This window comes from Ipomoea nil, unplaced genomic scaffold (assembly GCF_001879475.1).
Source record: "Ipomoea nil cultivar Tokyo-kokei standard unplaced genomic scaffold, Asagao_1.1 scaffold1043, whole genome shotgun sequence".
NCBI classification, from domain to species: Eukaryota; Viridiplantae; Streptophyta; class Magnoliopsida; order Solanales; family Convolvulaceae; genus Ipomoea; species Ipomoea nil.
In genome coordinates, this window is record NW_017617471.1 from 13360974 (window position 1) to 13432491 (window position 71518).

General features: G+C 38.1%; 5 protein-coding genes across 7 annotated transcripts; 3 read left to right on the top strand and 2 right to left on the bottom strand.

The window, feature by feature from the left end:
* Nucleotides 1-6133: 6133 nt before the first annotated feature.
* On the bottom strand, nt 6134-12666 carry LOC109181734 (importin subunit alpha-4). The gene is made up of 10 exons (XM_019331634.1): nt 12214-12666; nt 9588-9684; nt 9410-9501; nt 9195-9326; nt 8729-8914; nt 8385-8548; nt 8096-8174; nt 7702-7830; nt 7035-7162; nt 6134-6800 (listed from the first exon to the last, which is right to left on the bottom strand). Exons 1-10 carry the CDS (start codon nt 12439-12441, stop codon nt 6422-6424), a joined length of 1614 nt encoding a protein of 537 aa, XP_019187179.1. The 5' UTR covers nt 12442-12666; the 3' UTR covers nt 6134-6421.
* Nucleotides 12667-19879: 7213 nt separating this feature from the next.
* Nucleotides 19880-25986, bottom strand: LOC109181733 (anaphase-promoting complex subunit 6). 2 transcript variants are annotated; one of them, XM_019331633.1, is made up of 17 exons: nt 25764-25986; nt 24971-25268; nt 24179-24313; nt 23974-24047; nt 23745-23784; nt 23528-23573; nt 23229-23308; nt 22899-23080; nt 22662-22787; nt 22232-22306; nt 21877-22002; nt 21514-21583; nt 21314-21396; nt 20928-21041; nt 20595-20694; nt 20463-20498; nt 19880-20327 (listed from the first exon to the last, which is right to left on the bottom strand). In XM_019331633.1, the coding sequence occupies exons 2-17, from the start codon at nt 25214-25216 to the stop codon at nt 20205-20207; spliced, it is 1656 nt and encodes a 551-aa protein (XP_019187178.1). In that variant the 5' UTR covers nt 25217-25268; nt 25764-25986; the 3' UTR covers nt 19880-20204. The 2 variants fall into 2 exon arrangements, with proteins under 2 accessions (XP_019187178.1, XP_019187177.1); XM_019331632.1 differs by having other exon boundaries at nt 24971-25324.
* A 487-nt stretch (nt 25987-26473) lies between these two features.
* LOC109181299 lies at nt 26474-30394 on the top strand. The gene has a single exon (XM_019331051.1). The coding sequence runs from the start codon at nt 26474-26476 to the stop codon at nt 30392-30394; it is 3921 nt and encodes a 1306-aa protein (XP_019186596.1).
* Nucleotides 30395-33328: 2934 nt separating this feature from the next.
* LOC109181731 (rhodanese-like domain-containing protein 6) lies at nt 33329-38002 on the top strand. Of its 2 annotated transcripts, none has more exons than XM_019331631.1 (9): nt 33329-33619; nt 33964-34125; nt 34207-34312; nt 34481-34667; nt 35655-35736; nt 35860-35942; nt 36261-36393; nt 36718-36853; nt 37096-38002. In XM_019331631.1, the coding sequence occupies exons 1-9, from the start codon at nt 33437-33439 to the stop codon at nt 37839-37841; spliced, it is 1818 nt and encodes a 605-aa protein (XP_019187176.1). In that variant the 5' UTR covers nt 33329-33436; the 3' UTR covers nt 37842-38002. The 2 variants fall into 2 exon arrangements, with proteins under 2 accessions (XP_019187176.1, XP_019187175.1); XM_019331630.1 differs by having other exon boundaries at nt 33330-33619; nt 36682-36853.
* An 8142-nt stretch (nt 38003-46144) lies between these two features.
* On the top strand, nt 46145-52607 carry LOC109181735 (probable Xaa-Pro aminopeptidase 3). Its single transcript, XM_019331635.1, has 14 exons — nt 46145-46386; nt 46925-46999; nt 47514-47777; nt 47950-48042; nt 48160-48366; nt 49032-49135; nt 49363-49429; nt 49506-49613; nt 50423-50515; nt 51115-51205; nt 51643-51713; nt 51863-51918; nt 52011-52071; nt 52248-52607. The coding sequence occupies exons 1-14, from the start codon at nt 46327-46329 to the stop codon at nt 52353-52355; spliced, it is 1458 nt and encodes a 485-aa protein (XP_019187180.1). The 5' UTR covers nt 46145-46326; the 3' UTR covers nt 52356-52607.
* Nucleotides 52608-71518: the final 18911 nt, after the last annotated feature.

The following is a 71518-nucleotide window of genomic DNA, read 5'->3' on the forward strand; positions in this document are numbered from 1 at the left end:
TAGGTCTATGTCCAGAAATAGCAAATAAAATGTCCAAAGTTGAAGAAGCAGGAGACTGGAACATGGTACAGACTTATGACTCAAACGTTGGTCCTGGTAGCTAGGGTTAGGGAGTGAGTCTAGGGGGGGGGGGGGTTGAATAAACTCACTGGATTTGAAAATTTCTTCGCAAATAACTAAGCCTATCCAAAGGATATCCTTAATTATAAGTTCAGAGTTTAATGCACAACGGAAATAAAATTGTTAACCCTTTCAGTTCGTTTGCACGTTTATGTTCTTGTAAAAATAATTTGGCTAGGTTTGATAGAATGCAATAATGAAAGCAGTAGAGTAAAGTAGAGAGAGAGAGAGATTTTTATAGTGATTCGGCTGTTAACTAAGCCTACTTCACTCTTCTTCACAACATGTGAAGTTTTGCACTAACTCCCTTAGTACAAAAACCACCAACAGATCACCCATTGAACACAAAGTCGGCGATGAACTGTTCCACCAGGTTTTTCAACTCCTACAGAGTTTACTCCACCTCTTTATACTTCTTCGAGTAGAGGTTACAAAGGTTGAACATATAAGTTTCTTCTTTCTCCAACTGGAAGTCTTTGCTTCTTGGATCTAGATAATGGTACGTTGAAGAACCTCAAGACTTCTTGAAATCTGGATAGAACTTGTAAGTGATTGTCTCTCTCACTGGTCGCAAAATACTTGAAAATATTTCAAAGCTTTCTCTCACTAGAAAATAGTAGAATGACCAGCACCTTATTCTGTAAAGGACGAAGGTATTTATAGGCGTGTGAAAATAGTTTCGTTGGAGGGAAAATTAATTTCAAAATGTCTAAGGGACCCATGGGTAGAGACCATCGGGTAATCCATGAGGGTAGGTGAGTTGTAAGATATCTAGTCATTGACTCCTTAAAGTGCGCTGAACATTTACTTTTTGTTTTGTACCAAAGGACGGGCAATTACTGCGAAATCGTCCTTGGGATACCTCACTTTGCCTTATGATATATTCACTCACTTTCTTTAAGATTTTAGAAATATTTACGCTCAAAATATGTTTCTGGCAGTCCTACGAGTTGTTAACTAGGTTAATGTCTCGAACCTTGTGTCCTCTCGGATATGATTGGTCGACTTTACCAATCATCCCTTAACTCCTCTAATGATCTTTCTTTATCACTCGGTCTTGATAATACTTAAGAGGTAGACCCTTCCACGATTGGGTCTTTACAACATCTCGGTCTTCGTCTTCGTCTTCGAATCTTCAGTCTTCAATCATTCGTCTCTGATTAACACTTCGGTTACAAATCGTTGAGAGATAACCCTTCGGTTTAAGTCTCGGCTAGTTATCATCGTTTCGTCTGAGAGTTAACCACTCGGGTAACTCCTTGATTAGAGATTTGACCTCCTCGAGTGTACATTTGGTTGAGTACAAATTAGCCACTCCATTAAACATTCGGTTAAGATTCGAATGTTGAGTATACTTACTCTAAGTCTAGAAAATAAAAAGATTGGAGTGTTTAAAGTCCTAAGTCTCGTATCATCAAAATCTAGTTACAAAGTGGTCCTAACATCAGATTATAGTGAAGGTGATGTTCTAGAAGTTACTAGTGACAAGATTGAATATTGTTTAGACTTATTGGGTATTTCTAGATGCCAAATGAGAAGGTGTTGAGAGGCGCTATAGTGTTGGGCAACCTGGATACCAAGAGGGGACGTGGACTTGGTATGAGCCGGTATGAGCCAGTATGGGCCGGATGCGAAAGTCGGCTAAAGGGTGTTGTAGGGATGGGTAGCATCGGTGCTGGGCGTGGTAAGGACTTAGCATGAGTCGCGGCCGGTATGATAGGTCGATGACCGAAGGCGAACGACTTGGGATGAAGCAGTTCGTGAGCATGCACAGGTGGAACGCTAGATAGTGCATGGTGCATGTGGTTGGCTAGTTGGGATGAGTATGAGTCGCAGTCGGTATGGCAAGTCGACTGTTGAAGGCGAATGGCTCGAGATGAAGCAGTTCGTGAACATGTATTGGGAAACATTTGATGCTGTGTGATTCATGTGGCTAGCCAGTTGGGATGAGCATGGTTGTTTCGACCCATGTGTATATGTGAGATAAGTCTTTTATCCTAAAGGGTATATTTGCCAAGGTGGAGATTATGAGATAAGTATTTTCTCCTAAAGAACGTATTTACCAAGGTGGAGATTTGATGAATTATCTTTTCTCCTAAAGGGCATATTCGCCAAGGTGGAGATGGTTGAGTTTGTCTCATATAGTGATTAGGAATATGAGTCTGTATCATATAAGAAATAGGAGTGGAATGAATTGGGTTAGGCTCACTGTACAGGGATTATATGCCTATAAATACATTGGTTGTATCCCATCACCATCACTATGAATAAAATAATAGTTTCCCTCCCATGGATTTAGGCACATTGCCGAACCACGTAAATCATGCTATTATTATTGTTTCTTGTTCTTGTTAATCTCAACAGGATGAAAGGCCATGTACAACTATATGCTTGACCAGAATAAAGCACTATGGATCCCAAAATCGATAATAGAGCTTGTGATCTTGGAGAACGATTACTTTGTAGTGAAGTTCGAGTATGCTGAGAACTATAACTACACCACATAACCACTACCTCATCGTTAAGAAGTTGACGCTGAATTTTGATCCTCTAAGAGACACCAGAAAGAGGGTACTAGTTTGGGTTAGCTACCCGGCTTTTCTGATGGAATACTATAATTTTAGTTTTCTGCAAAAGATTGGGAATAAGATCACAAGGCCGATCAGGATTGATGATGCTACTAGTATACTTCCGAGAGGCAAGTTTACTAGGATGTGTGTGGAGGTAGACATTATTAAACCAATGCTCTCGAAATTCATGTTAAGGGGCAAAGCCCGTTATATAGAATATGAGGGGTTGTTCTTGTTCTGCTTTAGATGTGGAGTTTATGGCCATAGGAATGATGCCTGCATGAAGACGAGGGTAGAACATGGCGACGGTGAAGAGTAGTAGATTACAACGGAGGAAGGAGATAGGGCAAGGGAGATTAACAAAAATGGTAAGGTGATTTTCAATGATAGAAAGGTGCAAATGGAGTCGGAATTGAAAGAAACCTTTGGACCGTAGATGCTGGCCACTAAAAATCTGCATGGCAATGGTAGAGTACCAAAAGGGGGAGAAGGAGGAATAGTAAGAGTGAGAACCACAAATGAAAGGGGAAATTGAAAGGGCAGGAGGGGATAATCAATATGGAAACTCAAGATTTGTAGTGTTGGTATGGATATGCAAGTCGATTATGGGGAACTAAAAGAGTAAAACCTAACCGGAGGTCACCCAGATTCGAGTGAGGGCAAAAGGACCACAGTGCAAGTCAATGCTAAACAGATATTGAATAACCCTAATCTAGGGCTGTGCAATATCCGACCGACCCGAAAACCGAAACCACACTTTGTGTGGATAACCGTATCCGAAGTATGGATATCCGACCCAAACCGAATAACATGCCGGGTTGATTAATTCGGATAGGGTAGTATAATATGCTATCCGATCCGTCCGAACATCCGAAAAAAATTAGGGTTAGATTAAAATACATCTAAACGACGTCGTTTTGATTATATATATATGTTAATAAGATGATACCCTAGACCGGTCATTCCTCCATTCTCCCCTGCGCAGCTGCTTTCTTCTTTGTTCTTGTATCTTCTCTCTCTCTTAGTTTCTCTACTCACCATTCTCACAATTTTTGTATCTTCTTTCCTTCTCAAATCTCAGTTCACAATCCTTTACTTCTCTCAGTTTCTCTACCCACCAATAATTCTTGTATCTTCTCTCCTTCTTAGTTTTCAATCCTCTCACAGAGTCACAATCTCACTCTCTGACACTCTCAGTTCTCGAATCTCTACTCCGATGGCTCATTCTTGGTGGTTCGGTAGATCGGTGGTTCGATAGATCGGTGGTGACAGGTTGAAGCCGGAAGCCCTACGTCGGAGTCTCAAATGGTTGTAGTCTCGTAGAAACCCTTGTTTTCTGAGAAATTTTTGGAAAAAAAAAAACGAAGTAATCGCAAATCTTAGTTTATTTTTATTTTTTTTTATTATTTATTCATCTTATTTTGAATTTTTGATATACTGTGTTCATGTGTTGTATACATGGAATATTTGTATATAGTGTGAAAACAGAATACTGTGTTGTATACGTTGAAAATTTTAAGTTCATTTACTTTTGAGTATTTTTTGTTTAAATAAATCCGAACAACACCAAAATCCGATATAATAAATCCAAATCCGAAAATGTATATATCTGCCGGTTTAGTTTAAAAAATTTTACGGATTGGGTAAGCTGAATATAAACCGAAATCCGAACGGGTTGACGGTTCATATATCCGAACCGTCCGAACCCGTCTGATGCTCAGGCCTACCCTAATCTAAGCACTAGTGTGGCCCAAGGGCGAGAGAATGCAAGCCCGCAATTAAAGATACTCTTAATTATGGGCTATGCTTTACCAAATCAAAAACTATTAGATGACAATATAAGTTTTTTGGTGAAACCACCTACAATATTGTCTAGGCATTACAATCATCTCATTTTATTCCATTAGAGATTTCAAAATGATTTCTGACTGCATTTTAGTTCCGAATAATTTTAAACTCTATATAATATAATCTGCAAAATGAAACATCATATATGTATACAAATAATGAAACTCAAGCATAATGAACCATAGTACATTGTAATGAACTTTAATACATTTCATTAGCATTTAGTATTATGAACTTTTAGTTTTTCTACGAAACACTATGTCTGTTTTTTTAATACATTCTTTCAAGGAATGAAATATTGCCTATAAGATAACAATATTATCACCTTAATCACAACTGCTTTGAAGCTTCAGGAGGTAGAGGTAATGAAGTCAAAAGTTTACTTTTCCTTTTTATATTTAAAAAAAAAAAAAAAAAAAAAAAAAAAAAAAGAGAAGTGATGCACATCACACATACACAATTAGTTCATGATAACGACAATGTTTTGGACCATAATCCATCATTGGTTTATGATAACGACAACTGTTTTGGACCATAATCCACCATATAATGGTTGGCATTATGATGGACCTAGTCCACAATAAAGTGGTTAACATTTTTCAAGTTGTACTACGCAAATTATGCCGTGGAATCGTGTTCACCGAGAATGGTGAACACAAGTCAAAACGACGTCGTTTTTAGGCAAAAAAAAAAAAAAAATCGTGGATGTGGAGTTAACGGCGCGTTACTGATCAAATTATGAATTTTCTGTTATGAGATTATGAATTTTATGAAAATTCATAATCGCATAACAGAAAATTCATAATCGCATAACAGAAAATTCATAATCTCACAACTGAAAATTCATAATCTCATAACAGAAAATTCATAATCGCATAACTGAAAATTCATAATCTCATAACAGAAAATTCATAATCTTATAACAGAAAATTCATAATCTCATGGTTCCAAAGTGAATGTGTAGGCATGGTTCCAAAGTGAATGTGCAGGCATGGATTCATAATTTATGAATGTCCGTGATTTCGGACGGGAATATGTAGGCATGGTTCCAAAGTGAATGTGCATGCATGAATTCATAATTTATGAATGTCCGAAACTCCGAAATTATGAATGTAATGAAAATTCATAATCTCATAACAGAAAATTCATAATCGCATAACAGAAAATTCATAATCTCATAACAGAAAATTCATAATCTCATGGTTCCAAAGTGAATGTGTAGGCAGTCACGTAATTAATTAAAAGAAAAAAAAAAAAAAAAAAAAAAAAAAAAAAAAAAAAAAAAGATAACGGTGCATATAACACCGTTGGAACCGTGTTCACCATGAATGGTGAACACGGTTCCATGGCATAACGTCTGGTTGTACTAAGTCTTGGCCCTTATTTTAAGTGTACCGCAGGTTCAATGGTTAAAAAGGAACATTTAAAACCATGTTGCACAATATAATTTGCCCCATTCTTCTGCAGATCCCTTGGTATAATCAAACTACAGAGTATTAATTTATATTAATATTAATATAAAAGAGAAAAATAGTGGAAAAGAATAGTTATATTGATAGAAACGCGGTGTATCTCCTTTGATCCATAGCCACTTGTTATGACTCAGAACTAAAAGCATATCATTTCACTTTTCACACAAAACCAAAACCAATCCCATAAATAATTCTTTGATGCCAAGTACCCAAAAGAAAATCAACAAAAAAAACAAACAAATAAAAAAGGAGAAGAAAACAAATTAAACAAAAGCATTAAATTGTAAAAATTCCAGCAATAAAACAACCTTTGGGCAACCAACCAGAAACTTTTGCCAACTACAAATTTGCTAACCAAGTAGAAAGAAAGCCAAACCTCCTCCTGCTGCTGCTGCTGCATCTCTCCCCTTACTACCCAAATTTGAAGCCACCCTCAGGGACATTAGGCTGGCTGTTCCCAAAGGTAAAACCCTGCTGATTTTCATCAACGCCATCAGGAAGATTTGGCTCTTCGTCTTCGTCACCCCAGTATTTCTCCAAGATTTTCACAGCCTTTTCATAAATCTCATTGTTGTCATGAGTTTGGAGATTCTCAAGCTTGTCCAAACCTTCGCATTCATCAATCATTTGTGCATAAATATTGATGCCATCATTCATTCCCAATTTTTTGTCCGCCTCACCTACCTTTAGAATGTTCTCAAGCCCCTCAAGGCATACCGTAACAATTCTTGGATCAGGGCATATCAGGAGATCACAAAGTGGCTTAACGCAACCTTGACTGGCCAAGAACCTGCAACAAGAGTGCAAAAAAAAGTTGAGCAACCACCAGAGTTGTGAATCTCATGAATGCCACATGAAAAATCATACAAGAGTTGCCCAATGATGCAAATTACATATTGCAAATCTAAGAAATCCTGCAAATTATATATATATATATATATATATATATATATATATATATATATATATATATATATATATATATATATATATATATATATATATATATAACAACTATCTATACCTAATCTGTTCATTGGATCCTCCAGATGTGGCATTTGATATGGCCCAAGCAGCCTCTTTCTTGATGTCAAATTCTGCATGTTGAAGGAGGCACACCAAAGGAAGAATAATATTTGACTCAATAACAGCCTGTTAAAAGAAAATTAATAGAAGATTACAACATTCGTTAGAGAAGATTACCATGAAATTTTATATGGGAGAAAAATAAAAATACTTCACATACAAGTATTAGCAACTATTACCAATTTTTAAAAGATGTTATTTTATCTACTTTAGTATTGAGGGCTAATATATGTTCTATACATTAGAACCTTGAGTCAGTTATATAAACTAGGTTGATAGTGCAGCCAGGAATTTTATCAACTTTGGTACTGAGGCTGATCTATTCTAATTTCTATATTCAAACCATGACTCAATAACCCAAACTTGGTTGATCATCTTAAATGCATTAAATGCACAATAACCTATATGAATAAATAAAATATATCAAGATTAGAAAATTAAAACTGGAATGGTTTTATTGGAAATTGTCGAAAGTTGAAAAGAGATTCCTAAAGAACAGGTTTTAGACCTCAGAAGATATTATAAAATTAAAATTCACTATACAAGTCGCTAAATAGAATATTTCCACAATGGCAAGAAGCACAAATGAAATCCGAGCCACATACCTTTATTTGATCTTTATTTCCAGCAGTGATATTAGAGATTGTCCAACAAGCTTCTTTCTTGATGCTCTTCTTGTGATTTTCAGTAAGGAGCCGATAAAGACATGTGAGGACTTGGTTGTCAATCACATACTGAATATACAAAAATAAAAAATAAAAAATAAAAAATCATTCATTGACAGGTCAGGAACCAAAACATGGCATTCATGTGATAAATACTCCATATTAAGAAACAGATAAAAATAAAAGGCCGCACGGAAGCAAAAGACTAAGGGAATGCAACAAATAGGTAAATGATAACAATGCTAAGGACATAACATAAGGATAAGATGGCAATAGGATAGAGCACAAGAATAAAATGGAGATACTATTTGCATGCAAGTTGATACCACGATACCTGTGTTTGAGCATCATCACCAGTGACAATATTCCCCACTGTTCGAAGAGCAGGTATGAGAACTGAAGGTGAAGGATGACTTCATGGACCATGTTAAAAAGAAAAAGAATAGAAGTTAGCATTAAAGTCCACCAGGGTTCAAATACAAAACCAACCCATGAACTATTTCTTAAATTTATAAGTTAACAGTTCAGTCGTGGTAGAGAGCATGGTGAGCTGGATGGCTAAAAGGTAAAATAGAAAAAACCCAAGGTGACTTTAAGATATTTGTAAGGAATAAGGAACATACAGCAGAAGCTCTACAAGTCTTGGACAAACACCTGCCTCAATTACAGCTTGTATTTTTTCATTGGGACCATCAGATAGATAAGAAAGAGCCCAACAAGCATCTGTCAGAACTTCTTCATCATTCAAATGGATAAGTTGCTGAAGCACTGGCAAAGCAGGTTTGACCTGAATGGGGTCAAAAAAAATAAACCAATTCTTATATGATTATAAGTGCACATACACACATGTCTCTATATATATACAAGTACATATAATTTTACTTGTCATAAAATAGGCCCAGTTACCATTTATAATAGACAAAACTAGATAGCAAACTTGAAGTAGATTTGTGTCCAGTCTACCAACCTGTGCAAATGGTGTTGCTGGCTTGCCTCGACAGAAGTTCGATAAAGTCCAGGTAGCATTTCTGAGCATAGAAAGCTTTGAATTCTCATTTAACTGAGCTAGCAATGGCAAGAGTGCACCTTGACTGAGAACCAAATCCCTACAGGTTGGGGAATCACCAGCAACATTACCCAAAGCCCAGACTGCCTGTTTAGTGTAAGGGCAAAGCATAGATCCATTAATAACAAAAACAAAAACAACAACAACAAAGGACCAGCATATGCTCTAAAAATTAGTAGGCACAAGTTTCTTTTAGAATGTTGATACTTAGACTGATTTGTCATTCTAAGTTTAAATATAATATAGATAATAAGTTCCATTACATATCCAGAGATGGTACATTTATTAGGAAATGTATTCAATATCAAAATGCATCAATTTCATTTTAAATCCAGAAACAAACTTGTGTATAAATAAAGATAGTTACCTGCTCACGGACATCGTCACTGGGTGAACTAAGAAGCTGTACAAACATAGGGACAGCACCCTGATCAATGACAACTCGTGTATGCTCCGATGTCCCAGATGCAACATTTGTCAAAGCCCAAGCAGCTTCGAACTGTTATTAAAAGGCAACAAAAGTAATGAATTATTTAGATAGTAATGCTAATCAACAAAAATAAAATACTAACATATACGCACTTGCAATTGGGGTAGGTCCTGCCTCCCAAGAAACTGTACAAAGCGTGGGACAACTCCAGCTCTAATGACCTCATCAATTGGCGGGCTCCGTTCTACAAATATATAAACAACAGATAATTTAATAATTATGCTGGGAAAATAGCAGAGGAAGAGTTCCAGTCCTTAGAATCAAAGATACCAATGGACAACAGCTTCCTGAATTGCGTAGTTGCATCAATCTGTACAGATGGATCGTCAGACCATACCCCTTGGACCATCAATGGTATACTTTCCAGCTGACAGAGAAAAGAAACACAACTAAGATAAGAATAAATGTAGACTGCAAGACAAAGGGTAGCATCATCCATGTATTTCAGTTATAAAACAGGCAATCAATCAGAAATTAATGAATTACAGTTGTGTAGACAAAAAGAAGTATCATACAAGTAGTATATATATATATTAATTCATAATTTAGCATTTTAGCATATAAACATATTCTCAAATCTCAACAATAAGTATTAAATTATGCATTAATTTAGCATTTCCAGCATAGGTCTTTAGATTTAGCCTTCCTTTTAGCCATAATTGGGGTTATTTTCATTCTCAGCCATAACCTATCATACAACAAATAAACAACCACTAAGGTGAGGCTGGGAGGGGGGGAGTCAGCGTCTCAAGCTCTCAACTACGTAAGTAGGGTTTTTTTTTTTAAGGCGAGGCACGCTCATTAGGCAACTGGTCTCCACCAACCAGACACCTAAGTGACGCCTTAACAACAATGTTTAAATAGGTGCAATAATTATAAATAAAGAATGTTCTCAAATGGAATCAATGAAAATGACAAGATTATGAAGTTGGAAAGATTAGCTTCAGGAGGCTCACAAATATGTAATCCTTGTCTATATGTATGGTATATCACACATTCAATAATTGTCAACTAAATTGATATTTCATGACCCACATAACACTTCAAAATTACATGACATCCTGGTTGTATCTGAACCCAATAAAACTACATAACTCTTTTTTTTTTTTAAATACGGAGTATATTATGAATTTTCTCAAATACCTTTCATTGCCATGCCTTTTTCTAAAAATGGAAACGGGACCTATCAACTAGGTTGGAAAAGAAGCAAAAAAGTCGCATTGTAACAAGGATCGGAGGTAGTGAGGGACAATAGGGGCAGTGGTCCCCACTGATATTTTTTACTAGGAATATATTTATTTATTTATTTACTTATACCTTCTACACATTCTACCACTCCCTGTCTTCTTCCTTCATCAGACCACAACATTCTGTCATTCACACCTAAAAGATTTGCCTTCAGACTTCTGCCAATTTCAAATTTCAGCAAGCAGCTGCAACATTCAAACTTCAACAAGCAGTAGCAGCCAGACACTGCGCCACTTCATCTTCAGTCTTTACAGACCACAGAGACAGCAGCAGCCCACATCGAGCCAGTGACAGCAGCTCCACCTCAAGCCCTCCGCGAAGTCAGCAGCTCTGTCATTCACTCATGAATCATGACTCATCCAGCAGCAGCTCCTCAAGTTCAAACCCTTAATCCTAATTCCCTAAATCCCTAAATATTTTATGAAATTTTATTATTAAATTTTCCAAAAGTAATTTGTTAGATATACTTATAAAATATTAATTGTCTAATTGTAATTGTGAATTATGGGTAGTGAATTGTTTATTGTGAATTAGTTGGTAAATGGTAATATGTCATGACTAATTGGTAATTAGAAATTTATTTTCTAATTTATAATGTGTCATGATTAGTTTGCATTTAAACCGTTTTACTGTTGTTTGATATTTCGTCATGGACATTTTTGAATTGCTTGAACTTTGTTCCCACTCAGCTTTATTCTTAGCTCTACCCCCGATACGGCATGTATGTATAAAAATGGGTTCAGGTGTTTAGATATTTCAGTGCACAAAAGTTTTTAGTACCCAATATTTTGGTTGAATCATTTCTTGCCCACCCTTAAAGGCACACAAGCTCTTGAACTTGTGAACCTCTATAATACTTTGCACTTATTTTCAACATACATCTCACATTGAAGTGTGAGGTGCTAGAGAACATTGCACATTAGTGTTCATTGTCCTTTAACTACTCTGGCATTACTCTTTTGTTAACTATGCTGTACAACAATCAATGCTTGTAATTGAAATATTTATTTTCCTCTTTTCCTAAAGGAACATAAATAAAGAAGATAGAGATGATGAATCTAAATCAACATTAATTATGTGACATGTCCACCATAAAAACCTTCACATGGTACCAAATCACAAATGATAATGGGGTTGAAATCCATACCTTGGAAATCCTATAGACCAAAGAAAAGATAGATACACCATTGGATATCATATAAGAAATGATAACTAATACATGTTATATAAACTACTCCTTAACAAACAATAACAGAAAGGAAACAGAAAACAAAGAAAATGGGTGATTTTAAGTGATATGTTTTTAAAACAATAACATTTTTCATGGGATCACAAGCAATAGGTGATTTCTAATCAAACTCTCTTTCACCATTGAGTCTGATCTAATCTTATGTATGACACTATTTGAACAACCAAGAATCCCACAAGCAAATATGAGCGATCTAAAAAGAATATGGAAAAGGAGTTGGCGTAAGCAACACCACGTATAAAAGTAATCACAGAAGCAAGTCGAGTAGTGAACCTGCTGCAGTGAGGAGATTACTAAATTTCACGAAGGGCTAAATCAACAAAAATCATCATTACAATTCCCAATCTACACTTTAAATCTCGAAAAAAAACGATCAATACTAATATCATCAATTCATACCCGTTTCTCTATAGCGGCGGCGGATTGAGTAGCGTCGGGGGGGAGTTGTTGTTGTTGGGACTGAAGGAGAAGGCCCTCGCGGCGCTTCTTAAGCAGGTTGTCCTCGCGCTTGCTCTTCCTGATCTCCACCATGTTGTCTTCCCTCCGCCGCCGCGCCTCGTCCGCATCCACCCCAGTTTTGTACGACTTCTTCCGGGCATCCGCCCGGGTGCTTGGCCGCAAAGACATTTTTTTTTTTTGTTTTCACACCCGCCGTGCAAGTGTTCGACGAAATGTCGAAGATAGATAGAGTGAGTGAGAGGGCAGAGTTTGTGTTACGAGATTTGGTTGACTGAAAAACGTAGTTAGTATTAAACTTGTGATTTGGTTTTGTGGTCTTCACACTGAAGACACGGAGGGTATGGGACTGCTTAATTTTGGTCTTTTCCGATCTGGTCTTTTACATTGAATCTGGGCGGATTGGATTCATTAAACCTCTTTTCCACCTTTTCCAATTAATTATAAAGCCCCATTTGGTAACCGGTGAGATTAGAGGGGTTAAAACCGTGCAATCAAATTCAAATAATTATTATGTCATTTTAGTAAACTACCATGTTGTGAGATCTAGTTACCATTTTAGATAGATAGTTATAGATTTGAATTTTGATAGTGGAGATTTACTTTGTAAAGAATTTGAGTATTTAAAGAAAGAAAGTAGAGTTAATTTTAGCAATAGTCCTCCGACTATTGTGATTTTTCAAATTTGATCCTTGTCTTTTAATTTGGACGAAATAAACCCTTGGCTATCAAAATTGTTTCATCATTAGTCCTTCCGTTAACTAAAAGTTAAATAGACGTTAGTGAAGGGTTAAAATAGTCATTTCCTCTACTGGTTTCTTCTGAAACCCCTGTAGATCCACCATATCATATTGTACGGCGACATCAAAGCGTAAAGCTCGTGCTCGTTGCTTGTCTTGCTTATTGACAGTAACAGCTCCTCCATGTCGACGCTGCTGTCCAAGAACGGCGGATGTTGTTACCGGTAGTACGGTGTGGTTCTTGGTGACGATGACGGCGGCTCAGCCGTTCTCCACGCATATTTTGACGAAGAATTAGAGGAGATTGCCAATACGATGAAGTGGGTCCGAAGTTTCGCCGATTTCTTACCAAGCACGTCGATTCCAGCACGGTTGTGTGGTAATGGTGAAGGTGTAATGGAGCATACGTGTATGGAAATCGCGACAGAAAACATTTCAAATCTTGTCTCCTCTGCTTTCGCAAAATTTTGGGGGAGAATAATACTACGTCATCGGAGAGTTCGACGGCATCGTCATCACCGGCAGCTGCAATGACACCTACGACAGTGATTCCTACAGATTTTTCGAACGGAGAGGAGAAGAAAGGGAAAGGACATTTTTACCCCTTAACTTAACGTCTATTTAACTTTTAGTTAACAGAAGGACCAATGGTGGAACAATTTTGATAGTCAATGGTTTATTTCGTCCAAATTAAAAGACGAGGACTAAATTTGAAAAATTACAATAGTCGGAAGACTATTGCTGAAATTAACTTAAGAAATTATTATGTGGTTTTAATTGTACTATTTAATTTTTTTAATAAAGGAATTAAAAAATAAGGATTAAGGGAGACATGAACTCATTCCTCAAAAAAAAAAAATGTGGGGGGGGGGGGGGGGGCGGGGGGGGGGACCTCACAACAACATCAATTAATAAGTAATAAGAAGATTTTTTTTTTTTTTTGCACTTCAGCCATGTTTTGCTATCGGCAAATAGCGATCAGTGGATTGTGTTAGTGATTTTGATTTGCGGATAATATTAGAGAATTGTAGATGTACATTTTTTTAAATCATTTAAGATTAGAGATTTATATATAAAAAACCTATAATAACATACTTATAATAATAATAATAATAATAATAATAATAATAATAATAATAATAATAATAATAATAATAATAATAATAATAATAATAATAATAATATTATTATTATTATTATTATTATTATTATTATTATTATTATTATTATTATTATTATTACAAAATAAATAAATAAAAATACAAGACATTTGGAAAGTTTGTGTCTCTCCCATTGCACATTAAGGGTCTGTTTGGAAACTCAAAAAAAATGACTTCTGGAAAATGAGTCATTTTCCAGAAGTCATTTTTCTTTCTTGTGTTTGGCTGCACAATGGAAAACTGTCTTTTGGTGTTTGGTTCATTTTCCAGAAAATGATGGAAAACTGTCTTTTGGTGTTTGGTTCATTTTCCAGAAAATGAACAGAATGACATACTTAAACATTTTAATTATTATATACCGAATAATATATTTTTATTTTTGTTTGTTGGTGAAGCTTTTGTGGATTGTTGGAGGAGATGTGTTGGTAGTTCTCTGTTGAATGTTGAAGAAGCAGTGAAGGGAGAAGAAACAGTGAAGGGAGAAAAAGCAGTGAAGGGAGAAGAAGCGTGTCTACGGATGTTGATTGAAAGATGGAAAATGACTTCCGCCAAAAAAAAAGGGAAGTCATTTTCCATATTTTAGTCCTCATTTTCCATTGACTAGCTAGCATTTTCCTTTGACTTTTTCATTTTCAGCCTTCCGAAACACCAAAAACTTGGAAAATGATTTTCAAAAGTCATTTTCCGGATTTCCAAACAGACCCTAATTTATTAAGTAAAGAGGAATCTCACGACTCTTCTATAAAAGGAGCATATTGCTCCTCTTTAATTTGCATCTGTCCTATATTGCTTATTTTCTTCAAAATGCTAATCTCAATGACATACTTAGTATGGTATAATGAAATTAAAATAAATATGTCATTTCAATTGTACCATCGATTTTTTTAATTAAAAAAAAAAAAAGAACAATTCTAGTCACAATTTAATAACAAAAAAAATAAAAAATAATAATAATAATAATAATAATAAGAAGAAGAAGAAGAAGAAGAAGAAGGTCTAAGGGAGGCATTGATCTATCCCTTCGAAAAAAGGGTTCAATTAACCTTAAAGAAATGGATTCAAACTCAAATGGATCAAGGAAAGTCATATTGAGCATGCCACTGTTGAGATGGATTCATGGCTAGTATTTGAAGAGATTTAGAATGGAGACTCATCATCCTATTTTGGTCTGTTAGTAAAGGATGTGAAGATGATCGGCCTTGTTTGGCAATCAGCGGGATTAGCGTTAGCGGATTGTGTTAGCGGTTAACAAATAGCGGATTAGATTAGTGGGTTTGACCAGCAGATTGTATCAGCGGTTTGTAAAAAAGACGTTTGGTAAAAATTAACTGTTTAGAATAGCGGTTAACATGTAAAATGACCTATAAGGACATTAGTGTAATTTTTTTTATTATTATTGGCAATAATATTATAATAATTATAACTATATAAAAATTATTAATTCAAATGAGCAATACATTTGAAATTGAATAAAATAAGTGTGAGTGTATGCCACCAAATTAAAAAAAAAAAATGTAATTGTATGATATTAAATTTAATTAAGAATTAAATAAAGGGGGAAAAATAGCTAGCTTTCAAAAAAATAAAGGGGGAAAATAGCTATTAAATTTAATTATAGGAATGCAAAGTTGCATTTTAGATATATGGAATGAGGCATACAGCAAGTCATCGTATATGAAAAAAAAAAGGAGAGAAACAAGGGCAAAATTGAGATTTAGAAAATAAATGGAGAAAAGCTAATGCTAAACGCTGCTCCTAGTAGCATGTCAATTTTAGCGCATTGGACAGCGATTCGCTAAGTGAAAAAGCCATTAACCAAACGTCTTTTTTAGCGGTTTGACTTTGTCAACCCGCTAAAGATGGTCAAATCCGCTAAAAAATGGCGGATAAGCTGATAACCAAACATGGCCGATAGCTACAGAGATAACAAATTTGAAATTCTCTTCTGTAAAATGCTCTGCGATTGCGCATTTTCTTGCAAAGCATGTCGTTTCTTTATTTCAGCGTAGAGATTGGATTTTCAATCTCCCTAGATTTTATAGGATGTTCTTATTTCGAATTAATTTCACTTTTGGTCCCACGATTTTTTGAGGTCTTATCACTTTTTGTGCACAACTTTAAATTTTTTCAATTTTGGTGCCTAACTTTGTAATTTTTATTAGTTTTGGTCCTTCTGGCCAAATTGATGACAAAATGTTGCCAAATTTTATATTTTAGGCGCAAAATCGTCATCCCAAGAAAGATCTTCAACATATAAACAAAAGAAAATTCATATTAAGAGAAAAAGAACAGTTTGCCAATCGACGACGCTATAAATCCCATAGATCTTTGTCTAGTTTCTGCCCGTCTTTCCCATTATTCTCATCGATCAAACACCTATAGATATGATTTTACAGTGATTTTGTTTAGATATTGAAGCTGTTTCCTTGGGAAGTTGATTTTACTCATAAAAGTTTAAAATCCGACAACATTTCGCCATCAATTTGGTCGAAATGACCAAAATTGTTAAAATAACAAAGTTAAGCATCAAAATTGAAATATTTTAAAGTTGTGCATCGAAAATGATAAACCTCAAAAGTCGTGAGACCAAAAGTGAAATTAATTCTTTTTATTTATTTATTTCAAATTTGACTAATTGAATGAATGTAGTTGTTTTTCAAAAAAAAAAAACATTTAAAATAAGAAAGACTTAAGGGTGTGTTTGGTTCGCACATGGGAAACGAAATCGGAATGGTATCAAATACTTGGTAATGGTAATATGTTTTGGTGAAAGTATTTAACATATTTGGTAGTAGGGTCGAATGGGAATGGTTACTAATAGTAGTGCTTGAGAATGAATAGCGGAATGAAACCCTTATTTTATTTGGATATGAATTTTTCAATTCATGGGGTATTCGAAACCAATAGTTATGTTGTGCAACCGTGTGTACCATGCATGGTGCACACGGTTGCAAAACGACGTCGTTTTGACTAAAAACGCGCGTCCCATTTAAAAAAAAAATCAGTTTCGATTCCCCTCAACAGCATTATTGTGGATATATAGTTATGAATTATTGTAGATATATAGTTATAAATTTGTGGATATATAATTATGAATTTGTGGATATATGGTTATTAATTTATGGATATTTAGTTCATTCATTCTGGGTTTTGTGTTATTCATTCACTGTGGATATTTAGTTACGAATTTGTGAATATATAGTTATGAATTTATGGATATATAGTTATGAACTTGTGGATATATAATTCAAATTATGCACAAAAAATACTATTGTCGGGAATTGAACCTGATTTTTTTTTAAGTGGGACGCGCGTTTTTAGTCAAAACGACGTCGTTTTTGCAACCGTGTGCACCATACATGGTGCACACGGTTGCACAACATAATTTGCAATTCGAAACACATAGTAGTGTTCTAAAAACATATCAACCAAACAATAACAATCACTTTCATATCGTATGGGCAAAACCCATCAACCAAACACACCCTAAATCTCTTTCCTAACCTTAGCCCAAGCGCGAGCCCAAAATTCCTTCCACTGTTGATCAAACGGGCAAATTATTGTGTGGACCATGGTCCACATAGCTGTGTGGATCATGAATATAGGTATATTTTTAATATACTAAAAGTATATTATTTGTGTACCAAAAGTACATTACTTGATAGTATATATAAAATAATGTACTTTTAGTACTCAAATAATCTACCTTCAAAAAATGTACATTCAGTATACAAATAATGTACTTTTAATATATTAAAAATGTATTTTTCATTTATGGTCCACACAATTGTGTGGACGATGATCCATGTAATAATGATTGGATCAAACCACGGCATCCAAGCTTGGGCCCATCTTCTCATAATTGCAATCCATTTGCTAAAACATGAAAATCATTTCGTTTCATTCGCGAAAATGTAGGGGTGTGCAATCGGTTAACATAATCGTTTTAATGACTAGATTTTGCTTTGTAGCTTTGATCTCTTTCTCTTACTGTGAATTTGGGTGTGTTTGGAAACCCGAAAAGTGATTTTTGTTTTTCGAGTTTTCAGTGATTGGTAAAGGATTGAAAATGTAAGTCAAAGGAAAATGACTCTTTGGTAAAAGGAAAATAACCTCATTTTCTTCAAAAATGACTTCCCTTTTTTCTTTTTTTTTTTGGAAAGTCATTTTCCAATTTACACACCAACACCGTACCACTACTACTACCAACACCATCACCACCATACCACACTGCCACCACTACTACTACTACCAACACCATCACCACCACAACCACACTACCACCACTACCAATATATATACCACTACCACCATACCACTGCCACCACCACCACCGTCGTCGCCACCACTAACACCACTGCCATACCACCACCACTTATTATTATTATTATTATAGAACAAATAATACCACCACCACCACCAACTCCAACACTTTGATTAGTAATCTTTGTTCATAATTGTGGATTGTAAACCTTTGATTATTTTGGTCTGTTATTTTAATATCTTATTAATTATTTTTTTTTATTATATTTAAAATTATTATTATTATTATTAAATTATTAATTATTATTATATTCTAAACAAAACAATTAAAATGTTTTTTTTTTTAAATAAAAGGTTAATTCATTAATCATAAACAGAAATGTTTACAATACCGATCATTAGAATGACAATGCATTCTTTACAGTTAGACATAAAAACAAATTTCCTAACAATGTTATAAAAAACTTGGATCGCGGATTGTTTTATAAATTTGAAGCCGAAGTTGTTAAATGAATTCGGTGCTTCTTCACAGATCTGGTCAAACATAGTCAAGCCTAACTCTGATGTGACTATTTTATCATTCCACACTTATGAGGGGAACTCGCCAAAGAAACGAGAGGAAAACTCGCCAAAGAAACGAGAGGGAAACACTCGCCAAAGAGACGAGAGAAAACAAACTAGTTAAAGGAACAAAGGGATAACTAGAACCAAAAGATAACAAAATAAATGGTAAAGATGATAAAAAACCTGTCAGATCTGGAATCTCTGACACCTTCTCTAAAGGAAATAATCTGAGATTTAACGCTTATTCCTAAAACAGCCAGAGGATGGAGTCTACTAATGGCACCGCCGGCTCAACTCTCCATTAGAGCATCAACCGGCAGCCGAAGGATGGCGTCGCAAGGCCTTTACAGATGAAAAATGGAGAGAAAACAGTTGTTGGGAGAGAAAGCAGTTACAATTAAAATGTTTAATTATACAATTCTACTCATTTTCCAAAAAATGAACCAAACATACCAAGACATATTTATGAAATGCAATCAAAAACGGCATATGAAAATGTTTTCTAGAAAATGACTCAAAATCATTTTCCTAATTTTCAAACACACCCTATAATCAAAAGAAAGATGTCAAACATCAATTTTAGATTAAAAAAGGAGAGGAGTACTTTTGTCTCAATGATTCTTCTTCCTAAAATCCATGAAATTGAAATACCAAGGGAGGGGCATGTATATACAAATGAAACATATCATTGCAATTCGCTCTGACCAAACAAAAGAGTTTGCTTACCTTCAAAATTATGTGAAAATGAAATTGTAATGCTGTCAAAACAAAAACCACACGCACACGCATATATAATAAATGGGAAATAAATACGTCCTATAACTTGGTAATAAAGATATGATAAATGGGAAATAAATACGTCCTATAACTTGGTAATAAAGATATGATAAATGGGAAATAAATACGTCCTATAACTTGGTAATAAAGTCAACAAGATACAGCCTCACAAGACATCAATACTTGGAAAATGAAAACAAGACAACCTTGTACAATTACACAAACAAGATGTACTCCATACCTGATACAAAAATGGGAGATGATTCTTTTAAATCATCATTCGCACGAAACACTTAGATGCTGATCTGATGGGGCAATTGAACCCCCCAAATTATGATTTTTACTTCCATACAGATCATGGGGTATGGGCAATGGGTATATACCGACTTGTTATAACTACAACACAGAAGTTTTGCATCTTGTGTGCCCTCTAAATCAATAGCTCATTATGGTGAGATTCAATTCTTGGAATGGTGCCATATCGACATTCATCCGCTAGAGCCAAAGTCAACATCTCGGTGCAGAATTTATCGTCTGGTTCGAGCCATAAAGCCTGCATCAAAGTTTGAAAATGAGGCTGAAAGTAGTTGCAACTCGCTATTTTGAGCATTTTGTCAATGACACACCGTATATAAACCATTCCTTTGATTGATAATGACATTAAATATCTATTCTAGATGCAACTCACCTTGTGGTAGTAAGTAATTGCAGCGGAGAACTTTTCCTGCATTAAGGAAAGAGTCAGCATTGTAAATCTATGGCGTTCAAGATGTCAAACCAAGCAACTTTTCCTGCATAGCATTGAGTACTTAAAAGTTACCTGCAGGTGATAAGTGTATGCAAGTCCGGCATATGTACTTAAACTTCTTGTTGACAATGCAAGAGCTTTTTCATAGTATGTAATTGCCTCGTTGTACCTCCTGAAAAGAAAGAAAGAAAGAAAGAAATATTTTGAAGAATGCCTACTGGAGAGAGCATTGAAGTAGGGTGAGATAAGAAGAGCTTGAAAATGTTAACGCAATATATGAATTCAGACAGGCAAACATGAACCTTAACGCTTCGAAGAACCAACACGGGAGTGATTTACTCTGAAGCACGAGATAACAACACGTTCGAATAATGTGGAGTGTGTAGACGACAGAAGTTTACTTACTTTAATTTTCTCAATGCATGAGCAAGATTGACGATTGTTGGTTCCCACATCTCACTCAGGTTAGATGGGATGTGAGCCAATGTCTTCTCAAACCAATGGACAGCCTTTTTATACCTGAAAGTGTCAGTGAAACAAAGAAGAAAATAATGTATTATGGTAACAATAGAAAGACATTTGTGAAGGGAAAAGTAATCAAAAGCCAAATATGTGAAATGGGGGAAAATTTTAGCGCATAAATTCTCACTTAAGTATGACTAACAACTATGCAAACTGTTACAAAGATGTTTCAATTTGAACAAGACACCTTTATTATAAGTTGCAGATAAAATACTATTACATGTCTGGATTTTCTGGAATACATATTTGAACAGGGTTAAGGTTCGTACTCGTTCATATGATAAGCAACCACTCCGAGTTCATTGTATACAAGTGGATCCAAGGGGCATATTGTCTTTGCCTGTATAAAAAACTGCAGGGAAGATTTAATTACTTATACCATAGAAGAGGAGACGAGTTTCAAGCAGGAAACATATGTACCACAAGTTTGGATCCACATTGATAAAATTCACAGATTAATGTCAATTACCTGCTCAGCAAGTTTGAAGCTGTGGGTTCGCATGTACTCCATTCCAATGTATAGAGTGGGCAAATGGCATCTGGAATAAGAGAATATTAGGATTCAACCTCCAAACACCGAAAGCAAAAATTCTATCTAAACTTGGGTTTCAATTATAGATGAGATTGAGACCAATGTTATTATTATTGCTAAACTGGTGCATCCATAGGTCTACGTGTCCAAACATCCACCTTAGTTGATTTTCTTTCAATTTAGCCTCATTGAAATAATAATAATAGTAATAATAATAATAATAATAATAATAGTAATAATAATAATAATACTTTTAACTCATCTAGCATTCCCCATATACTGCCTGATTTGTGCAATTACCCAGGAAATAAGCGAGCAGCAGTACGGTAGGCAGACATTGCTTGGTCTCCCTCTTCTCGGGCTGCATAAGCATTACCATAACCTATCCAAGCTGGAGCAAATGTTCCATCTAAACTAGTCGCCTTACTGTAAATACAAATTATAAAATTTATTTAGAGAAAAAACGATAGCCAATAAAATTAGACACATATAACCCCATATGTAGTACAAGTGCCAAAGCTTTTAAATTGCAACACTGATTAAGAATAAGATTTCTTTGAACAACCACATAGCTTTCAATCCTCAGTGGCAGGACACTGAGGACAGTGCCAAATTAAATTGTAAATAGAAAAATCTAGGTAGGTAAAATTGATACCTAAAATAACGGCGTGCTTGTTCATACTTCTTTATACAATAGTAGTAACAACCAACTGCAAACCATGACAGTGCCCTAGGTCAAAGAACACACTGGCGAGTTAACAGGATTTTAAAAGGATGTCCAAGAACAAGAATATAGATAACAAACAGAAATGGTTCCTTCATTTTAAAAAATGGAATATATGTGCCGCAAAGATGTGTTCAATATGTTTACTAAAAAAAAAAAAAAAAAAAATCCTGAACATTCTTCTTATCACATTCAGTGTCATGCATTGATGTAATCATGTAACGGCATTCCATATATAAAAAAATGACAAGAATAATGTACAGGGAATACAATATGGAAAGAAGTTAAAGATGATATGTTAAGTTGTTCACTAAGAACGCAAACTTCAATTGAAAAATTAACAGTGTTCAGGCATACTCACTGCTGAGGGTAGTCCTTGACTAAATTGCTTGCCATGACATACAGCTCATTTGAGTGCCCCAGTTCCATGGCAGCTGCCAAATGCACTAAGGTACTCTTAAGATGGAATGGATCCTTCTCAAGTAATCTGAGTTACATAGTGATCATGGAACAAGGGAGAAGCTGTTATCTAAGTAACATTAATTATAGAAGCACGTAAAATGTTAATAGTATTCCTTTGAATCAGGTACCAACTTACGTGGATGTTAGTTCAAAACATTTTTGATATTCACAACACTGATGATAGTACTCAGCTTTGCAGGCCAAAAGATCAGTATTCGTCTTGAGTGTGCACAATAAGGATTTGTCTAATGGTTTTATACTTGGACCATCCTGTTCCAGTTCCCTAAATTTCGCTTCCACTACATTCTCTTTTTCATACTGCAAAACATTATTGATAATAATTCGTTCACACATAGAAGCAATAAATAATTGAAATGCCAAGAGGAAAGACAACCATTTTTGATGCATCACCAGAAGACATTACAGGATGATACAGCTGATAACATAGCTCATATGAAATTATTACCTTCTTTACCAAGCAAGAATAGAATGAAGAGAGCCAACCATCTTCAGCACCAAACTGTAATGATGAGAGTAGGCTTGCCTCTGATAGAGTGCAACAATTAAAACAAATGAATGAACTTTATTTCACAAGCAAATAGAACAGAATGTTATAATTTTGAGTAAACTGGAGTCTCAAAATGACTTTGCTCGGATATTTCTGCAGTTCCTATTTCCATATAAAATTACACCAATCTTTTTAAGCACTCAATCCCAACAATAAATTAGAAAGTAACATAGATTAAATGATTAATGAATCCTCACCTTCATCACAAGTGAGCATATGATTCTCTACAAGGCATGCCAAGGCCTGTAAAAAGGCAAGAAAAATATATTTAAAAGAGAAAGATTAAATACATTTGTATATTTGTTGTCCAATGTATAGAAAATAGTTTCAGGATTTGCAATTCCATTCAGTCAGGAAAAAGCACCTATAAAAATTTGGAGAATCAATAACCAAATAACAAATCAAGCCGCACACCTCGTAACACAAAGGATCAGCTTTGATGGCAGCTTTGTACCTGCATAAGTCATAGAAACAGTTATGAGTTATATAAAGATGAGTTACTCCCAATAGTATGTGAACACATGTTGTACAACAGGAAAAGGATAAGAAATCACATAATCATATATAGATGAGTACATTGAAAATAGAGCAGTTACAAAATACTATATCAAACAAGATAGTGTTAGGAAATTACTATACTTACCATAGCCGAGCTTGTGCACGGTTCTCCAATGCTTCAGATGCCTTGCCCCTCAAGAAGCATATTGCAGACAAAATCTGCCACAATACAAACACTAAATGAACTGGATAATGGAGAGGGTATACGTCAGAACAGACTACAATTACAATTGCAATTCACAGAAAGAAACCAAGGTGAATCTCCTCCCCCTCCCAAGGAATTAACATACATTGATTTCACGATCTTCACCATCCTTGTCCAGGTACATGCTACTACAATCCCCAAGTTCAGTAACATTTCCATGTTCATCCACATTTGCATTACCAAGAACTAGTTGACATTGATCCCACTCTTTCAATTCCCCCTAATGATACAAATTCATAAGTAAAACAGAAGAAGTTACAAAAATGCAATAGATGCTGAAATTAGAATCATGAGTCACAATAACTTCAATCTTATCTAAGTAACATACACAGAAATGCCCCTTTTATAAGAAAATAGAAACTTAGGAACACAAGAAAATCAAATTCATCGAAGTTTATCCACAGTCATGTTGCCATGTTGGCAAAGTTTATTACAGATTATGGTATTTGTCATGTTACTTTGCAAAAACGGCTTAAATAAGCTAAAGTATTGGCAGAATTCAGGAATGAGTCATCTTATTTTCAAAAATAATCTATGCTAAACATTTAAAATGTAGATTATTTAAACTAAAATCCTAGTAAGAGATTAAATCATCTTCACCAAATGTAGCCAATATATAGAACATAGAGGATATACACAAAGAAGCTACCAAATGAAACAGTCAGTTTAGAATGAACAACTTGGGTATCTAATAATTTGCAATTGCCAAATTGAATCATATTACCAAATATTGGTCCTTTAACCCTACGTAGGAGTAGCACACGAGTTTACTCATTTTTTTTTCTTAGAGAGACAAACCTATGAAGTTCACTTCCAAATGAATGAAAATTAAAAAGGTGAGAATTCCAGAAAATTGAATGAGGAATAGCACACATACCAGGCACTTAGCAGCAAGATAGCGGAACCGGAGATCACGGAGAACAATTTGGGAGGCATTCAGGAGGTGGAATGCACGACGGTAGTGTCCACCGAGGTAGAGAGCTTGCGCTTGCATGTAGATGTCTGTGGGGTCCGACGTTATCGCCGCCACTTTATCGGCAAAGAAGATTGCTGACGAGTACAAGTGCTTGCTCATGCAGTCCCTCACCACCCCTCTCAGCCTGTCGATTTCTTCTTCCCTCATTTTCTTCACCGTTTCAGCTCAATACCTACTCACTCTAGTTTGTATGGGGTGACTGACAGTGGTGTATGCACGAATTTTGTTCAGTGAGGTCAGAAAAGTAATGAACACCTTTAAAAATCAAAACAATTCAAATAGTCAATTGACATCCATCAAGTTAATCTATCGTAGAGTTAGAGATGATAGAACTACATCTTATCATATGACTGAGTGAAATAATTCAGCTCAAGGGTCATTTTCATTAGTTTTAGCAAAAGAATAAAAGGAATTCAGCATTAACAATGAGATGGCAGCTCTAATATTCTGTATTCCTGTATGAATTTATCAATTGCATATAGTTCTATAGTAGCATTATTTCTTCTGATTCCTAGCTGGGTTAGCCAACAATGGAAGTTGTCAACTCCTAGGCAAGCATGAATGCATGATCCAGCACTGAAATATGAACCCAATTATGGTACAGAAAGCTTAAAGAACAGATTTTTCAACTTATCCTAAATAATGAAGTAAAATTAGAATATTGGAAATTGAGCTGTCTGCCTGGACTGCTGACCTGCTGTCTACTGCAGTACTGTGACGGGGGATGGGAGAAGTGGAGAACCGGAGGTGGTCGGCTGTGCTAGTGTGCTGGTCGGCTGCGTGGCTGGGAGTAGGGCAGTAGGCGACCGCGAAGAGGGACTGAGGGAGAGACGGAGAGTTGGAGAATGGAGAAACGGCACAAATCGCAGAAGGGGGAAGTTAGGATTTAGGGCTGGGCGGCTGCGCGTTTTAGTTTCAATATTTCAAATTTCAATATATCAATAATAATCAATCAATAATCAATAATAATCTTTAATTCTTAAATTCTTTATTCATTTTAAAATTTAAAATAAATAAATTAAAAAAAAAAAAAAAAGGCTAGGCGGGTTAGTCAAAACGACGTCGTTTTTGTAATCGTGTACACCATACATGGTGCACACGGTTGCACAGCATAATTTGCGCTTTTGGTGGGGCGGGACAGACTAAGCCCGTTTTAACGGCTCTACCTGACCCTCTCTTGGCAACTGTCAAGCGCCGCCGGGGGGTTGAGGGGGAAGGAGAGGATGTGGCTATGACCGATGTGTCAAAAAACTTGCGAACGGCGGGAGCTGGAGTCCAGTCCCGCCCATCATCATGAGTACGATAAGTTGGAACTGTCGTGGCTTGGGCAATCCACGTACAGTTCGAGAGATTGTGGACCTTGTGTCCGGTAAGAAGCCTGACTTTGTATTTCTAATGGAAACAATGGTGAAGCGAGATCATGCGGAGAGACTCCGTGTGAGAATAAGTTTTGAAGGTTTGTTCTATGTGGATAGTGTGAGGAATGGTGGGGGACTGGCTTTGTTGTGGAGGAGGAATAATACAGCTACACTACTGGGCTATTCGAAAAACCATGTGGATATTGAGGTCCGAATGTTATCAGGAGAGACATGGCGTATGACGTGTTTCTATGGCTTCCCTAAGAGTAGTCAAAGGCGAGAATCATGGGAGTTGCTTAAATCTTTGGTGGGGAAGTCTCCGCTTCTGTGGGTTGTAATAGGAGATTTTAATGATCTCTTATTCCAGCATGAGAAAAGGGGAACCAATCCACATCCAGATAGCTTTCTCCGGGGTTTCAGTGAAGCTGTGGATGAGTGTGGATTGCGCCAGTTACCTATGAGGGGATACCAGTTCACATGGGAGAAGTATAGTGGAACGGATCAATGGTTGGAGGAGAGACTAGATAAGGTACTGGCAACGATGGAGTGGTGTGATGTGCATGGAGGGGCGGGTGTGGAGAACATAATTACTAGTAACTCGGATCATTCAGCTCTGTTTCTTGATATGAATGCACGAAAAAGGGGAGGAGGAAGGGTTCCGAGGAGGTTCAGGCTTGAGATGGCATGGCTGCTTGATGAGGGGTGTAGAGAAGTGGTGGAAACTGCCTGGCAAGGGGGGAGGACAAAGGGGTTGTTGAATTGTCAACAACGATGTGGGGATAGACTGATGCGCTGGGGCGGTGACCATTTTCATAAGTTTGGAGAGCATATCCGGCGACTCCGCAGGGAGCAGGGGCGGATCCGAGGTAGGAGGGATTCGGCATCTTTGGCTCAGTTCCAGCTGTTAAATAACCAGATCTCCCAGTTAGAAGCCCAGGAAGATGTCTTTTGGAGGCAGAGAGCGAAGCAGCATTGGCTTCGTGGCGCAGATGCGAATACGAAATATTATCACAGGTACGCTTCTGCTAGAAAGAAAAAGAATACTGTTTCTAAGCTGTTGAATGAGAATGGGGTATGGGTGGAGGGACAGGATATGAATAATGTAGTAATCAACTATTTCAATACAATTTTTGCTACTAGTAATCCTGTGTGTGAGGATCCTTTGTTTGATGAGTTTGGGCCCCGTGTGACAATTGACCAGAATAAGGCATTGTTGTGTCCCTATGATGTGGCCGAGGTCAAAACTGCTTTATTTGCCATGTATCCTGACAAGGCACCGGGACCGGATGGGATGAATCCCGGATTTTATCAGCGTTTTTGGGATATAGTTGGGGAGGATGTGTCTGATTTTGCTGTTAATTGTTTGAATTCAGGTGAAGTCCCGGGTGATTTGAATGCGACTAATATTGTTTTGGTCCCGAAAAAGAATGATCCTACAACTGTGGCGGATTTGAGGCCTATTGCCCTCAGTAATGTATTATACAGGATTATGGCAAAAATGATTGCTAACAGGTTGAAACCTATGCTGGGGGATCTGATTTCAGACTCTCAGAGTGCCTTCATTCCAGGAAGGCTTATAACGGATAATATACTTGTGGCGGCAGAGGTGGGCCACTTTTTGAATCGTAAACAGTGTGGAGTGGCTGGGTGGGGAGCACTTAAACTGGATATGGCGAAAGCCTATGATAGGATGGAGTGGCCATTCTTGAAAAGGATGCTGGAAGTAATGGGTTTTGATGAAAGATGGATTAAGCTGATAATGACATGTGTTACCACTGTATCATACAGTGTGATGATCAATGGTGTGAGTGGAGGTCAGGTGCAACCAACATGGGGTCTCAGACAGGGAGATCCACTTTCACATTTCTTATTTATTATTTGTGCTGAAGGTTTATCCATGCTTTTGCAGAAAGAACAGGCAGTAGGATCTATTCACGGTTGTAGAGTGGCTAGGGGAGCCCCCCCAATATCACACCTATTTTTTGCTGATGATAGTTTGTTGTTCTTTAAAGCAAATGTCCAGGAAGCTATGGTGGTTAAGCAGTGTTTGGAAAGGTATGGGGAGTTATCTGGTCAGTTGGTAAACTATCATAAATCTAATATATGCTATAGTAAGAATACTGCGGAACAGATGAGAGAGGAGGTGGCCGAATGTCTGGGCGTGGAACAGGCAAGAAACTTTGGAAAATATCTGGGGTTACCCTCTTTTATAGGGAGAAATAAAAGGGCAGTTTTCTCTTATATAGAAGATAAAATCAGACAGAGAGTTTTCTCGTGGAACAAGAAATTGTTATCACAGGCTGGCAAAGAGGTGCTTTTGAAAAGTGTGGCTCAGTCTATGCCTACATTTTCAATGAGTGTTTTTTTGCTCCCTGAATCAGTTTGCGAGTGGATACAAAGGGCCATGAATAGGTATTGGTGGGGGAAAGGGCCAGACAGAGGAATCCACTGGAAAGCATGGAATAAATTGTGTATCCCTAAGAAGTTTGGTGGATTGGGGTTTAAAGACCTGAGGAATTTTAATCTGGCAATGTTGGGTAAACAGGCATGGCGTTTCTTAACGAAACCAGGATCTCTGGCAGCACGAATATATAAAGCAAGATATTTCCCAAAAACTTCTTTTGTTGATGCAACGGTGGGAAATAATCCCAGCTTTTGTTGGCGAAGTATTATGGCTGCTCATGATTTTGTTATTGCCCACGTCCGCAGGAGAATTGGAAATGGCCAGGAGACTTTGATATGGGGTCATCCGTGGTTGCAGGATAATCCTAGTCCATTGGTTCAAACAGTAATGCCTGAACCATTAAGGGATGCAGTTGTTGCAGGTTTAATAGATCAGCAAACAAAAACATGGGACCCCCATATTTTAACAGATTTATTTGAACCAGAGGATGTGGATCGTATATTGAGAATACCTGTGAGCCCAGACTATAAAGACATATGGTATTGGCATAATGATGCGAATGGTTGCTACACTGTAAAGGATGCTTATAGGCGTCTAATTGGAGAATTTAATCACACCTTGGAAGAATTTGATAAATGGATTACATTGTGGAAGTTGAAAGTCCCCCCCAAGTGGAAAACTTTTTTATGGAGAGCGGTGTGTGATATACTCCCAACCACAACAAATTTGATTATAAAGAGGGTAGATGTGAACCCAACATGCATGTTGTGTGGTCTTACACATGAGAATGTTATGCACTCATTAGTTTTATGTGATTATTCTAGAGCCGTATGGAATATTTCGGGATTGCCTATTATGAATATTTTTTCAACATCTTTCCCGAATTGGCTTATGACTGTTATGGATATGCTCACAGGCGAACAGGTCAGACGCGCTGTGGGGGTCCTCTATTTTTTATGGAGGGCCAGAAACGAGGCGGTCTGGGACCATGCGGTACGGAGACCGGAGGTGGTGTGGCGCCGTGCAGCTGCGGGGGAGGCGAGCTACACGGCACTTCATTCTTGCCCAGCGGCGGCACCGGCCGGCGGGGTGCAGACAGTGGCAGCCGGGCGGACGGCGTGCTACGTCGACGCCGGATACGATCCGGGAACGGGAAATGCAACCTATGGGGCGGTCTTGCTCGATCCGAATGGTTTGTTCAAAGCAGCGGCAAGCGGAAAACTCCCGGGGTGTTTAACTCCTCGTATGGCAGAAGCACTAGCATGCAAGGAAGCCTTGTCCTGGCTTAAAGACCGAAACGAGAACGAGGTGGATATTCTTACGGATTGTCTTGTCTTAAAGAATGCGGTTCATGCAGTAACTACACCGAACTTATCGTATACTGGAATTCTGGTTGAGCAGTGCAGGATAGCTATTAGTAGTTTCGTTAATTGTTCGCTTAGTTTTATTCCAAGAACTTTAAATTTACATGCGCATACTCTTGCTAGATTAGCCCATGATCAGGATCATTCTATGTACTGGGATTTAATCCCTCCTGACTCTATCATTCAATTTTTGAATTAATATATTGGTACGCCATATTTCAAAAAAAAAAAAAGTAAGAGAGTTATGTAATCAGTAACTTTTCTTAATTACCATTATTATTGTTGTTGTTATTAATTATTATTATTGTTTAGGGGTATAATTGTCTTTATAATCATTATTTCTAACAATCAAATTCAAACTCATCCAAACAATTGAATCAATATTCCTAATAATTTATTTTCTACCAACCAAATAATACAATTAATATTTCCGATAATTTTTTCCATGGAATTTCAATTTCATTTCTCTTCAAATATTTTTCGCGAACCAAACGAGCAGTTAAGGTTTATGATTATGAATTAGAGATGAGTTAATTACTGAAATGGTCAATTAGCTATAGCGAAATTATCAATTTGGTCCTTGATTTTTTTGCCTCGTTAAGTCTTTCAATTTTAAAAATCTTAACCAATTTAGTCATCTGTTTGTTTAGTCGTTAGACATTTGTTTATTCAGGACCAAATTGGTAATTTTGCTATAGTCAATGGACCATTTCGGTAATTAACTCTTCAGTTTTAGGCATGTGCATTCAGTTAACCGAACCAAACTTTGTATTAGCGAATTAACCTAACCGAAATTTTTTCAGTTAATTGGTCGGTTAAACCGATTAACCCAAATTTTTAAGCTAAATTTTAAAATTCTTAAAATAATACCTATAATAATAAATCCAATTACTTCAATACCTATAATAATAAATCTAATCTATCTATCTATCTATACTATATATAAAAACAAAATCTTTCATTTAACTTTCCGCTCAAAATAGTCCTATACTATTAATTAAAGTTTGCGTAATATATTGTAAAATAGTGTAATACAATTCATAGAATATATTGTTTCCTACACATTCTTATTCGTACTACAATTCTACATTAAAATTCTGATTCATAATACAATACAACAATATTAAAATTCATATTCCTACCTTTTTCCTTTGTTTCTGTAACAAAACAAATGAAATAAAATATCAAATTCAGTACTGTGTTCTGCAAATTTTGAGTATTAAAGAAACCAAGAAAAAAGTAGGAAATAATTCACGTGTACTAATCGGAGAGCTGAGGAAGAAAACGAGAAGAAGAAGAAAAATAAAAGAGAAAAATGATATAAATTTGAAAGGACCAAAATGCCCTTCTAATTATAACATATTATTTTTTCGGTTGGAATTCCGATAATATGTGACCGAAAAATTAGACTGAAAGATCAAAAGTATACTAGTTAAAAAGTCATACACCTAATTTAAAAAAAACAATAGTCAAGGACCAAAAGTAATGGAGTTGGAGTTATAACAATGTAAGGGTAGTTTAAAACTTAACATTTAAAACCTGGCTTTCTCGCTAGCTTGAGATATGACATATGACCACCATTTTTTTGGAATTTTGATTCAGACATCCTTTGAATTGAATTTAGAAGCATTTAATGCCAGATCTCCGACTAAGGATTTTTTTTTTTTAAAACCCAAAACCTATTGGCTTTTACAGTGGGCGGAGGCCATTGGAACATATCTCTCACTGGTATACCAAAAAAAAAAAAAAACACACACACACACACACACACACACACACACACACACACACACACACACACAAAAATCATCCGAAGCGATAGGAGACCCTTTTTCAGTAGGGTCTGAAATCCAAAAGTGTTTCAATGTTCGGAGAAGCTTATGTGTGCTGAATTTTCATATATTGAGGTAGATGAAGGGCTTCCGGCAAAGCACCAGCGGTAGCTTCCGCACCCGTTCCTGTACACATACACATGTCAGCTTATTGCTGTATCGCACTAAGTATTGGAAATATGTTTGTTTTCGGGGCTTCATTGATTAGTACTAAGGGCAACCCCAATAGGAGGATCATCCCAAGTTTTTCAAACAGTAAAATCTAATGGTGATGGGATTTTAGTAATGGGAAGATAGCTTTTTAGGAAGAATACCTCCTACAAAACAAGAGATTTTGCAGCAAAGTGGGACCCTCTGCTCTAAAGGTGGGATTTTGCACCATTCGCGCGTCACAGGATTGCCTTTCACCATTGCGCCCATCGGGCGCTTTTCTGTAGCTACTTAGATTTTTTTTTTCTTTTCTGAAATCAGTTTTATTTTGTTTTTATTTTTTATTTTTTCTCTTCCCTCCCATCTTATGTTTCCTAATCACACTTACAAAAACTTATCAAAAATTACAATAAAATCCTCACTATTGAGAATGTCCTAAGATCTCAAATTGGCGCATATAAGAAGAGGTACATAAATCAATGATATAACCTTTGATTGAAATTTATTATTATTTTTTTTATTAAAAACTGAGTAAATACCCAAAATGGTCCCTCGACTATAGCTAAATTCACAAATTGGTCCTCGACTTTCAATTTAAACCAATTAAGTCCTTAACTTTACAATTTTAACACAATTTGGTCCTCTGTCTATTTGACAGTTTGTTGACTGTGATCTTTGAGGATATATATGTAATTTCACGATTCTGCATCATCGCTGGCGGCTGCGCCGTCATCGACGATCTCCAGAAGAACCTGCAGCTCTCGTCGGAGCACATGGAGGCCTCCAGAATGACGTTGCACCGTTTCAGAAACACGTCGTCTTCTTCGCTCTGATACGAACTCAACTAGAGTGCGGTCTGAAAATGCAATCGGAACCTTAAAAAACCGACGATGGACCATGATATTACATATATATCCTCAAAAATCACAGTCAACAAACGATCAAATAGACGGAGGATCAAATCGTGTTAAAATTGCAAAGTTAAGAACTTAATTGGTTGAAATTGAAAGTCAAAGACCAATTTGTGAATTTAGCTATAGTCGAAGGACCATTTTGGGTATTTACTCTTAAAAATTTAGATTAGAAAAAAAAAAAAGTATCACCACTTACTTTCCCTAATTGGCGCAAGTGCCAATTAACTCAGAGTTGAGGGGTATTAATAGCAAGGGTTTAAACCAAGCCAGGAAATAGGAATGCTGCCCTGCCATCTTCCTTCTCACTCAGCGCATGCAGTGACTCAGTGACCTTGACCATCATCAATGGCGACCCTAGGAATCGAGCAGCCACAACGAGATGGAGGAGAAGGTTACGGCGTTCTATTGTACTACAAATACGCTACCATCCCCGACCTCCAACAACTCCTCAATTTCTACAGATCCAACTGCACCTCTCTCTCCCTCGTTGGCCGCGTCCGCCTCTCTCCCTACGGCGTCAATGTTACCGTAATCCCCAATTTTTTTTTCCAAATATATGCCTATTCAGATAGGAATATATGCAAATAATAGTTAAATATCACTAGGAGGATATAGCTCACAGCGTCACTCTATTTACTTTGAATATCTGTTGTCTTTCATTTTCCCTTCTATGTATTGGATTGGTGTTTTCTTTATATGTTGATGTAAGTTTTCGGTTTCTCGATTGATATACAGACATCTTATTTAGGCATTTACGTATTTGTATCCTTAAGCTGAGTATGCAATCTGAGCTATGAAAAAAGTTGAGAAGTTGGTGGCATCCGCAGTGTGACTGACTTGGAGATCTTTGATTGTTTGTTTGTTTCATACAGGTTGGGGGGAAGTTGTGTGCTTTAGAGGAGCATATTTCTGCAGTGAAGCTGAATAGTTTGTTTGAAGGGACAGATTTCAAGCTTGCATCTTCTCACGAACCTTTGGATGATAGGGTTGCTAAAGAATGTGGATTCACTTCTCTATCCATCCGCATTGTTAAGGTTATTCAACATTTTTATTGCAGTTACCACTTCCCTTAAAATGTTATTTGATTGTGATGCTAGCCCTTAATTGTTGTACAGGAATTGGTCACTTTGAGTTCTTTTCCGCTGCCAAAGTCTGCAGAAGTTTCAGATGCTGGAAGACATCTTTCTGCAGTTGAATTCCATTCTGTGCTTAGTGATGCGGGTGTGTAGCCTTAGACCTTAGAATTCTTAATCTATGTGCTTCTAAGTTTTTTTTTTTTTTTTTTTTTCATGTTTTCATCTTTTTTTTGGTGTTGTATCTTAACATAGTTCATAGAAGTACGTTAAATGATTTCTCTAACCACCATTTAATTATCCATATCCACACTAGGCAACATACAGGATGAAAGGGAAAACAGAACAGTCCTGTTAGATGCAAGGAATTTATATGAGACAAGAATTGGGAAGTTCTCTACTCCAAATGTGGAGACTTTGGATCCAGAAATTAGGCAGTACAGTGACCTTCCGTCCTGGATAGATAACAATGCTGAGAAATTGCAGGGAAAAAATATCCTTATGTAAGCATTATTTGAAGTGCCGTTTCGTTTTAAAAAGTTTACCCGTTATTAGTTTTTTGATAATTACAATTTTTTATTTCTATCATTGTTATTTTGAAGTTAGAGGATTATGTTGTGTTCTCACGTCACGGGCAAGAAAACATAAGGAAAATTGAATAGAGAATAACAATTGGAAAATAAAGAGAAGAAAACACTGGGTTTGCTTGAGACCCAAAACTCCCTTAGACCCTTTTTGGGATTCAATTTCTGCTTGCATTATTCTCAATAATACTCCCTTTTTATAGGGTAAAATACAACTCATAGAATGGCTAAATAAGCTAAGTAATCTGCTGAAATCTTCAAGTTTATTTCTAAATAATTAAACTACCTAAATTAATTCGAAGACTAAGAATAATAAGTTAAGTAACTATTTAGTAATTTCTAAATAACTATTTATTAGTTTCTAAACAACTATTTAATAATTTATTAATATCTAAACTATGTAATATAATAAAATAAGACTTCCTAAAATCCTGGTCCCAAGCATGTATCAGATTACTTGTGCCTTTTATGGTGGCCTGGTGGGGATTGGCTTTAGGAAGATGCAGCCATTAATCATTATCTCATTCTCTCTGTTTGACCTTCCTAACCTTATTTGCAAAATAGTTGCTCTTTTGGCTATTTGGAGTCTTCAATTACAAAGTTTGAGGTTTGGCTTTCAAGTTATCCAGTTATCCTTAGAAACATCGTCTTTGAGATATTTTGCGTCTTTCTTGCACCTTTTGTTAAAATACTACTTAGTTGTTCTTATTGCATTACCTTTGCAAATAATCTTGTATGCCACTTTATTACAAAGTGACTGTTGAGGGTAAGAGAGCAAATGTAACCTTACATTCCAAAAATAACAGGGAAATTTTGATATTTGTAACCAAGCAATTTATTAGTTGAAACTTATGGTTGACATGTAGCCTGTCATCTTGGTATTTATCAGTTCTTGGTGCTTTACAGGTACTGTACTGGTGGAATTAGATGTGAGATGGCCTCAGCTTATATCAAATCGAAAGGTGCTGGTTTTGAAAATGTTTTTCAGGTAACTCCAGTAAAAGAATCACCTTTGTAGAGTTCTAAATAGTTTTTAAAATTCACAAGGACTTATCAGTAGGCTTTAACATGATTGTCAGTATGCTGATTCAAATTGTTGGCCTCTTTGCAGTTGTATGGTGGGATTCAGCGTTATCTGGAACAATTTCCTGATGGTGGGTTTTTCAGAGGAAAGAATTTTGTTTTTGACCATAGGTATAGCTCTACATGGGCAGATCCTTGACCTTTCATATTGCAAATTCTGTGATCATCTTGCCAATGCCACACTTACACTTTCCTTGCACTTGGCACAATTTTCCCTGCATTCATATTTATGTTATTATCATTGTGTAGGCTTTTTTGTCCATGAATTTTCCTGGAAGTTAGTAGTGCATATATTCTTACTGCTTAATATATAATACTACTGTTCTATGTCATAACTGATGGAATTGTAGACTGGTAATTACTAAAGAGGAATAAGTGACAGTTGTTGAATCTTAGTTGTTGGTTCTTAAAAGCCATTGGTGATTGCAGGGTTTCAGTTGGGAGCTTGGATTCAAAAATTTTGGGTACTTGCCTTCTTTGTAACTCGTCTTTTGATGATTATTCTTCTCGTACACGGTGCATGTACTGTAGGATGCTTGTACTAATCTGCAAGAACTGTCAGGTATGGCTATTAAAAACTATTTTACCAAACATTGAAAACATGTAGTATTTATTTAATATCATTATAGATTTATGGTGTTCGTTAGTAGTTTTTTCATCAGATTATGTGAACTCCAAATTGTGGAGCTGTGTGGTCCTAGGGATTAAATTTTATGACTCTTTGGCTTGACTTTCATCATAATGGCATAGCCACATACCCACATATATAGCAATTGCTTTTCCTTTCAGTTATTCCAGGGATTCCCCTAATGTGTTCTTGCTTGAAAAAAAAATTATTTGTGCCATGCAGGATACAAATTCTTTTTATGCTTGTGAACTATGCCAGAAAAATGGTAGAAATGTTGACTCAGTTTTGGCTATGAAAGCTGAGGAATCGGTAGAAATATCTGAAGGGGATGAGCCTGAAGCTGTTTCCACTTTGAATAAAACTCAACACTTGCCTATTGTTGCACGGCAAAATGGTAAGGTCTGTGATTCTTAACCAAATTTGACTCTTTTTCTCCTAAGACAACTAGACAAGTAATGTTTCGTTGAACACAAGGTTCACTTTTTAATCTGTCAATGCCATATAACTTTGTTTTGATGGTGCATATATGGTTTATATTATCAACTTATTATTTTGACCCTATATCCTGGTTATTCTGTCACATCATTAATGCTTCAGAAAGTTCACTGATATTTTGCATCATAACATGCCTTGCAGGGACACATACGTCCAGGAGACTGAGGATTTTGTGCTTACATGGCTTCCGCCAGAATGCCTCTGGATTTAAAGGAAGAACAGCGTCATTAGCGAAGAAACTCAAAAACATTGCTGAACTTGTCTTCATTGATGCACCCCACGTTTTACCTTTCATCTACCAACTTCGTCCACCCGAGCAGAACTGCAATCACACATCTTCTTTATCAAAGGATACCCCTCCTACGAGCGGTTGCAATAGAAAGTTTGCATGGTTGGTTGGGTGCGGGTACACTGCAGAGAGCAACTCTGATTGGAAAATAGCAGACTGTACATTTGATTCTCTGCAGTACCAGCAACAGACCAAGGGGTTTGATATATCACTTTCATATTTGAAAACCACGTTTTCTGAAGCTGGGCCATTTGATGGGATCTTGGGGTTCTCACAAGGAGCTGCAATGGCAGCTTTGCTTTGTGCACACAAAGAAAAGTTAAAAGGGGAGCTAGATTTCAGATTTGCAATTTTGTGCTCCGGATTCGCTGTTAATATGGACGAGTGTCAGCCGGGTTCACTAAACTGCCCTTCACTGCACATATTCGGCAATGACAAGGGCAACGACAGGCAGATAGAGAACCAAGCTAGTGAACGACTTGCTTCAATGTTTGATGATGGTTGCTCTGTGGTTATTGAACATGATTTTGGTCATATAATTCCAACACAATCTCCATTCATAGATCAGATCAAAGATTTTCTTCACCGTTTCCTGTAATTTATCTATGAATGGAACAGTGTTTTTTTAGCTTGTTCAATGGTGAAGTTTAGGTCGGTAGTTGTATCATCAATGTATATCAGATTTTAGATAACGTGTTATCATAGCGCATTTACAAACAGATGACAATATAATATGAAGTGAAAATGACTTTGTTTCCCTTAGGGGTGGGCAAATTATATCGTGCACCAGGTTGCACAATGTATTGTGCGTCCTGGCCAAAATGACGTCGTTGTATCTGTTTTTTTTTTTTTTTTTTTTTTTTATAGAAATTTTGTTGCCCGTTTTTGCCGTTAACTTCTAAAAAAAAAATCTCCTAAAATTGTATAGTAAAATACACATAAACTCATAATATAATACACATAATCTAACATAATACACATAAACTCTTAACAGAATACACATAAACTCTTAACATAAAAACGACGTTATTTTGGACAGGACGCACAATGCATTGTGCGCCCTGGTGCACGATATAACAATTGACTTTCCCCCACTTTAAACTTACAGGATTCTGTGGACATTCTCTTTGAATTATAGGCACACATTATTTTTAAAAAAAATTATCTTAAAGTGACTATTTTATATCAACAACAAATAAATACTTAGAGTATTTGAGGTAACAAATTATAGGAAAGTGAATGTATCAAGCACTAGCAATTAATCTATTCACAATAAGCTAATCATAATGTAACAATTGATATTAAACTACAAGCAAGTAGGTAACTAATAAAAACAAGGCAACCAAATTAAGAAAGGTAAGAGAATGATGAGTGAGATCTTTGATGCCAAGTGTTTAATCACCTCGTACTAAACTAAAGTGAAACATACATTTGGGTAGTTTGGATGATTGCAAATAAAGGAGTGAGTCATTTCCATATTCCCAATCCAGAGCAAGGAAATGTGTAATAAACTCATTCTCATGAGAAAATGACAATAGCAAAGCAAGAATAAGCAATTAAATAGAGTTTCTTAGCAAATATGCCACATCTTTTAAGGTGCAAATGTGAGTGCTCTAAATCATGCCCTAACTCTTATCGAGACACAATTATATCAAGAAAATACATAATTTAAACATTTAATCACACACTTCAACAATAATATATACCACAATTACAAGTTTACAACACAAGATAGCAAACCCAAAAATACATATATTTTATTAAGAAATCAAAGTTCTAGACACATAAATTCATTAACACCTTACACCCACAAATTTCAAAGTAAATCTAGCTAACCATGGTTAACATTGTCTCCAATACACAAGTTAATGGAGGAAAATACAATAAACAAGAAAGGTGAAAGAAAAATGCAAAAGATTCTCCCAAAAGTGGTGTCCTCCCAAAAGGTACTAATCTTGATTCCTTGGCTACAACCTACTTAAGTAACCAGTTTAATTATGTCGGGGGTAACATGAATCCTGCCCTAGAGTGCATCGAGTCAAAGGTTTCAGACATCCAAAATTCTTCATTGGGGAGTAGGGTAGTGATGCAAGAGGTAAAGGAGGCTTTATTTTATATGAAGCCAGATAAATCTCTTGGCCTTGATGAGTTGAGTTTCGGTTTCTTTAAGCATTTTTGGGATATTATAGGGCTTGCGATTTTGGCTTCTGTTCTAATTGCTTTCAATCTGGAAAATTGCTAGGGGTTTAAATCTTACTCATCATATAGGGGTTTAAATCTTACTCATATTATCCTCATCCCTAAAAAACTAGACTAGAGAGTATGAGAGATTTAAGACTTATTGCACTGTGTAACATTCTTTACAAACTTGTATCCAAAATTCTTGCCAATTGTATCAAACCTTTGCTCAATCAGTTGGTGTTTGAACCCCAAACAACCTTTGTTCCTAGTAGATTGATAGCTGGCAACGTAACAGTGGCTTATGAGATTAATCATTATCTGAAAAGGAAGAGACATGGGAAACCGGGTTTGTGGGAGTCAAATTGGATATGAGTAAAGCCTACGATAGGGTTAGTTGTGATTTTCTAAGGGTTGTTCTCAGTAGAATGAGCTTTGCTGATCATGTGACTAATCTGATTTGAGATCTTGTGTTTACTGTTAAGTATAGAATCCTATTAGAAGGGAGGGAGATAGGGTTTGTAACACCAAGAAGGGGGCTTTGACAAGGGGATTCAATTTCTCCTTATCTTTTCATTGTAGTCCTGGAAGCTTTCCGTATTACGCTCCAAAAGCAGTAGAAGGCTGGGTTTATTCATGGAGTGTCTATAGTTAGGAGTGCTCCAGTGATCACCAATCTCTTCTTTGCGGATTACTATTACATTTTTTTTTGTAGAGCTACTGTTTCTGAATGTTCTGCCATTAAAGATGTTATTGCTGATTTTGTTGTGGCTTTCCGGTCAAATAGTGAATTATACTAAATTCACAATCACTTTTAGTAAGAATGTGAATGAGGTTTAGCGTAGTTGGTTCGTCGCCTGATTTAAAGGTTATGACTGGATGTGGTAAAAGCATGTATGGGAAAAAGGCCTAATGATGCTTGAAGGTCTGGATTGGATGTGGCAGTAGGGGTTCGAATCCCACTCAAAACATGTATGGAAAAAGGCCCAATGATACTTGAAGGTCTGGATTGGATCCCATTATGGGTATGAGGGAGGGGAACCTGATGGTAATTATTTAGGATTGCCTTTTTTTTTTTTTTTTTTTTTTGAGTACTATCGACTCTATTACATGGTAGTATCTATTCAATATACTTCCTCTATCTGTTGTAGCCCAAAGCACATGGTAATATCTATTCAATATACTTTCTCTATCTGTTGTAGCCCAACGACTCAATACTTTTCTCTATAAGATTGCCTTCTTTGATTGGGAGGAACAAGAGGGAAATCTTGAGTTTTATAAGAAAGAATGTATGTGTGCAAAATCAATAGTTGGAAGAATAAGTTTCTTTCATGAGCGATGAGGGAAATTCTTCTTAAGAATGTCATTCAAGCTATTTCTACATACACTATGAGTGTTTTTTTTTTCTTTTTTTTTTTTTCTTAAATTCCTGTGGAAATGGGGAGGGAGATGGAAATGGCTATGAACAGGTATTGGTTGGGATGTGATGGGGAAAGAAGTAGAGGTATTCGATGGAAAGGGTGGGATGCTCTTTGAACTCCAAAGTAGTGGGGTGGTATGAGATTTAGAAGAATTCATGATTTCAAGGTGGCAATGTTGGAAAAACAAGCTTGGAGACTTATACAACAACCAAATTCCTTGCTGGGGCCAAACATCTTGTGCTCAGATGGCACCTATGTGGCTCCCCTTGAGGGAATGTTACAGGATCGAACCTTTGTGCTCAGATGGCACCATGTCAACTCAACCTCTCTCCATATTTATGACCTATTAAGAATTAAGCATGTTCCCAACTATCTGCCAAATATGTAACAGGGTAGACAAGTCAACCTATCATATTTTCGTGAGGTGTGAGATGGCTATGAGTTGTTGGGACAGAATTGGAGGGATAACCTACTAGAACTGTGATTCACTTCATGTTTGGCTAGAGGTTAATTATTTTAATACCCTGATAAAGAACTTTGTCAAAAAGTCATGATTTACTGGAAGATTTGGGAGGTTAGGAACGAAAAAATTTGGAATCATAAGATCATCCCTGTTCATTTTGTTACTGGTGAAACAACCACCTTCCTCCAAGAGTGACTGCTAGCAAAATTTGGTGCAGCTCAGTCAAATATCAATAGTAGGCAGAGAATGATGGACAAATCCTCTTACAGAATGGATTAAACTCAATGTGGATATGACTCTGGATTTCAATGGTAGGAAGATGAGATTCTAATATGTTTTAAGGGAATCTAATGGTTCTTTCTTAGCTACGAAGGAAATACCATGGAACGGAATCTTCAAGACAAAGGAAGCAGAAGCAATTGGAGTTCGGGAGGAACTAAAGTGGTTGGAGGATCTTAATATGGACAACGTCCAAGTGGGAACTGATGCCTCTAGGTTGTGAATGCTATCCAAAACCAATCCCTGGTGTCTTCATTTGATCTTATCATTAATGAAGTTAGAGAAATAGCTAGATCATTTTCTAATATATGCTTTTTGTTTGTTAAACGATCTGCGAACAAGGTCGCCCATTTATTAGCTAGGGAGGCCTTGTCAAAGTCAGACTGTATGGACTGTTTCTCATTCCCTTTCTCTTCTATTGTTCATGTTCTGGATATGGATTTAAGTTAATATATGAAGCTTTCGTTTTGTTTCAAAAAAAAAAAAATCGTTTCCATCAATCTTATGGAGATTCCAAGAAAGATTGTGTATTGTTTTTTGACTCAATCCATGCCCTCTAACTTAATTTTAGTATCCCTCAATAAGATTTATCTGTTTGGATCTTGGTATTTTTGAGTGATAGATTCTGACCAATGCCGATATGAGTAATGAAATAAAGGAGTTGAGAAAGCGAACAAACCAAACAAAGATGGAAGAGATCTAACACGCAAAATACAGAAAACGCAGCATTGCATGCAATATCAAAAATCAAATGCTTTGATCCTTAGCAATTTTGTTGTAAAAAAATATTGAATGTTACTTACAATTTGGAGTAGCTTTAATTCCTACCAACCTTCTACTTCTTCCCATGTTGTCGATCGTTCTCACAACACCATTGATTTTGAGAGAAAATTATTAGAATTTCTATAGCAAATTGTGAAAGCATATCAAATTAGCTCCGATTTGTGTTTTTGGGAGGAAGTTATATATATATATATATATATACACTTCCGTCATGATTAATTTTAAAAATACTTGAGGTGGGGACTAAAATGACCACTAAACCAACAATTCATGAACTAAATGAGGTCAATGGTATAACTAAAAACTAACAGCTCGTTTGGTTCACTGAAAAATATTTTAAGTGAAATGAAATTGAAATTCTATGGAAATAAATTCCAAGAAAATGGATTCTATTGTTTGGTTGGTGGAAAAGAAATTACTGGGAATATAAATTCCATTGTTTGGTTGAATTTAGAACTGTAAAGAATATATGAGTATAAAGACAATTATAACCCTACGCAATAATAACAACAATAATAATAATGGTAATTAAAAAAAGCTGGCGAGAGCATAATTGTCGTCCTTGTTTTCCATGGAAAATAAAATACCAAGGAGGGGCCGAGAAAAATATTTTCCATCTAACCAAACAAAGGAAAATCTAGTTTTCCTCAAATTCAAGGAAAATATTTTTATCCAACCAAACACCTCCTAAGTTTATTGTTATAACATAATTGAAGATCTAAAATGACCATTTCTCCTTTTTTTTTTTTGTTTTTTGTTTTTTTTTTTTTTGTTTGATCTATAGGAAGGGGGACACTCAGTAAAACTATATACAAGCTATGGAGCAATCGCCAAACAGAAATGCTGGCTGTAACAACTTCTATATTCTCCAGTAGATCATTGGGTGGTTGACTCAGAAGGCGCAAACCCAAAGGAGTCGATGCTGCCAATCTTTCTAAGTGATCGGCAGCAGCATTTTGCTCACGTGCTATGAGTATGATCTGCCATTCTCCTAAACGAGCCCGTTCCTTTCTACATACATGCACGATTTTGACTACAACATCACCAATGGTACTCCTGTGATAACATCCACAACTCCCTTCGCATTGGACACGACAATAATGCGCCGGAAAACATGGTGCTAATGAGAGGATGTGGCCAGACGCCACCACTTATTAGAAGCTACTGTAACTTCAGCAACTTTAGCCTTTATCTATGGAATCTTAAATTGCAGTGGCTTAACTGTACCGCTGAAAATCACTTCATCAATTGAAAACCAGACATCAAGATCATCATATACGATATTCAGCATATCTTCTGGGGGGGGGGGGGGGGGGGGGGGGGGGGGGGGCTTTGGAGAACATGCAACCCTTTGGTGAGGTTATTGGCTCTTGATGTTAAGGCATCGGCCTCTTGCATACATGAATTTAAGAGATCCACCTCCAAGTCCACCACATTGTCATTGCAAAGAGTATGTTTTCAATGAAGGAGGAGCAGCGCTCAGGAGCGTATGAGGTCTGTTACCACCGGGCCGATAGGGCCAACTTCATCCATGTCCTCATCTTGAGGCTCCACCCGGTTAGCAGAAGTCGATGCAATGTCTGGGGGGTCGTTCTTGGAAACAACTTCTTTCTCAAGCAGCAGTGGAAAATCATGTTCGTCATTCATATGATAGACGACCGTACTAGTAATATGTCGACCATTGTTTGAGCCACGAACCATGGTATGCTCCGACTCCGCAACAACCCTTCTTGGTGCTATACCTCTACCACCTTTGCCTTTGAAGACCCCCTGATGCATTGGGGCTGGCTGGACCAGGTGATTCTTTAAGGATCCTCCCTCCTATCATGCTGGTTTTGGCTTTGCGCAACAGGGCTCTCCCAGCTCTGCGGTTGGTTCTAATCCTCGGAAGGGTTACATTCAAGTTTTGAACTACCAGAATGTTACTCTGGCCTGCTTCCGGCGGTTCCTCTTCAAGATCTGCTAGGGAGGCGAAACGCGCTTGGTTGGCCAACCCGACTAGATCATTGTCGCCGGAAACTGGTTTCCCTCTCAGAGTCGGTCGATTATCTACCCGCCGCGGGCCCCTTCTATCTTTCCTGGTTACCAACATCCAAGATTCGTATTTAGCTGAGGGGTCGAACCTTGGATGCTTTGCTTGTCTTGGAAGATTATATGTTGCTTCTGATGGGTTACCAGTCTCTTGCGGCTGGAGAACATTACCCATAGACGGGTCTTGGTTGGTTTCAGCTTTGTTGTTGCCACATTGATTCTGCCTGTGACCATAGAGACCACAATTGAAACAAACAAGATGTAGGCCTTCATATTCCACCGGTCACACCTTTTCTTCAAGAGTGAACTTAGATAATAGGGGTCTTGTAATATCAATTTCAATGTAAATCCTTGCGAATTTCCTTTGGGGATTAGACTCGTAGTTGTATCGATCTTAATTGGGCGACCTACACCCTTTGCAATCTTCGTCAAGAATTCTTCCTCGAAGAATTCTACGGGCATAGTTGGGAATCTTACCCAAGCCAACAGCTTGTCAGTCTTGTTATTGTACGGATCAAAAACTGGTTTCGACTCTGGTTGCCACATCTTCTGCAGGCGTTGAAGTAGGTACGAATATCCCACCTTCCTGCCTAACACTCGTAAGATTAAAAACCGACGCCAATGTTGTCTAATCCTTTCTCTCTCCTCGTCAATGATTGGTATTACCGGATTCGACATGTCGGATTCCTCTTATGCCATTGGAGCATCTTCAATGGTCGGGCCTTTCTCTGGCGATTCGCGACTGACAGTCTGTGACTAGGCGTGATTAGGGATTTCCGATGGTGTCCTCCATTGCACAGACTCTGGGGACTTCAGTTCGGCCTCCCGCCGTAAATCTTGATTGACATTTCCGGCTCTATCTGGCGGTGATTCTAGCGATTCTCTTCCTCTCTTTGATTTATTTGAAGCAGGTTCAAGCATGCCTTTGACCCCCGACGACTGATCGATCGCCGTTGAAGAATTGCGCTCAGTTAGAGATTCTGGAATAGTTTGCATTCTTGGAGCGTTCTTGCATCATTCTTGGAATCCACTAAATCACCATACTATTTCTCCTATTATTATTGTTGTTGTTATTGGTATTGTGAATAATAATAATAATAATAATAATAATAATAATAATAATAATAATAATAATAATAATTCACCCGCGCGATGCACGGAAAAAAATTATGCTATTATAAATATAAATAAAAAATAAAAAAACTAAAATATTTTAAATTATTTAATATAATAATATTTTTGAGCTTCCATTGGTCAAGTATTTATTATTTTTATAGAATACAAAATTAAAATTAAAATTAAAATTAAAATTATAATTTTGTATGGTTAATATAATCTCTAATTATGTGCATATTCAAATAAACTTATAGAGATAATTTACATAATTACATTGATTTATTCTTAATTGTATTTCATCTATATTATAATTTTCACAATACAAATAATAACTAAGATAATTACATTTTGAAAGCAAATTTCAAATTTTGTATGTGTAAATTTAAACTCTAATTGAACATATTTTTTATATGATTATATAATATATAGCTATTTTATTTTTCAAAAGTATATTTTTTATATGATTATATAATATATAGCTATTTTATTTTTTAAATGTTGTGCTTTTTTTTTAATATATAATAAAGGATGTTGTGGCATTAATTATAACATTAATTATTTCCCAAACCATATAGCTTTATTATATAAAGGATTATTTAAACGAAGTTATGAACGAAGCTTTGGAGGGCATATATAAACGATAAATTCTATTGCAATCTTAAAAAAATTTAAGGGCTCTAAAACCCTATAAAGAAAGAAAACCCCTGAGATTTGAGATTCTGAAGGGAAATGAACTTGTTACACTGAATGTGGAGTAAGAAATCCTCAACTATTCATCACAAGAATTTACGAGATAAGAGGCGCGGGAAGCAATGATGCAAGCTTTGAGGAGATACCCACTTCAGAATATCTCATCCAAATTCCTCAACCAAGTTCGTTCTTTCTCTCTCCCTCTCTCTCTGAGCATGTGTGTGTATACAAATTTGAAGTTTTCTAGTTTTTGCATTATATTCCCGTAAACCTTGGTTGCTGTCTAATTTAATTTAGATACTTTGTGGGTTTTTATCAGAAAGCTAGAAACTTTTTATGTTTTTCCTTTTCTTTTTGCTTTGGATTTCTTTAGGCGCTCTGTTTGTTTTATTGTTATTGAGCAGCAGCTGTAACTAGGCTTTAATGAACATGAACTAATTGACTATAATAAAAAACATGAAACATTCTTTTAGCTCTCTAGTTAATTTTATTCTTGTCTCTATAAAAACAAAAGATGTTTTTAATTTTTTTAATTTTTTTTTATTTCTTTTTTAGTGTGAACTGGTCTGTTGTGATATGCCATTGAAGTTGTATGCATAGTTATTGGTATGCATTCTTGAGTTTTAATCATTTCCATAAATCCATTCCCATTTAAATCTTATTCTATGAGTTATATCCTTCTTTATTGTTCTTTTGTATTTCATAAGTTGAACATTACAGGTAGCTGGGGCCAATGCATATTCTACCAAGGTGCTTCATGATGTAGGACAGCCCACAGCTGCCACTCATCCTCAGGTATTTTTGCTTGATGTCTGGTTCCATCACTTTTTGGAAAATAAAATATAGGACTGTCCATTTTGGAGTTTGATTTGAATATCATCTATGAGTTTGATACACTTCGGGGCGTTTGGTTGGAGGGAGGGAATTAGGTGGAAAAGAATTGCAATTCCATGGGAGAGGAATAATGTGGGAATAAAGTGGTAATTTAAATTCCAGTGTTTGGTTTGCAGGAATAGAATTACTGGGAATTTCAATTCCAATGTTTGGTATACATGGAATTGAAATAACAAGGGGGGGAGGGGGGGCATGGGATTCTAATTCCTTGAAAATGATGGAATTCTAATTCCGCGGAATTGCAATTCCCTCCAACCAAATGAATGAATCTGCTTGCCTTCGGAATTATGTGGGAATTAGGTGGGAATTGTAATTCCAAGTTAACTGTTGGGTTCATGACCTTATATTTTCAGTTACTCCCCTTTTACTGCCCTGTTTTTGTTTTCTGAATAAATTGCATTGTTTCTGAATGTAGTTACTGAAGGAAGGTGAAATTACTCCTGGCATTACTTGTGAAGAATATATCATGAGGAGGAAGAAATTATTAGAGCTTCTGCCTGAGAAAAGTTTGGCAATTGTTGCATCTGCTCCTATAAAAATGATGACTGATGTTGTACCTTACCCTTTCCGACAAGATGCTGATTATTTATATATAACTGGCTGTCAACAGCCTGGTGGGGTAGCAGTCTTAGGTCATGATTGTGGTTTATGCATGTTCATGCCAGAAGCTGACCCTCATGTATCCTCCAAATTATTCTCAACTATTTTCATAATACAAAATTTCCTCTTTCTAGCATAATTGTATAATGCAGTTCATCCATTAAATTAGTTTTAAATAACTATAGTATCCCGTCTATATTTCTTGTGTTAGAATTACTTTTATTGGCTTTCTTAATTCAAATATCTCTTAGGATGTCCTTTGGCAAGGAGAGGTGGCTAGAGTGGATGCTGCTCTACAGGCATTCAAGGCCGACCAGGCTTATCCTATTAACAGGTTACACAAGGTAAATTGGCTCCTCCTTAAAATATATCAATGTGGAGTAAATGATTGTGAGTCTAATGCATATGTTAACAAATCCTTACTTCTTATTTTCTCCTCACATTATTGTTGATGGTATCAGATACTCTCTGGGATGATTGGAAGCTGTTCTAATTTATTCCATAATGTGAAGACAGCTTCATCAGCTTATATGGACCTGGAACAATTTAAAAAAGCATATCAAAGTGGCATAGTAAAAGATTTCTCTATTTACACTCATGAAGCTCGATTGGTTAAATCACCTGCTGAGCTTAACTTAATGCGAGACTCTGCATCTATAGCTTGCCAGGCAAGTACTACTTTTTTTTTTATTTATTTTTTATTTTTTTTATTTTTTTATTTTTTTATTTTTTTTATTTTTTTATTTTTTATTTTTAATTTTTAATTTTTATTTTTTCTGTGAAAGATTGTACATATACATTCTTAGGCATTCTTTATTTTATTCCCCCTTGTCTTGCTTTATAGGGGATGCCTGGGGCTGTGAGTAGTGTGTCACAGTTGAAGATTCCTTAGTATATACCCTATATCATTGTGTTTTCTGTGCCTCTGTTTAGTCTCTCTTTAATTTTGATTTTGGACATAGCCCTTCATTCCAGATCTACTAAAGTATAAAGAAAATGGGAAATATTGGGAACCAGGCTTTTCCAGTGTCAAGGCACTTGACCCCCTTTGTACTTTAAAATGGGAGTTCCATTCTCTCCCTTGGCCTTTAAAAAAGATGGGTTTTAGGGATTTTGTATAGCTGAAACCATTATGCTTGAGTCTGCTTGTTTTCTTCTACATTCTCTTTCATGACTTGCACAAGTTCAATAACAAAGAATTGCACTTTTAAGGGTTATCATTAGCTCAACTCTATTGCTGAGTTACTACTTTCCTATCAGTGATGCTGAGGAAATTTATAATTCATCTTTCACCTCCTATGTAATGTTACTAATTCATGTATTCTATGTATAGGCTCTTATACAAACTATGCTGCACTCAAAGTTGTTTCCTCATGAGGGTCTTCTCTCAGCTAAGTTTGAATATGAATGCAAGACGAGAGGTGCCCAAAGAATGGCGTAAGTGTACTTTCTTCTTGAGAAGAAATTTTAAGATTTAATGTGGACAAAGGGTAACCAATGCTTCACTTATGCTATATTCTATGTACTTCTCTTAGATGTTAGGCTTTAGGTGGCAGTGAAAACCTAAACTGTAAATGTGTAGAAGCATTAATGATCTGTATGATAAGGTCAATTCTGGTTCTTTCCTTTTGAACATCCAGATAAGTGTTTCTTTTCTTTCTCAGGTTCAATCCTGTTGTTGGTGGTGGGCCAAATGGTTGTATCATTCATTATGCCCGGAATGATCAAAAAGTGCGTTTCTAGTTTCTACCATGTTATTGGGCCTTAATGTAGTGACAGATATAATGAGAATTTGTCTTTTTGACAGATTGAAGATGGTAACCTTGTTTTGATGGATGTTGGATGTGAACTCCATGGTTATGTTAGTGATCTTACTCGTACCTGGCCACCCTGTGGCCGCTTCTCTCCAGTTCATGTACGTAATTTACTTAGATAGTTAGATATTTATTTTATAGCTTGATAACACAAAACACTGTAACCCTAATGTAATGATGGTGGAAGAAAGTTTCAGCATTTACTTCTGAACTCTGGTGCATAGTGTATTTTTTATGCTGCTTTGGAGTGTAATAGTAACTGTTAACATTACAACAGGAAAACTTTTTGAATCATGAAATTGTATTGCACTCTGTTTTATTCTTAGGATGGCAGTAACTACAGATCTGTTTATTCTTGGTTGGTGTGAGTGGCTGTGCACTCTCATCCCTTAAGAGAGGTTGGGAGTTCGAACCCCCTCTCGTATGGAAAAACCAATCTAGCCAGCACTTTGCCCCTTAATTGGGCCGGCCCGGTGTGAATGGGGATTAGTCTGAGTATGGTACGGGCTTAAAGGCGCCTCCTACAGTTAGGGCCTGCTCAGGACACCTCATGGTCTGACCAAAAAAAAAAAAACAGATCTGTTTTTTATGTGACTAAAAGAGTTAAGTGATAAGAGATGCAAATGTGTACATGTGAAGCTAAAAAATGGTCTTTACGTGGTGGAAATCATTCAGCTTTTCATATATTAAATATTTATTATATATCACCTCTATTTGCAATGTGTAGATTTTAATTCATGGCCTTCAGACTTCTGTGTTATTTGATCTTAGAAGTTACCCTTTGACTATGTGGATTTTTTTGGTGATAGTTTTCCTTCTCTTTGAATTTTTTTAATTTTTTCTGTTTTATGCAGCCCATATTTTGTATGCCTTTTATCATTGAGCAGCACTAATGCGATATACACTTCAGGAAGAACTTTATCATCTTCTTTTAGAGACAAACAAGGAGTGTGTGAAGCTGTGTAGGCCTGGCACAAGCATAAGAGAGATACATGACTACTCGGTAATGATTTAGTGATGTAGTTTTGATACTTACGTTTAATGTTTGTCATTGGATTGGGTTGCTTTGGTTGAGCGATTTCACAAGTTACTTTTTTTGTTGTTCACTTGTCCATGACATACCTCCTCCAGTTTGACTGCAGTTGATGTTGGAAACCGAAGAGATTTGACCATTTCCCCTTACTATTAGGGTGATCGCATGATATGAAAGTTTCATGAAAGTTGAAAATGTATCAAGAAAAAAAAAAAATCTCGAAAGGAAACATTTTAAATTTTGTGGGTTTGGTGGTTTGAGTGTTTCTGATAGCTGTCCCTACTCCCTAGTCTACTCTCTGATTTTTAATAAATGCATATTATTGTATGCTGTTTGAATGTATTATATTGATTATTTGATTGGTGATCATAATTCAGTATATGTGTAGAAAATAGTATACAAATTTTGATTTTCCAAAAGAAAAATTACATCTTGTAGATTTTTGAACAAGGGATGCGTTTACTTTTGTAATGTGTCTTGTTTTGTGGGTGCCAAATTCATGTTTCTCTTTCCTATCCAAAGATAACTACTTGAATATGTGCTTACTTTTATAATGTCTTGAGGCACAGGTTGAAAAGATGAAGAAAGCGTTCCAGGAGATTGGACTACTAAAAGACAACCGGCCTGAAAGATATCATATGCTAAATCCAACCAGTATAGGTCATTTTTGACATTACTTGATCTTCTGCTTTTTTTTTTTTTTTTGGTCAGACCACGAGGTGTCCTTAGTAGGCCCTAACTGTAGGAGGCACCTTTAAGCCCGTACCATACTCAGACTAATCCCCGTTCGCACCGGGCAGGCCCAATTAAGGGGCAAAGTGCTGGCCAGATTAGTTTTTTTCCATACGAGAGGGGGTTCGAACTCCCAACCTCTCTTAAGGGACGAGAGTGCACGGCCACTCACGCCAACCAAGCTGGTTTGATCTTCTGCTTTCTGAATGATAAAAACTAAATTAGAAATTGACTTCTCAAAAGATATATGTGAACTGAAGCCTGTGAATCAACTCCAGGAAATCATTCCATGTTGAATTTCATAATTTTGTTTCCTGGATAAAATGATATTATAAGTGCACTCATAGTTTAACTGAAATCTCCAGGTCATTATCTAGGAATGGACGTTCATGATTGTTCTACTGTTAGCTACAATAGGACTCTGAAGCCTGGTGTTGTAAGCTGCATTCGTTACATAATTGCTTTAAGATTCTCTCTTTGATGTTGCAATGATCAACGTCTCTCACTTGTTTTTTTCCCCTATTTCTTGGTACTGTTTTTATGTGGTGTCATGCTATATTGATTTTGCGACTTTTTGATTCACAGGTGATCACAATTGAACCGGGGGTATACATCCCTTCAAATTCTGATGTTCCCGAAAGGTATAATTGTTGCTTCACCAAATTACTCTTACTATTACTATGCATCCGGAGTTTGTTTCAACAATAAACCATGACCCTAATCTCTGATTCAGGTATCGAGGCATTGGGATAAGAATCGAAGATGATGTCCTCATCACAGAAACAGGCTATGAGGTATCTTCAGGCTCTCATACTCGATCGATATCAGTATTATTTATTTTATTTATGACAAAGTATCGAAATTTTCGCAACTCACTGAAATAAATTCTTTCACCGGTTATAATTTTGGCATTTTATGACAAAGTATCAATCTCAGATACTGCATTATCTGTTTTTCCAACCCGATACAGGTACTCACAGGATCAATACCCAAGGAAATCAAGCACATTGAATCCCTTCTAAACAACTTTAGCAATGGAATGGAATCTCGTAACTCCACAAGAGCAGCATTGAGTTAGTTTTTCCTTGAACCTTTGCGATTTGAAGACAGCAACACACTATTGAATTAAGAGCACGAGTAAGTTCTATACTTGTATACTTGGTACTATCTTTTACACCCACACTGGTTCTTATTTTGTGGTAGCCGGTTTTTTTGCTTATTTCGTGTAATTACATGTGAGAAACCAATAAGCGTGTGATGAAGTGCTGGTGATTTATGAATAATCGCTGATCAACTTTTGGATAATGAAGCGCTTATTGTTGATTGCTTATTATGATATTATTAGTATTGTAAAAATCGGCCTAGGTGGCTTGCCAAGGCGCCCTTAGGCCGAGGGGATTTCACCCCTAGGTGCCTTTTAGTTGGCTGACCGGCTAGGCACCCGACTCGGCCAACTCAGCTGAGTGTTTGATTATTATTATTATTATTTTTTTTAGGGTTTAGGGCGGCTACACATAATAATAATAATAATTATTATTTTACTTGGCCGCCTAGGTGGCGCCGCCCGGCTAGCACCTAGCTAGCGCCTTCTACAACCTTGCTTATTATTGGAATGGTCGAGTAGGTTTGGCTGTTCAACAGTTTCAGTGTTCACATTAGAAACTTGAGAGCTTACAAAATTGTTGCTTTTCTGTATCTATCTTTTCAATTTGAAGGAGTGGTAGTTGATCCTCTCAACCACCACAGGTGAACCTCCCAACTCCCTTTGCAATTAATTTCTCCAGCTAATAATTAATTCTGTGCAGTGGATTTTCAATTATTAGTTTTTATTTCTGTATGTAAGTATTGCCAACTAAAATTTCCTGATGAGACCAACAAGTCATTTGGATGAAATAAGTGTTTAGAGCCAGCTTAGCTCAATGGTTTAGTAGGCAGTATTTGGGAGAAGAGACCAAGGTTTAAACATTGGCGGTAGTAATGTGGGGATCATGTCCAAAGTGGGCAGATCCCTTGTGCGCACCAGCATTTGGCCCTGTCTGCTGAGCCATTGAGTCACCATGATTTACATTCTTTCAAATGCTCTGTCAGGCCGGGGTGGGGTTGGGGATTCAGTAGGCAGTTTTGAGAAGAGACCAATGTTCGAATCTCGGCGGCGGCAGTGTGGGCAGATCCCTTGTACGCACCGGCATTTGACTTTGTTTGCTGAGCTATTGAGTCACCGTGATTTACATTCTTTCAAATGCTTTATCGGGCTGAGGTGTGGGGGGTCCTTGGAGTTGGGGATTCAACCTTTTTGGGAGAAGAAATAAGTGTTTAGAGGGTGGTTGCTTAGGAGTTTGTGTTTGTCCTCCATAATTTAAGGGCATGCAAAGTTGCCAGGCAGCATTCATTTTGATTTTTGAATACAGCTGTGTTTGTGTACTCGTATTGCAATTGCTATGTTTTCATTTGTTAAATCAATCAACAAGTTTTACTTTGTATCTTACAACTTATGTTCTCCTCACTATCCACCTCTAATAACCACAATCTATAAATTTTGTGAAGCACATAACATTATTATAATATAAGGTTACAATTTATAAATTTTGTGAAGCACATAACATTATTATAATATAAGTTGTAACTTGGAAAGTGTCGTTGAGTAGAAGATATTCATTCATTTTTAACCAAATGTCAAGGGATCGATCTTTGGCTTTGGGTATGAAATAATTTTAAATCTCCAGGTAAGCTATTCTATAATTTAATGAAGGGATTAGTCACTGTGTTCGACGGTGAAAATATTAAGTTATCCAAAAAAAGTTATAAGTTATATTGTAAAATTTTCCTAATAAAAAATAGTACTGCACTTGTGAATCCATATGACATAATAATCATTCTTTTTTGGAATAAGGGTCAAATAAGTCACTCAACTGCACACAAAATTGCAATTAGGCCATTGAACTAAAAAAGAATGCAATTGAGCCATTGAATAACACAAAAACATGCAATTTAGCCCAAAATGATCTGTTTACCTATTGTAGCAAGTTACCCATTTTTTAATTAATTTTTAAAAATAATTTTTAATTTTTAATAAATAATTAATTAAAATTTAAATTTAAATTAAAAAAAAAAAAACAGAAACAGTCGCCCGGAGACGAATCGTCTCCGGCCGGCTTCGTCTCCTTGGCCAAAGACGAACCTCCGTTTCCAGCCATGGAGACAAAGACCTTCGTCTCTGGCTATGGAGACGAAGATCTCTTTGTCTCCATAGCCGGAGACGAAGGGTGTCATCTCCACGGCCGGAGACGAAGGTCGGCTATGGAGACGAAGGTCTTTGTCTCCATGGCTGGAGACGGAGGTTCGTCTCCGGCCGGCTGTCTCTGTTTCTGGTTTTTTTTTTTTTTTTTTTTTTTTTTTTTTTTTTTTTAAAATTATTTTTAAAATTTAATTAAAAAATGGGTAACTTGCTACAACAGGTAAACAAGTTATTTTGGACTAAATTGCATAGTTTTGTGTTGTTCAATGGCTCAATTGCATTCTTTTTTAGTTTAATGGCCTAATTACATTTTTGTGTGCAGTTGAGTGGCCTATTTGACCCTTATTCTTTTTTTTTTTTTTTTTTTTTTTGTTATGTTTTGTTTTTGTTTCTGGGTTAAAAAAACACGAGGAAAATAGGGCAGGATTATTTATGTTTTTTAAATATTTATTTTTATTTCTTTTCCTTAAACCAACTAAACATTATAATAAAAAATTCTAGAAATTTATTCCTTTAACAAAACAAATAATGAAATAGTCTACGTATTCTATTTTAATGTCCTGTTTGATAAATGGCCGTTAGCTGTTAGTTGATTGGGTTAATTATATGGTATACTTAGTTGATAATATTGTTAGTTGATTGAGTAAATTAAATTAATGGTACAATTAGTTGATAATATTAGATAATTGTAGAAGATGTTTGGTAAATTAGCTGTTAGTTGATAGCTGTTTTGTATAATTTCTTTTCTCAAAAAAGTTAATTGAAAAAGTTGCTTTGAGTAGCTTTTTGAATTTTAGCATTTTGGAGTTATAAAAAGCTAATTAACCAAACACTTATATTAATTTTTTAATCAAGTCAAACAATTAATAGTGATCAAATAAGTCAAAATTGACAGGCAAACTAACTATTTTACCAAACAGGCCTAAATCTATTTCATTCTTTAGGAAATATTAAGACTCTTCAAGTTTTAATACACAAACCAAATATGTTTTAATAGGGTTATGTATAGTAAACAAGAGTTTTTAAATTTATTCTAATTAGTTGATAGTAATTTTGAGGGAAAATTGCACTTTCGTCTTTAAGTTATAGGATATTTGTAAGATTTGTCTCTATTTAATTTGTTAGTAGTGCTTATTTTTTTAATCCCTAAATTATAATTAATGTTGTAAATTTCGTCCCTTTTTCTAATTAAGTTGTGCAAACTTATCGTCCTTAAGTTATAACTAATGTCGCAAATTTCGTCCTTAATGTTCTATTAGAAAAAAAAGGATCAAATTTGTAAATTATAGCTTAATGACAAGAAGTGAGTACGACTAACAATTAGGGATGAATCCTAACCTATAATTATCCTATATAACTTAAGAGACGAAAAGTATAATTTTTCCTTATTTTAAATAGTTTATAGTAATGCATATGCATTAGTTACTTACTGGATAATTCAAAAAAATGATATTAATATTAATTCAAAATTCAAAAAGTTGTTAATACTAATTTTATTAATTAATTGTAAACATATAATATTATATCCTTTATCATTGTTGATTTAAATGACATTTTCTATTGCTTATTCCAAAACAACTATATATTGATTAAAATTTAGTACACAACAATTATTGATTGTATTTGGAATTAGATAAAATTATTATTTTTTTTTTTTTTGAAAGGAGCCGTCATGACATTTATTCAAAATATTGTGAAATAGCGTGTGGCGGGACAGAGTCCCAATACATAATAGTAGGCTGACTAGAAGTAGACGAAGCTAAAATATGAGCTAAATAGTTCGCTGATCTAGGAATGAAAATAACTAAACAATAATTAAAAGAAGCGATACGTGCCCTGCAAGCATCTATGGCATAGCCAATATACGACCGAAGTGAGGCCGTTGGTTCTGAGAGGTATTGTTTTAGAGTCAAACAATCCGTGAATAATTGTATAGAGTGGTTTCCACGAGTCCATAACCATGACAGAGCTTCCTTACATGCGAACGCTTCAGCCATAAGCGGGGACTGACAGTCTGGCAAACGCATACTGAAGGCCGAAATATATCCTCCTTCTCCGGTCATCAACACTGCCCCAGCAGTGGCAGCACCTGTGCCATGTGAATAACTGGCATCGAAATAGCACTTCAATAATGGCGCATGAATTTCCGGTGATGGCAGCGTGCTTCCGGTCACATTCGGTTGTTGCCGTAATTGTTCATCGTGTACAGTACTCGGCAAACAGTGTAATGTTGCAGTGGCATGGAATCTCGAGATGGATGTGCTTGTTCCCATGCGTGTACTACGGCAGCGGCTGAGGCAAGCAGTCTCCGCAGGCGTGGCAGGCATGCATCCCACGCCGCTCCATTTCTGGCTCTCCAAATGTAATATAGAATTGCAGTTGCGTGGATAACCGGTTAGTGTTTAAAATATTTAATAGCTCACTAAACCAAGTATGAAAAATATTTGTCATATTGATGGGGATTGGAAGGTGAGATTGGCTCCAAATGGACTTAGTATAATCACACAATACTAAAGCATGCATTGTGTCCTCATTTGCCATTCCACACATGGCACGTGTTGGTTGTGTGTCCATTCTCTTTAATTTATAATCAGATTTGCCGTAGTGGGGAGGACATCATTCAATGCTCTCCATAAGAAAGTTTTCCATTTGGGGGTATTTTGAGTCTCCATAGGCCTAGTCAATTATCATAGTTCCCCAACCATAGCCCTACACCCACTTTTTACTGTATAGTTTCTTCTCTGATCCCCATGCCAATACCACATATTGTCATAGTCTGAGGATACTGGTATTTTTAATATTCGGGTACATCAATGGGGTCAAAAATACCTGTCAATATATCCGGATCCCAAGTATTTGTTTCCGGGTCTATTAACCCCTAAACAGTCGCATTACTAAAATGCACAGGCTTTTCTATGTGGATCTTTGGCTCGTGCTGGTCCTGCAGCCATGGGTGGTCCCATATTAAAGTTGTATCCCCGTTTCCAATTCTACGTCTGATTCCCCGCACACCATGTCATGAGCTGCCATAATACTACGCCAACAGAAGCTTGGGTTATTCCCTACACATGCATCATAAAAGGTCCCTTTAGGATAATATCTGGCTTTATAAACTTTTGAAACCAGAGACTCAGGTTTAGTGAGTAATCTCCATGCTTGTTTACCCAACATTGCCAGGTTGAAAGCATGTAGTTCCTTGAATCCCAGACCCCATGCTTATTTGGTATACACATCTTATCCCAGGCCTTCCAATGGATGCCACGGTTATTCCCAGACCCCACCAGTAACGGTTCATAGTTCGCTAAGTGGTTGTACATATCCCAATAAGTAATAAGAAAACACTCATTGAAAAAGTAGGCATAGCTTGAGCCACACTTTTTAATAAAATTTCCTTACCAGCCTGTGATAACAATTTCTTATTCCAAGATACAATCCTTTGCCTGATCTTGTCCTCAATATACGAGAAAGCTTCCTTCTTAGTTCTCCCTATAAAAGAGGGTAGCCCCAAATACTTCCCATAATTGGGAGCTTGGGCAACACCTAAAACATGCGCCACATCATTCCTGTCATCATCCCTCGTATTCTTACTATAACAGATACTTGATTTATGGTAGTTGACTACTTGGCCAGACAATTTTTCATACCGTGACAAACACTGTTTAATCACATCAGCTTCCTGAACTTTTGCTTTAAAAAACAATAAACTGTCATCAACAAAAAATAGGTGAGATAGAGGCGGTGCACCTCTTGCAACTCTACAACCATGAATCGTTCCCTGAGACTGTGCTTGTTGTAGTAGTAACGAGAGTCCTTCAACACAGATAATAAAGAGGTATGGGGATAAAGGATCACCTTGTCTGAGCCCACGGATCGGGGTAATAGGCGAGAGCCATTCAGCAAAATATTATAAGATACAGTGGTTACACATAACATAATTAGATCCGCCCACCTAGCATCAAATCCCAACGCCATTGAAATCAATTCCTTTCAGAAAAATAAATAAAATCAATTATTTATATGTCACTCGTGTATTATCATACATGATATTCTATTGTAAATTAAATTAAACATATTGATGGGGTGAGAACCCCGGCCCAAGAAAAGAGGCCCAGAAAGAATGCATGGGCCGAGTCCAGGACTCGGCCCAGGTCCAAAGAAGGAGGCCCAGTACGGAGCCCGGAAGGACGGCCCAATGCCGAACGGGGGCGAGGAGTCGGCCCAGGCACGGCCCAGGAGAGGACCCGGTCCAGAGAGCCGTTGAAGGAGCCTTCAGAGCAGTTAAGGCAAGGAGCCGTTGAGGCATTAAAGGTCGGACTCGGTCCGCCAGTTACCGGCCAGTGAGAGCCGTTGGCAGAGTCCGTAACGTCGCCCAACGGCTCGGCGCATTAAATGTAATCTTGAAGTCGGCCATCATGAGCCTTTAAGTCAGTAGAGGAGGAGCCACTATAAAAAGGGCTCCTCCACCCTTGTAAGAGGCAGATGGAGAAAACCCGGAGAGGGAATAGAGAGCACTATTGAGCATCATACTTCACTAAAATCTAGACTTTTTGTGAAAGGTGTATCCTCCAGCTTAAGGTTGTGTTGGACCTCCTTGGGCCCGAAAACCCTAAAACCATCACTGGCGCCGTCTGTGGGAATCGAAACGAAGAGTCGCGTGTCCTCTTGAGTAAGGCGAGTCCGAGAAACAATAGTTGAATCAGGCAAACTCCAGACATGGCTGGAAGCGGGGAACAGTCGAGCCGTCAAGACAACGGACGAGAGGCCGACTTGAGAAACCAGCTGAATAGAAGAAATGCCCGAAGCCATGAAAACGAGACGACACCGCCGCCGACGCCGCTGAGAAACCCACAATTACCTCAAGTGCTGCTCACCCCGGAGCAGTTGCGTGCAATCGGACGCGCCTGCGCGGAAGCGAGCCTAGGAGTGAGAGAACAGTCCATCACTCGCCAGTTGCAACGCGAGTTGCAACCGCCTCAGAGGCTAGACAATCGGCAATTGAGCCGACGGGCTGAAAGCCAACCGGTGCAATCCGTTCATTCCCGGCTAGGTCCCAGCGTCGGACGTCGGTCGGCAAGAGAGCGATTAGGCCGGAAGGAGCCCAGTCGTGCCTCGTTAGTCGCCCGCGACCGACAAGCTGCACGAGAGAAGAGCCGAACCAAAAGAGCCAGGACTGAGACTCGTCGTGTGGAGCAACCTCCTCGAAACCCCGTCCAACCGGCTGAATCTGAAGTCGGCGAAAGCACGGAATCCACGGGAAATCGCACTCGGGAGAGGATCGAAGTGGCCAACCTAGTACAGGAGGTACGAAGTCTGAAAGAGCGGATGGAGGGAAAAACCAAATCCCCAGGACGTACGTTGCTGACCGCCTTACCCTTCTCAGACGAGGTTATGGCCTTTAAGATACCGAGCGACTTTAAGTTCCCGGAGCAAGCCACATTCGACGGATCAGGCGACCCGCGAGAACATCTATTGAGTTACCAAGCTAAGATGCAAGTCCTGGGAGTGCGGGATCCGGTCATGTGTCGTGCCTTCTTACCTACGCTGAAGGGGCCCGCCCAAAGATGGCTTGTAAGTCAGCCCCCAGGGTCGATTCACAGCTTTGAAGAACTGGCAGACCGCTTCATGAGCCACTATGCCGCTAACATCAAGCCACAGAAGGATCTGACGCACTTAGGCGACATCCATCAGGATGAAGGCGAGTCCTTGAAAGCCTATCTTGCTCGCTGGCAGAAGAAGATCCAGTCGATAGAAGAGGTGGAGGACCAAACAGCGCTCACCTTCTTCATTGAATCTTTGCGATCCGGACAGCTGTATCGAGACCTAAGGGACAACCGCCCGGCGACATACGCGGAGGCTGTCCAGATGGCCAACAAGAGGGCCAACACAGAGCAGGCCATGAAGCATAAACGGCAGCGCGAGGTCGGTGGGTCCGCCAGCGGAAAAAGGACGCGGGTGGAAACGAGAGAGAGGCGCTCGGATGCAGCCCGGCGACCCGAGGTTAGGCGACCGTATGACCGCCCCGTCATTCACACCTATCGACCGGTTCCAGAGCGACCGGTCCACGAAGTACAGGCAGTTGCCCCGCCTCCGCCTCCGCCGATTGACGACCGTGCAGTAGACGAGGATACTGGTAAGACTTCTAAATATTGTCGCTATCACAAATCTTATACTCACAGCACGGAAGAATGCTACTATCTAAAGAAGATTATGGAGGGGATCATCCAGCAAGGGACACCGCCCCCTAACCAATGGAAGCGAAGGTCGACCAGTCGAGGAGGTGAGGGACCCGTCGCCGACTCAGAAAACAACCGAGGCAAGCAGCCGGCTTCCGAAGAGGACGAAGCCCAATGGCGCCAGAAGCCGGTCATTAACATGATAGTCGGCGGGCCAGAAGGCGGCGATTCCGCGAACACCCGAAAAGCCTGGGCTCGGCAGCTATATGTCGGAACGGTCTATGGTCGAGAAGAGAGCTCCAAAAAGATATGCCGGGAGCCCATCGTGTTCACCGATAAGGACCTGCCAGCCGGGGAAACCCCGCATCGAGACGCGTTGGTCATCGCCATGGACATCAACGGTGTGGTCGTTCGCCGAATCCTGGTCGACACCGGGAGCAGCGTCAACGTACTGTACCTGGAGACCTTTACCAAGATGGGGCTGACCCGAGAACAGCTCAGACCTGTGAACACCCCTCTCGCCGGTTTCACCGGGGATTCGGTGGAGGCGGAAGGGTCCATCACTCTTCCTGTGGAAATCGGCAGCTATCCGGACGTACAACGGTTGAGCATGAAGTTTATCGTGGTCGATCTAGCTTGCTCACACAACGCCATACTCGGCCGCCCGGGTTTGGAAGACCTCGGGGCCCTGATCTCAATTGAACATTTATGCTTGAAGTTTCGCACGGCAAACGGAATAGGAACGGTGCGTTGTGACCGCAAGGTCGCCCGCGACTGCTATCTGCAAGCATGTAGAGGAATGGGCAAGCATGGGATGCAGGTCCACGAGATCACCGAGAGGCCCCCTAAGAAAACAGTGATACCTCGCCCAGAGCCGGCCGTCGAGCTAGAGGAAATTGAGATCGACTCAGCATAGCCGAGCAGGCGAGTGAGAATCGGAGTCGGCCTCTCGGAGAAGTCAAAGGGGGAAATCACGAGAGTACTCCAAGAGCACCGGCAGGTTTTCGCCTGGGGCCCAGAAGATATGCCCGGCGTAGATCGATCGATCATATCGCATCGACTCGCCGTAGACCCGGAGCACCGGCCGGTCGTGCAAAAGAAACGATACTTGGCCAACGACCGGAGGGAGTTTGTGAAGAAAGAAGTAAGCACGCTGTTAACAGCCGGGCACGTCCGTGAGGTCAAGTACCCGGAATGGTTGGCTAACGTGGTCCTTGTGCCCAAGCCCCCGACGTGGCGAATGTGTGTAGACTACACGGATCTTAACAAAGCATGCCCAAAAGATCCGTTTCCTCTGCCCCGAATCGACCAGTTAGTCGACGAGACGGCCGGGTCGGCGCTGCTCAGTTTTATGGACGCCTTCAGAGGGTACCATCAAATATTCATGCACCCGGCGGACGAGGAGAAGACCGCCTTCCTAACTCCGGACGGAGTTTATTGCTATCGAGTCATGCCATTCGGACTCAAAAATGCCGGGGCTACATACACCCGAATGGTCGCCCGGTTGTTCCACCACCTGCTAGGAAAATCAATGGTCGCATACATCGACGACATGCTCGTCAAGAGTCGAGAAGAGGACAAGCACGCGGAAGATTTAGCCGACTGCTTTAAAGTAATGATAAAGTACAACCTCCGATTGAACCCCAAAAAGTGTGCGTTCGCCGTCCAGGGCGGTAAGTTTTTGGGTTACATGGTCACCAAGCGAGGCATTGAGCCTAACCCAGAGAAAGTACAAGCCATCCTCGACATGCAGCCTCCTACTACTATCAAGGACCTACAACGCCTGACCGGACGACTGGCCGCCCTCAGCCGTTTTCTGAGCAAATCGGCGGATAAGACTGTGCCTTTCTTCGAAGCCATGAAGAAGAAAGAGGGATTCGCTTGGACTGTCGAATGCCAACAGTCGTTCGAAGAATTAAAACGATATCTGTCGACTCCCCCAGTACTGTCTACCCCCCAGGAGGGCGAGCCCTTACTGTTGTACCTCGCCGCCTCGGTCAAAGCGGTAAGTTCGGTGTTGGTTCGAGAGGAGGACCGAGTCCAGCACCCGGTTTACTATGTAAGCCGCTCACTGAAAGCTGCCGAGACACGGTACACTGCCCTGGAAAAGATCGTGTATGCCTTGGTGGTCACCGTGCGCAAGCTGGCGCCTTACTTCCAAGCCCATACTGTCCGGGTCCTGACAGATCAGCCACTTGGGGGCGTGCTACGGAACCCCTTGTCCTCCGGCCGGCTTGTAAAGTGGGCCGTCGAGTTGACTCAATACGGGATCGAGTACCAACCCAGGCCCTCCATCAAAGGCCAAGCTTTGGCCGACTTTCTGGTCGAGTGTACCGCAAGTGAGGAGGAGAAGGAACACGCCTCGGAGAGCCATCCGGGCGAATGGTGGGAGATGCATGCGGATGGAGCATCAAGTCGACAGCACTGCGGAGGTGGTGTTGTGCTCATCACTCCGGAGGGGTTTCGGCTGTATTACGCCTTAAAGTACTTGTTCTGTGCATCGAATAACGAGGCCGAGTACGAAGCAGTGTTGAACGGCCTCCGACTCGCCAAGGATCTAGGAGTCGAACAGCTACGAGTCAAAACCGACTCTCGGCTAGTAGTCGGGCAGATCTCGGGCACGTGCGAAGCTAAGAACGCGAGGATGGCATTGTACAAAGAATGTGCCATTAAGATGTTGAAGGGGTTCGAAGCTTATGAAATAGAATACATATCCCGGGCGGACAATGTAGAGGCCGACATCTTGTCTAAAATCGCCCTGGAAGGGGTGCCTGACCGCTTAATAAAGATTTGCCAGAAGGAGGAGCTAAGTCGGCCGAGTGTTGAAGAGGCGCCGCTAGGTGTCCAGCAAGTAAACACCGAAGGATGGGATCGAGAGGAAAATTCGGAGATGTTCTGGATAGATGACATCCGGCGATTCAAGGAAACGGGCGAGTTGCCAACTGACCCGGCAGTCGCAGCGAGGATTCGGCGGAAAGCCCCCTCCTTCCGGATCGTTGGCGGAGACCTGTATAAACAGTCGTTCGGAGGACCCCTGTTGAAATGCCTACTTAAGCCTGAGGCCGAGAAGGTAATGGATGAAGCTCACAGAGGCATTTGCGCTGCGCACCAGGGTGCTCACACGCTCGGCCGAAAATTGGTCGTTCAAGGGTATTACTGGCCGACCATGATGCGAGATTGTGTTGAACGGATGTCCAAATGTGGCGTTTGTCAGGCATTCGCTAGGAAAGACACTCGGCCAGCCACCTTCTACACACCGGTCACCACCGCCATTCCCTTCGCCAAATGGGGAATAGACCTGTTAGGACCATTACCCGTCGCCCCGGGAGGATTGAAGTTTTGCGTCGTGGCCATCGATTACTTCACCAAGTGGGTCGAGGCGGAACCCTAGGCTACCATCACCGAGTACCAGTGTCGACGTTTTCTGTGGAAAAAGGTGATTTGTCGCTTCGGTTTGCCCGAGCACATCGTCAGCGATAATGGGCGACAGTTTGATTGCCAGGCATTCGCCGAATTCTGCCGCCGACACGGCATTAAGCATACCAAGGTGTCGGTGGCCTACCCCCAAGCAAATGGGCAGGTTGAGAATGTGAACCGAACCTTGGTCGATGGGATCCGGAAGAAACTCGAAGACGTCCGAGGACACTGGGCGGACGAGCTTGATCGAGTCCTATGGGCCTATCGCACTACCCAGCGGCGAGCAACGGGAGAGAGTCCGTTCTCGCTCGCATACGGCTTTGAGGCCAAGGTTCCCGTCGAAGTGGTCGAACCCACCCACCGGGTTCGCACCTACTCGGACGCAACAAATGAGGAGAGCCTGCAGATTGAGAAAAATTTCCTAGAAGAAAGAAGGGAAGCCGCGAGTGCGCGAATGGCTGAGTACCAGCAGGCAGTGAAAAGATACCGCGACCGTAGAACTCGCCCGCGAACCTTCCAGGTTGGCGACCTAGTGCTACGGGATCGACAAGCCAGCCAGCCTACCGAAGGAGGCAAGCTCGCGGTCAAGTGGGAAGGGCCGTACCGCATCGCGGCTGTAGTTCAGGCCGGAACTTACAAATTAGAAACCATGGAAGGCAAGCTTATAGATCCTATATGGAATGCTACGCATTTGAAAAGGTTTTACCAGTAGCCAATGATAGATCATGTATGAGATCAAGGATTCCAAGAAATCTGAATAAAGTGCGTGGATTGCAGCCAATCGTCCCAGGGACTCGGCGAGAGAAAGATAGGAAACAAGGGCCCAGACCCTTAGACGTTTCCGTGAAAAAGCCAAAAGGAGTCGCCTCGACTGAGGGACTCGGCAAGTATATATAGAAACAACGGGGCACTGACCCTAAACCGTTTCTGAGAACAGAAAAAGCCTAAAGGAGTCGCCTCGACTGAGGGACTCGGCGAGAGAAAGATAGGAAACAAGGGCCCAGACCCTTAGACGTTTCCGTGAAAAAGCCAAAAGGAGTCGCCTCGACTGAGGGACTCGGCAAGTATATATAGAAACAACAGGGCACTGACCCTAAACCGTTTCTGAGAACAGAAAAAGCCTAAAGGAGTCGCCTCGACTGAGGGACTCGGCGAGAGAAAGATAGGAAACAAGGGCCCAGACCCTTAGACGTTTCCGTGAAAAAGCCAAAAGGAGTCGCCTCGACTGAGGGACTCGGCAAGTATATATAGAAACAACGGGGCACTGACCCTAAACCGTTTCTGAGAACAGAAAAAGCCTAAAGGGTCGCCTCGACTGAGGGACTCGGCGAGAGAAAGATAGGAAACAAGGGCCCAGACCCGTAGATGTTTCCGTGAAAAAGCCAAAAGGAGTCGCCTCGACTGAGGGACTCGGCAAGTATATATAGAAACAACGGGGCACTGACCCTAAACCGTTTCTGAGAACAGAAAAAGCCTAAAGGGTCGCCTCGACTGAGGGACTCGGCGAGAGAAAGATAGGAAACAAGGGCCCAGACCCTTAGACGTTTCCGTGAAAAAGCCAAAAGGAGTCGCCTCGACTGAGGGACTCGGCAAATATATATGGAAACGACGGGGCACTGACCCTAAACCGTTTCTGAGAACGGAGAAAGCTTAAAGGGTTGCCTCGACTGAGGGACTCGGCAAAAGGAAGCTAGGAAACGAGGGCCTCGACCCCCGATCCTTAGATGCTTCCGAGAGAAAAGCGTAAGGGAGTCGCCTCAACTGAGTAAGATTCAAAACCTTAGAAGAATGCCAATATTAAAAGAACCCCAAAAACAAACTTCGTGAAAAGAGAAGGGAAAGCTGTTTTTTATTAAAATACGGCCGATAAGGAGGCCAGCCCTTACAAAAGAGGGTCTATTCTAAAAAAAAAGACCCTAGGCTACGGGGGGAGGGGTATCGACGGCGACCCCTTCAACTTGCGACCCCGCCGATGGTCCAGCAAGGGGAACAGAGGAAGGGTCCTCCGCCTGAGGAAAGGACTCGGCGAGCTCTGGAGGCGTCGCCGCAAGAAGAGTCGTCGGGTCAGTAAGCGCGGCCGACCCCTCAGTGTCCAGCACCGGCTTGAGGCCCCAGCTCTCGGGAGTAAACGAAGAGTCGCGGGCCAACAAGGTGGCGTGAATCTCCATCTGCGCCTCGCGGAAGCCGAGGCGGTAATCTCGCTCGCCCAGGTCAATGAGGAAATCATCGCCCTCTGGGGTCGCCAGCCACTCCTTGGCCACCTCTCTCCTCCGAGCTGCCACCGCCGCCTGCACATCCGCCTCGAAGGCCGCCGACTTCTTATAATCTGCGACAGAAGTCGCGGCAATCGTGGCCACTTTGCCCCTCTCCTCCTCCCATTGACGGGTGACCCTCAGCAACTCGGCATTGTGCACCTCCACCATCTTGAGCTGCTTCGCCAGCTTTAAATTTTGCATTTTCATCAATCAATAATAGTTTAAAAAGTCATTTTTATAATTTTCAAAAAAAAAGTCATTTTTATAAATTTCAACAAAATCTAAATTAATAAAAACATAATAGAAAATATATTTTAATTAATTTGACAAGACAACAATTTAAACATTAGAAATGTTTGAAAATATCAAAATATTAATCAATTATAATTATAATATATATAACGGGTTAATTGGCAAGGAATCTGATACACCAACTTTAAGACCTAGGGTTAGTTATCATGGGATACACACGGGGAGTACCTTTTATATATAATTTGAGTGCCGTAATATCAAGACATCTCAATTCACTTGTATTGAACTAACTACTCAATACAATATTTTGCTTAGTGCAAATTTCTTTTCAATTGCTTCATTGCCTTAAGTAGTTATTTTATAAAATTATTTTAGGGTTTAACTCACATTTATAGTTATTACTTTCACTAGTAATTCACCCGCGCGATGCACGGAAAAAAATTATGTTATTATAAATATAAATAAAATATAAAAAAATAAAATATTTTAAATTATTTAATATAATAATATTTTTGAGCTTCCATTGGTCAAGTATTTATTATTTTTATAGAATACAAAATTACAATTAAAATTTTGTATGGTTAATATAATCTCTAATTATGTGCATATTCAAATAAACTTATAGAGATAATTTACATAATTACAGTGATTTATTCTTAACTGTATTTCATCTATATTATAATTTTCACAATACAAATAATAACTAAGATAATTACATTTGAAAAGCAAATTTCAAATTTTGTATGTGTAAATTTAAACTCTAATTGAACACATTTTTTATATGATTATATAATATATAGCTATTTTATTTTTCAAAAGTATTTTTTTATATGATTATATAATATATAGCTATTTTATTTTTTAAATGTTGTGTTTTATTCTATTTTATTTTTATAATAAAGGATGTTGTGGCATTAATTATAACATTAATTATTTCTCAAACCATATAGCTTTATTATATAAAGGATTGGGAGTCTGAGTTAGATTTTTGAGTAGGCTCATGTAATTGATTTTTTAGTCATCATTTCCAAGCATTACAAGACCTAATTTCCGTAAGAGCATCTCCAATTGTTTGAGTTTTGCACAATATTTTAGGAAGCCAACTAGGAGAGGGAGAGAAAAATGGAAGAGAAAAAGAAAAGGAAAAAAAATCCTGACAATTAAAAAAAGAAGAAGAAATCAATAGTAAAATGTCACGCGCCCCAGCGGGCGCGTGGGGAACACGCACTTGCTGGGGCGCACAGTGCGCTCCAAACGCGCATCTATGTATTTTTTTCTTCTTCTTCAGCAAAGATCATATATTTGCAGGAAAAAGATCGAGATCTTGAAAAATCAGTGTTCCCATAAGTTTTCTTCTCTTCCAACCAGTTTTTCTCTCCAACAAAAACCACAAATGTGAATGTCTTTAACATTAATATATCATTTACGGTTATCGAATCCCAAAGGGACCATGAATATGCAAACCATGCTAGTGAACATTAGTGATTAGTGTATCCTAGTATCAACAATTACATTAGCATCTATTCAATCCATGCATCTAATTCCCACCTAATTAATAAATATGGGTGTACTTAACTTCCCCCCCAACTACACCTAAGTATGGGTGTAAAGTCTATTTCTATTCTAGTACACGTATCAAATGTGTAGCAAATACACTTCAATTCCCAACTACCCCTACACTTCTTCATTCATTTCATTCAATTCCTTAATTAAATTTGCAGCTAGCTGCCTTCATTTCTGTTTTTATGGCACAACCACATTATTTTTACTTTACAATGTATTATAGTGGCATCCCAATGTGCGATATTGGAAATGCTAATTGGACTTGGTGTGCATATTACATCATCATTGATTTACAAGAAAAATGCACGGCCTGAAGATGTTCTTTAAGTAAAGCTTGTATTGTGACCCTAATAAAGGACCACAAGAATGTAAACTAGTCTAGGTTTCTTAAAGTTGATCGCTTGGCTCAAACTAAGAAAATCAATAGACAACTCTAACACAAAGTTGAACTTGGTGCATATTACATAATTGAGGAGGGGGAGAGTCAGGTGGGGATATATGGCAAACCATATGTCCAGATAAAATTTTGTGAATGCCCTAATGTATATATATATTAATTAGCTATCATTAAAGTTTCAATACAAATAATAATAACATATTTTATACTTATATATATATATATATATATATATATATATATATATATATATAGGGTTGAGTTCACATGAGGACTGAAATACATAGAGGACTATGCGGACCAATATTAGGGCACACAACTTAATACACAATGGCACACAAGAGTACATGTAAACATCAGGTTTCGAACTCAGGATCTATTAATTATCAAATATCTGCACGCGACATACAAACTGTGGCACACGACATATAGAGTAATGACACACATCATATTAGTCCTCACAGTCCTCTATAATATACCGGTTCTCATTTGAACTTGGTGCATAACTTCATTTGTATAAATGTTTGCAAGTTGGCAACCAAAAGATGCATTAATTTCTTACCAATTCAAGGTTGGTTTTGAACATTAAAACTGAATTGGTAGAAGCATGCCCTCCTGGTACTTGGTTACCTACCCACTCAACTTTCTAGTCTAGTTTGATAAAACCGACTTCTCAACTCGTACAATACTCTCTCCTTCTGCAAGGTCCCTACTACCCTATCATTATATTTGTAATTTAGTATCATTTTCTTTATATCCCTCCAATTCTAACTCTTAAAATATAATATAATATAATAATAATACTAATAAAACTTCTTAAAGTAAACCCACTTACTTTGCCAAATGTCATTTTCGTTAGTTTGCAAGCTTTCATTTGATAAAATTGATAAGAGGTGATGAAGGTTATTTGTGCGAAGAATGTGCATGCAAGAATGGAAATTGATGATGACTAATTGGATGATTTGTGGTTTAGCTCTTCCAAATCACTTCGGCAGGGATTTTGGGAGTTTAGAATTAGCCTAGCCTAATGTCACGGGCATAGAGTGCGGTGCAGTGTGCACACGACGCCTGCGCAGCGTCCCGGGCCCCTCATACCCCGCGGACCAGCCTTACCCTCATACGTGCCAAACTGGTTTAACCCTACTATGGGCTCATCAGGGGACCAACAATAACTCCCAACCAATTGTACCCTTCGAATCGCATCGGTTCTCTTTATAGTCAAGTCAAAGATCAGTGACAGGCTCCCCAAACTTAACCAGGTTGGCGTGCCTGACTCGGCTAGACCATAGTGTCTAAGGCAGAACTCCCTTAATGCTATTGACACCCCCTTTACTCAATTGGCAAGCTAACCAGTTGAGCTATTCATTTCTTGGGTCTTAATAACACGGTCACGAAAAACAGTTCGACAGTATACTCAGAAATCTAAGTGTATGTATATTAAAAAAAAGGATGTATTTGGTCATGTCACTTTGCAATCTTCCATTCTTCCCACTTGCAGGAATGGACCGTCTGAATGTGGCCAGCCATGAAAATTTATTAGTTAGATTAGACGTTCAAGTTCAAAACATTTGTTAATTTGAAATATCACCTTTTTTTTTTTTGGGTTTGTTTCTTACGTAACTACTAGCAAATGTTATCAATGAAATTTGCATGAATATAATGTTTCATTAATTTAACTTTGTGAAATTGTAGTGTATAAGGTTCCGAGAGTTGGTTCTATTCAATAGTGTTAGGACTCTATTGTTGTATGTGTTAGTAGTCTTGTTATGTATTTTGTATTTATATTCTGTACAATTCTATCGTGAATACTATTCCACAAATATTGTTCTCATTTACAGATTTATTTATTTATTTTTCTATTTATAGTAGTCAATTCAAAATTAAGCTAAAATTTTCAATTTAAACACAATTACTAATTCACTATGTAATTTTTTTTTTAAAATTTTTGTCTTTTTTATTTTTCAAATGAAAAATCCAAAAAACGAGCTTGGTGTTTTTCATTTTCCTATTGAAGAATTAAAAAGAAAAAGAAAAGAAAAGAAAAAGAAGCTGATAACGAAAGAAGAAAACAACTTTGAGTCGTTACTGAAATCTAGAAAAAATTGAAAAAATATTCTCCCTTTTTAGGTTATAAAACAAAGCACGGTTGAATATTTTTTTTTCATTTTCTATTTTGTTTTTAGGAAAAAAGTGTCAAATTGGCGCCTAAGTCACATGAATAGTGCAATTGAGTTCCCTAAGTGAAAAAAAATCCATTGAAGTCCTCTAAACAAGTAATTTTTTTTAATAAAGTCCAAATTGATTTGTTATCAAGTTAAATATATGTATTGTTGACACGTGTCTTTTTTATTTATTTTTTTAAACAAATTTTTTATTTATTAAAAATTTAAAAATATTATTTATTATTTAAAAGAAAAATAGCCACCGGCTGTGATAGCTGGTAGCTGTCTTCTGCCGGACAACCGTCTAAGGAAGACGGCCATGGCCGTCGCCCTCGATCCAGACGGTCATGGCCATGGCTAGACAGCTATGGCCGTCTGGAACGAGGGCGGCGGCCATGGTTGTTGCCCTCGTTCCAGATCTAGAAGACGGCCATTGCCGTCTGACTGTCTTTGCTGGACAACCACAACTGTCCGTGAAGAAGACAGCCACCGGCTGTCCAGCGCGGATAGTCGGTGGATGTTTTTTTTTTAATTAATAAATAATATTTTTAATTTTTAATAAATAAAAAGATTTGTTTAAAAAAATAAATAAAAAGGGCATGTGTCAACATTGCATAGATTGAACCTGATAAACAAGTTAATTTGGACTTAATTGAACAATTTTACCGGTTTAGAGGACTTCAATTAAACTTTTTTTTTTTACTTAAAGAACCCAATTGCACTATCAATGTAACTTAGGAGGCCAATTTGACACTTTTTCCTTTTTATTTTACTCTTTTTTTTTTCT

Excerpts from the sequence above, each read along its gene's own strand:
- LOC109181734 (XM_019331634.1), bottom strand. The coding sequence starts at position 12,441 with ATGTCTTTGCGGCCAAGCACCCGGGCGGATGCCCGGAAGAAGTCGTAC. Across the intron at positions 9,327-9,409 it reads AGGACCTACCCCAATTGCAA|TTCGAAGCTGCTTGGGCTTT; the intron begins GTGCGTATATGT and ends TTTTAATAACAG. Across the intron at positions 7,831-8,095 it reads GTGATGATGCTCAAACACAG|TATGTGATTGACAACCAAGT; the intron begins GTATCGTGGTAT and ends TTGTATATTCAG.
- LOC109181733 (XM_019331633.1), bottom strand. The coding sequence starts at position 25,216 with ATGAGGGAAGAAGAAATCGACAGGCTGAGAGGGGTGGTGAGGGACTGC. Across the intron at positions 23,309-23,527 it reads TATGCTCACTTGTGATGAAG|AGGCAAGCCTACTCTCATCA; the intron begins GTGAGGATTCAT and ends GCACTCTATCAG. Across the intron at positions 20,499-20,594 it reads CATACACTTATCACCTGCAG|GAAAAGTTCTCCGCTGCAAT; the intron begins GTAACTTTTAAG and ends TCCTTAATGCAG.
- LOC109181299 (XM_019331051.1), top strand. The coding sequence starts at position 26,474 with ATGGTGAAGCGAGATCATGCGGAGAGACTCCGTGTGAGAATAAGTTTT.
- LOC109181731 (XM_019331630.1), top strand. The coding sequence starts at position 33,437 with ATGGCGACCCTAGGAATCGAGCAGCCACAACGAGATGGAGGAGAAGGT. Across the intron at positions 34,313-34,480 it reads TTCTGTGCTTAGTGATGCGG|GCAACATACAGGATGAAAGG; the intron begins GTGTGTAGCCTT and ends TATCCACACTAG. Across the intron at positions 34,668-35,654 it reads CAGGGAAAAAATATCCTTAT|GTACTGTACTGGTGGAATTA; the intron begins GTAAGCATTATT and ends GGTGCTTTACAG.
- LOC109181735 (XM_019331635.1), top strand. The coding sequence starts at position 46,327 with ATGATGCAAGCTTTGAGGAGATACCCACTTCAGAATATCTCATCCAAA. Across the intron at positions 48,043-48,159 it reads CTATTAACAGGTTACACAAG|ATACTCTCTGGGATGATTGG; the intron begins GTAAATTGGCTC and ends TGATGGTATCAG. Across the intron at positions 51,206-51,642 it reads GCTAAATCCAACCAGTATAG|GTCATTATCTAGGAATGGAC; the intron begins GTCATTTTTGAC and ends TGAAATCTCCAG.